Raw genomic sequence first — 72,089 nt, 5'->3', positions numbered from 1 at the left:
TAAACGATTCAAGTTAGTTCAAGAAAACACAGAAAGAGCTAAGTGCAGGGGGGCCCAGGGGATAAATTGGGAGATTGGGATTGACATATACACACTCATATATGTAAAATAGATAACTAATAAGGACCTACTGTAGAGCACAGGGAACTCTACTCAAGATTCTGTAATGGCCTATATAGGAAAAGAATCTAAAAAAGAGTGGGTATATGTAAATGTATAATTGATTCACTTTGCTGTACACCTGAAACTAACACAACATCGTATATCAACTATACAATTTTAAACTGTATCATACAGTTTTCTTTTTAACGCAACAAAAAAACAAACAAACAAAGAAAACAGAGAAAAAGCCCATAGGATTTGTTAATTAGGGAACTGGTTTATCTCTACCGGGTCAGATTGAAAGTGGATAAGGATTCTGCACAGCAAAGTAAACCACCAACGAAATGAAAAGACAACCTACTGAATGGAGACAATATATGCAAATCATTTACCTGTTAAGGGGCTAATATCCAACACATATAAAGAACTAATACAACTCAATAGCAAAAAAAACAACTCGATTAAAAAACGAGAAGATATAAGTAGACATTTTCCCAAAGAGGACGTACAGATGGCCAACAGCTTCATGAAACGATCTCAACATCACTAATCATCAGGGAAAAACAAATTAAAACTGCAAGGAGATACCATCTCACACCTGTTAGAATGCCTACTCTCAAAAAGACAAGAGATAACAAGCGTTGTCAAGGATGTGGAGAAAAGGCACCCTTGTGCCGTGTTGGTGGAAATGTAAATTGGTGCAGCCACTATGGAGAACAGTAGGGAGTTTCCTCCAAAAATTAAAAATAGACTACCAAAGGATCCAGCAATTCCACTTCTGGATTCTCAGCTGAAGAAAATAAAAACTTTAATTTGAAAAGATACACGCACCTCAGTGTTTACTGCAGCGTTACTTATGATAGCCAAGAGATGGAAACAGCGCAAGTCTCCATCAACAGGTGAATAAAGGAGATGTGGTACATATATACAATGAAATGTTACTCAGCCATAAGAAAGGAAGAAATCTTGCCATTTTCAGCAACATGGATGGATTTTGAGGGCATTATGCTAAGTGAAATAAGTGAGACAGAGAAAGACAAATACCATATGATCTCACTCATATCTCGAATTAGAAAAAGGAGGAAAAAAAAAAAACAAGCTTATAGATACAGAGAACCGACTGGTGGTTGCCAGTAGCAGGGGATCAGGACTGAGCAAAACGGGGAAAGGGAGTCAAAAGGTATAAATTTCCAGTTACAAAATAAATAAATCATGGGGGTGTAATGTACAGCATAGTGACTATAGTTAATAATACCGTATTGCATATCTGAAATGTTAAGAGAGTGTATCTTAAAAGTGATCGTAAGAAAAAAATATTTTATAACTATGTATGGCGACAGATGGTAACTAGACTTACTGTAGTGATCATTTTGCAATATGCCCAAACATCGAATCGTGTTGTACACCTAAAACTAATATAATATTACATGTCAGTTATACTTCAATTTAAAAAACGTGAATGAGGAGACGGGACAATACGCAGAGGCATAATGTGTGTGGCTCTTTGGAGAGACAGGTCAGTGTAGGAAAGGAGAAAACAGGGGTGCATATGGGCATCCTAGGACTGGCCCTCCACATCTCATTAGTGAGATAACAGGAATGATGCGAGGTCTAGGCTAAAGGGGGTCATTCTGTTATATCCAACGCACAGTTTAAATACACGGCCATGGGTGTCAAGGTTGACTAGGGAGGCCATCAAAGCCGGAGTGGAAATGACAGCGACCACAAGAAAGCAGGGAGAATCTGCTTGGGGGAAGGTGAGGATGATAAGGTGGGGTGTGTGTGTGTGTCTGTGTGTGTGTGTGTGTCTGTGTGTGTGTGGAGGGTTTTGGTGTTTTTTTCTTCTTTTGGTATATAAATGGTTTTGAGTGCTAATGAAAACGTCACAGGTGATATGCTTTGCATGGAATGTTTAAAAAATTGAATTATTTACTAAGATTTAAAAGTTGAACGTATTTCAAATAATTTTTTTTCTGATTTATCTTGATGAGGGCATGACCTGGGATATTCTCCCATGTGGCAGCAGACATCAGGAACTGCCTGGTTGTGGGCGCCTCCGCTGGACACTGCGGGTTTCTCCTTTGCCCTGATCCTCAGCATTCCCTGTTGTCTACCACCCAGTTCACAGTATCTTTCTGGTCTCCTTAAACACACGAGTTTGCAACCTCATGGCTGGAGGTTCTAATTAGTCAGTAAGAAATAAAAAGTAGAAAGTGATGGATATATAAGAAATTATGATTAGAGGCAACTTCAGAGCCAGACCTCAGAAGTCTACCTTTCTACATAATCCACAGATTTTGAATGTAACTTCAACACCGTATTTCTTCTAAAATATAAGCACTTATACAATATAAAAACATTCCCTCATTCATAATTCAGAAATTCAAAGTTTTATTTTTCTAATTAACTCAATGTTGGCAAGACCTGACCTGATACTGGATCTTTATAGACGTTACTTGGACCATTAACCTGAACATTCACACATTTCACTGCAGAAATATTAAATTACCAGTTACAGGGTACATGATACATGGTCCATGCACCATCATACCTTTATAAAATCCCCCCGATTCTATATTCTGGCACTAAGAGTTTCAGGAAACGGATTGGGATCCTTAAGTATCAACTTTCACACACCTATGAACAAAGATACAACTTTGTCCATTTGAGAAAAAAATGTCTCGGGGGTGTCTAAAACAGTATTTTCAAAATAACATTTATGAAGACAATTAGCAAGAGTTGGGAGGGGTAATTCAGTGTTCTTAAGCAAGCAGGTAATCAGAGGAACAAAGCAGGTATGAGATTTCACAACAGATTTTTGCCAACAGAAGCAGAGGACACTGGTGTATTAAAAAGCAAGTCTTCTCCCTTTGCTCCACCCCCAGACAAACCTCCACTTAATGTTCTCTGAGAAACAGACATCTTAATACCACAGTGATTTTACAACGGGAGCTGAGAGGTTGCAATGGTCAAGTCTACTCAATAGAGATGGGTGATGACTCCATGTGTGTGCCATAGACTCTCTGGCGTGGGGCTTACTTGCCAGAGACCAGCCAAGACTGTCTTCCCCCAATTGGAGGCTTAACCCACCAGAGAGAAAACCCATCGGTTTTTGCATCAGCTAGAAGTTGGGCTCTGTGGGCTTCCGAGGCCACGGTACCAGGCGTGGGCTTTCTAGGCTACAACATCCCCCGTGATGCATCTCTGATTGGTCTTTGACCAGTATTGTCAGTTGCCTGACATTCCCCCTATTTTCTCTACTGGAGTGATGGGGGTTAAAAATCATTAAGAAAAGGAGCCTGACGTTCTACATAAAGCCAGGCTCCCCAATGACCTCCTCTTGGCCAAGCGTAGTCCGCTGTTTGCAGGGAGGCTAAGTGCTTCCAAAAGCCATCTCATGGCTCCAGCAGCATTCAGCACCTCTCCCGAGTGTACGGTATTGAACAGGGCCTGGATACCTGCTTGCTAAGCAGAGAAGAGCACGTACCTGCTTTTATGCCAACCCAAAGAGAGTACCCACTTGGTATCACAATAGCTTAAGATCTCCAAGAAACTGATTTTTTTTTTTTTTTTTTTAAGAGCTTTTCTATGAAGCCAGAGAACACACTGGTGAGACTGCTGTTTTCCACTGCACCTGAAGCTATGGAGCCCCTACAAAGGAATTTGGATGACGTTTCTGCCCCTTTCCTCTATAATCTCTAAGGGATTGCCACTAAACCAGGGCCACTAGATCAGGGCCACTTTGGCAGAGGCAGCACTGACTGAGCCCCTCTCGAACAGAGCATGGCAAAAAAAAAAAAAAAATGCAACCAACGATGCCTACTGCATCAATATCCCAAAATACTTTTATTCCCCAGTGCTCATCTGTAAAAGTCAATGCTTACTTTGTTAAAAAAACAGAACAAAAAAACACAAAACAACAACAAAACCGAGGGGATACATGTGCTGGCACCACATTCAGACACCACAGCCAGGCCCTGTGGGGTTGGCCATTTTTCTAAGATTGCCTCTCTCCCCCTCCCGGGATGACAGGGAAGTCAGAAGAATGGGAAAAGGTTCGACAATCTTTTCATTCTGACCTCAGTTATTATATTCCTGACACAGAACCCAGAGTGGAAAACACCTTCCCATATTTTTTTGTACCCGCAATTGCAGCCTCACTTCTCTTAGTATTTTTGAAATCTTTTCTTTCACGTTGTAGTGGAATTCATTTTCTCTGAAAAAGTAAAAGGGCTTGTCTGCATTGAATTCCTGGACAGCGTCTCCCTGATTAAAATCCAGTGTGAGTATAACATGCTTTTAGCACGTTTCCTAGTTAATGCAGCTCTTTGGGAATGATTCCCGTCTGCTCACCTGCAAATCTGGCGCTCAACTTTTCATTCTTTCAGTCCTTACACCATACAGCTGACTCTTCCCATAACTTATGTTACAGTGCCATCTTATGGTAGTTTATGACCACCATTTATGGATGGAAAAACTCTGGACTGCCTCTTCAGCGTTTTAAAGAAAGATATGGGGTTAAAAATCATCTTTAATTAATCACACCAGGTAAATGTATCATAAATGGAGGTCTGTAAATAAAAAGCTGTTTCATTGCGGTCTGCTAATGGCTGAACACTGCAGAGAATAAGTGAGCAGACACAAGAGCCTTAGAGCCAACTGATGAATTTCTTTTAAACGCATTTATGTTCTCATTCAGCGGCTATTACTGCATAATCTGACATTAGGAAGCAGTATTTTCCATGAAGGCCATGATGTATTTGGGAAGCATTTATCAGAGGAAGAGGCTGGTCTAAGTCAGTGATTTGCTGCCCAGAATTTTCAGCTCTGCATTCTCATGGTGCCTTATTTCTTCCTTCTCATCTTCCAAAAAAAAAAAACAACCCACAAAAGTCTCTGGGCCCCTATCAGCAAGACACAAGGAAACCCAATCCCACTTTTAAGCCTGATCATTTGCAAATGTGTTTCAGACCCAGGTTTAATACGAGGAGAAGATTCCTTGGAGAAGCCTCCTTCTGGAAGTCTGCCTGCCAGTTTCTGGAGGCTTTAAGCTGTGTTTCCTCTGTCTTCTCCAGGTTTCTTTCCACCCACAAAGTGAATGTACATCGTGAATGGACCTGAACTGAACGCCTTCATCAGAACTTGGCAGTTCTGTGGCTTCCACTGCCAGGAGGGCACAAGGGAAAAGACGGTTTCAATTCCAGGTGCGTCTGGTGGGAGGAGAGGGGGCTCTCCCATTCCAGGTGGGTTCATGGAATGGGATGGGGATGGGGGAGATCTGGGGTGGTAGTGAGGGTTTTACTAAAGTCATGTCCTATCCTCTTTAATGACAAGAAGCCTAAGACCTAACACAGCGATCCACCTCCAGCTCTCACACTCCAGAATTCTTTGTTCACATCCCATCTCCCTCCCAGACCACCTCACTTATTTTCTCATCATTCCTATAGGATCCAGAGGAAAAGTCTGAGCTGCTGGCGCCAGGCAGTTTTCCATCTCTGGATGCTTCTTTACTCTCCATAAAGAAGATACAGAGCACACAGTGATTCACGAGGAAGGAGGCAAAATACGCAAAATACGCATTTCACCAGATCTAAAAGGAGAACTTTGTCAAAAAGGCTTTTTTATTTTTATTTTTTTATTAAAGGCATTCAAATGTCCAATGTGTCTCGGGTTCTTCCTGCCCTGTCACAGTGGAACTGCTTTCCTTTTCAACTGCTCCATTTTCAGTAATTGTAGGGATCACAATTTCAAATTAAACATCTCCAACATATCATGGCGGGTTTCGTGTGCTGGGTTTTCGCTCCCCTGATTCTCTAACCCCATCCCCCCTTCCACCCCCTCCCCTCCCCCAACTCTCTTTGGCTCATAAACTTACCTTTGCTGACCCTTCTGCCCTCTCCTGGCGGGGTGGGGGGGGGGCCGCTATTCTTGCTTCACTCCCTGCACTTGAAATGTTCTTCTCTCTTCAACTGTCATCCCCAAACCAGCAGGGACACGCCTGGTGCTCACATTTCCCCCATCTTTTCTTGAGTGTGTGTTTGTGTGTCTCTTATTGTTTCCCCTTCCCGCCCTCCCCCCCGCCCCCCAATCAGAAGAACAAGATCAGAGACTCCAACACACCGAGCTCAGAGTCTAAACTGCCTGTACCCATTAGGAATTCTTAAAGTGCCGACCACTCTACAAAATGACTCTTTACAGACGCGAAAGCAACATCATGGGTTGCCTCACCCCGACCCCACCCCGCAACATGTATGGTTTTTTCATTGCTGTTCCAATTTAAATTTCTCAGTTTACCAATCAAAAGAGATCCATTTTCTTATCTCCATCCTGCAAACTCCATCTGGGATCCCCCAAACAAGCTGTGGTCTTCTGCCTCTCTCACATGCGGGAATTAGAAAAAGTCTGCATAGGAGCAGGGACCAGGTCAGGCCTGCTGATCCTGAACCAGGAGTCTCGATGACTGCAAGCACGCAGGACAAGTGAACAGGGAAGAGGTAATAAATGCCTTCCTCCACGTGATTTATTTCCCCCAACCAGCCTGCTGATCTTGTGCTAATTACCTTGGGAAAGCCCAAGTTCCAGTCCTCAAAAAATCAGAAGCGAGGAGCATCGACTATCATTGCAATTATCCTACAATGTCCATGCATCGCGAGATATTATTACCCTTCCAAGTTGTTGGCCTAGTGTCTCATGTGAACAGAGAACCAGATGGGAGTTTGGGGGGCTAAAATGGATACACCAATTATTTATAGATTCGGACTAAAAATCACGTGAACTGCCTTCTGTGGAGTTCCATCTTCTGAGAAAAGACTTGAAATAGACATAGTTGTGGAAAGTCTCAGAATGCTTCAGAATAATCCTAAACATGACGTTGCAGGTAGGCAGTGGTGGAGAGAAGACTGAAGACTTCTGGAAGCCCCTCAATGGAGGAGAACATAGTTTAAGAGCTATCTTTTGGAAAACTCTAGAATGAGACCCGGTGGTTCAACTTTATATCCAGTTGGTTTTAGTAGCATCGCCCCTAGTCACTTTTACCTCCTGGAAAAACCTTTAAAATTCGACTTGACTGCTTGCGTAGCTGGGTTTCACCAGCTTCTGAGTAGAAGGAAATTGTTCCTAGCACCTACACATGACAGGCACTCAATCAACATTTACTAAAGGGATGAAAGTATAAAAACAGACTCTCTTTTGTTAATACTAAGTATATGACTATGTCTTATTTGGGGAAGTTTCCTTAAATTCTCAATTTTATTTTTTAACTTTGACATATATTTAAGCATTTTTTTTTTTTTCCTTTTGAGGGAGGGAAGTGGAAGGGCAATATTTCTTGAAGGATTCCTTTGTGCTAGGTACCATACTAAATACTTTACCTACATTGCTTTATTTCAACCTTATAATGACCAACAATCTTTCGGACGTTACAACAGTGGAATTATAACCTGGCTGAGGTTAACCACCTTGTCTAGGTCACCCATCCAACTACTCTGGAGCCCAAGTCCTGACTGCTCCCAACACAGCCTGTTCTGCTCTGATTCAGAACTGAGAAATGCTGCCTTCTATTATTACTCATAAATCTGAAAATCATGATGGAGGAAATTTTTGGAGAATTGCTGAGGACATTAAGATTTTTTAGGGATGCTTCCATTTTCATAGCCAAAAAACCATTTAAGGGAATCAGCAAAAGCTTTTGCTTTTGTTTATTTTTTTAAATGTCTTTAATAGTCTCCTGAAAGACAGGAACAGGCAGCCTAGGCTCAGCTCTCAACTCTCTCCAGGCTCTCCTCTCCATTAGAAGACTATTTTGGTCCACAAACTAGTGAAAAAGCTTCAAGGAGAGAAATTTAGAAATGTACTTCTCTCTGGTGGTATCAATACTTGAGTTATGGTGTGCATCTAAATCACCTGTCTGTACTGATTTACCTTTTACTGATACCCACTGAAACATACAGAGCATCACTAAACACGGGGGAAATACCTTTGATTACCATTTCCTCTTGACTTGGGAAAAAGTCCTCCTGCGTCAGCAACGGAAGATCCTGCCAACTCTATCAAACTCGCATGGAACCAAAACAAACTTTTCTATTTTCCAGTCAACTGTCATTCTCAGGGGAAAAAGCACTCAGTTTCTCCCCTTAAAAGGGAACAACGGTACGTCAAGTCATCTCCCCGACCCCTGACGCCTAAGTGTTACCTGGTCCATGAATGATGATCTTGAGCAATGATCTAATTCTGGGCCCTCTTCTCCGTGTGGCTGGAATAATGTCAGTTGCAAGAAATATACTTCATAAAAATTACAAGAAAGCAAAAAACAACATCACAAGAAAGCTTTCAATGAGGTCTCCAAACTCACTTTGCGTGGGGGACATTTCCAAGTCAATCACCTAAAATTAAAGAAACCCCTTTAATTTTACTTTAATGACACTCGCAAAGTCGCAAACGTGGAAACCTACCTTTCCACTTGGTTTTAAATCCCTTCGTTCCACAATTAATTTTCCAACTGTCACAGCATGGAATGTCGTGGGATTGTGTGTGTGTGTGCGCGCGTTCCCTGCGTATTCTTTGTACTTCCACCAAACGCTACCTTAGATCATCCTCGACAAGAGAGTCAAGGTTATCATTAGCATGTTGAATAATGGATGGCGTCCATTGTATTTTCTTGTTTAGGACAATAAATCATCCTGAAAACTTTTATTATGTTCTCTATAAAATACAAGCGCATCAGCAGTTGTTATGTTTGCCTCTCCTGAGCTGGTTTGGCAGGGCGCCTTAGGCTGCAAAGAACAGCCAGGGGTTGCCAAGCAAGGGCTGACTTGATTCTGTGCCCATTCCTCCAGGGGATGTAAACATCCTGCCCTGGAATACTTCACCAACCTGTAGCGAGCAAACTCCCGTGCACAGTGGTGCACCTGGGAGAGCTGGAAACCACTGAGTCACAGCATCGACCAGGCCCTGCTGGGTAACGGAGAGATCAAAGGTGGAAGCCACATCTACCGACCCCAGCCAGCCCCAAACAGGAGGACAGCACTGGATTCCACGGAGAACCGGGCAGGAATCGAGTGCAGACAAAGGGCAAGGGACACTAAGATTTACTGAGTACCCACCAACCACACGCCGGAGACTGTAACAGACACTTTCACGTGCCTTATTTCATGTCCTATCGAGGAAGGCCACTCAGTGGGTAAGCCCATGGGAGCCAGAGTGACACTCCCCTGGCCCACCACTCTCTGGCTGTGTTGTCTTGGACAACTTGCCTCATCTAATCCTCAGGATTCTCATGGGCAAAGTGGGGACGGACCAGTTAGATACTGACATCCTTTCATACCAGACCATCCAGAGCAGCGCCTTCAAGCCCCAGAGCCCAAACCCTCCCACTGTCCTGGCTGCACCAGCCCCCCCCACAGGGAACCTCCCCATCCACTGTGGGCCACCCTGCAATCCAGGAACTAAAGAGACATGCAGGCACAGCAGAGCCACTAGGGCCTCTCCAGTGATACAGGCTGGTTTGCTCTCATTGGTGGGTATCCGTGCCCATCAGCCATTAGATAGCTTTCCAGGGCTGTCCTAGGGAAAAGGGTGGAGTCTAGAGAACCTATCACATGACAAGCCACGCATCAACGATAACGACAGCTGTGCCTATTATACCGATGCAGAAAGCCAGGCTAAACAAGGTTCAGTAACATGGGGAAAACCAAGGAACCGGGATACGCATCTAGGTGACTTGAACTCTCAGCTCCACATCTGTTGACCACGATGTATCAACTGAAGAATCCTAAGAGCCCCTTTAAAGATGGTATAAAAGAGCTTCCCTCCTAGAGAAAGCCATTGCTTCAGCTAGATTTCAAATGTCCATGCTCACTTTGAATGTCATCCTTGAGGATTTGATAAAAGGGAAGCCTGAATCCAGTTGTAATGACAATGTTTTAATTATATTATCAGACTTCTTACATGGAAACTGCTTTTCTCCAGCCTGAATGGAACAGACTGATCTCAGCTGGGGAACCGAGTGTAACAAGCACACAGCTAGCCTTTTCAACCACAAGTGATGCGATGCTACTCTTATGTTTGGGTACTCTGAGTGACTGCTGAGTTGTTCTTCTGTGCTTCTCTGCATTTTTGAGGATGGAGGGAGAAAATGCATTAAAAAGATTAAAATACCTAATTTTATACTGTCAATGAAGTGATTTTTAAAAAATTCTTATTGAGATAGAATACTGTCAGGATACATGAAAAACAATTAACGGCTCACCAACTGCACGTGTGATTCGCATAGAGTCATCACAGCGTAAATCTACACCCTGCTCTCAAGATACAGGCTTCTGATTCTACATCCTGCTTATCTATCAGCTGTTATCACTTGAGTATGAAATAGTCACCTGGGGACAGGAGGGTGCTTCTACAGGAATAGCACTTAAGGCAGTGAAGTTTTGTTACGAGAAAGGAGGAGAGATAGGAACATTACTGGGGGGTGGGGGGAGGCCAGAGTGGAGATTATTCCAGAAGTCACGGAAAACTCTGCTGCTCAACACGTGATTCATGGACCAACAGCATGGACATCCCCTGGGAGCCCGTCAGAATCTGAGTCCCACCCCCGGTTCACGGAGCAGAATCACTATTCTGATCAGATGCCCAGACACTTCAAGAAGCCCTGCTCTAGGGGGGGCCAGTCTCTGCTCACACTGGGTGGAGAGGAGTGGGTACAGGAGTGGCGTGGAGCGGGGAATGGAGCTGTAAGAGGTGGGAAAGTACCCAAGTGTTTGCCTACGAGGTTATCTTGTCTGCATCAACTGGAGGGGAAAAACCTCTGCTGTGGGAGGCTGAGCAGCCCGTCACTGTGGCTGCTCACAGCATGGTGACCCTCTGCGTATCAGGAGAAGAGGAACGCTGTGCAGGAGCGTGGACCTGTGCAGAGCCTAAGCACGACCAGGTGTTTGAGTGGGAAAGCCAGTCTCTAAGATCAAAGCCACGTCGACTGTAAAGAGAACATCGTGCCCACCAAACCCAGGCCCTCCGAATGGAGAGAGGGCGACATCTGAACAGACCAGATGGCAGCAGCCAAGGGCTCTGGAGAGCCCAGAATAAGCTTGCCACAACAGCTCGGTGGCATCAAAATCTCATTATCTGCCAGGCTTACCACTAAAGACAAACACAGGCTCTACAGGCAGGTGGGGAGAAGCCCCAGCGACCCGTGTGGTCAATGGGCAGGAATTAATTACAGGGAAGACGCTGAAGCCCCCAAAAGTAAAGTTCTCTTTTGCGGATGACAAGGGAATGTAGTTTTTGAAAAAAGCTGGGTGAGCACTTGGCACTAACCAGTCTGGGGTCACACAAAGCGCCGTCCCTGTGGGCCTTTGAGATGGGCAGGCAAGTTATTTTTGTACAGAAGCCTGGGTAGTTCTGGCTCAGAAGCTTCCACCCCTTCGTGCCGGGACTTTAGATCCAGTGCCACGACCCTGTCACTCCACCAGCGACCCAGCGGCCTCTCAGGGACGCGGGCATTTCACCAACTTGTGAATTTTCCACAAGCATAAGTCGGTCTCCTCTTCACTGCCCCCAGGGAGATTTCCTTAAATACATTTAAATAGAATAATTATTATTGTTATTTTACTTTCTTCTTCTGGATGGCAACTCTCCTACATGCCGCTCAAAGAACTATTCTGAAACGATCCAGTTACTCTTTGCAAAATTCCTGAGAAGAAAGTGGGTGGTAGTTTTTCTACATTTCTGGAGGAGAGGGGTGACATGGAGAGAGGCTGAAGGGGCGGGGGTAAGGGGGACGGGGCAGAAATGGAAGCCAGGCTCCCGAACCCCATTCTCCGGGACAGCGCTCTCAAGTTCAACGTTGTCAAAGTCACCACTGCCTAGACCAGGGCCCTCAGCACCCAGCTTGTATTCAGATCCTGGTGCCAGCCCCCCGTAAGACACGTGGAAGTGTCTTTGTGCAAGTGAATGAGCCTCCTTGGGCCTCAGCATCCCTGTCTGTCTGCTGCCTCGCTGACATACCGTCTGCTGGGGGCAGGGCTCTAAGCTGGGACCCTCTTGCTGTACTGGGTAGTACAGCCTCTGGCATCTACCCCCGCAGTGGGCTCTCCTCATGTTTTACACATTGCAGTGTCAATGGTATTTTTGGGGGCCATGGAATGGAGCAGAGGCTCTGAGATCGGCTTTGGGGATTAACAGCCTGGCTCAGCTCTTGACTCCAATTCTTCCTAAGTCTCAGGACCTGGGCAGGTCACTTAATCGCACTGAAGCTCTGTTTCGTCGTCTATAAAATGGGGATGGGGATGAGTCAATGAGATAGTGCAGACAAAGGGCCGGGCACTAGCAGGTGCTCAGTATGGGTTATACAGAGACGGGGTTGAGAGGAGGAGCCTGCTGGGGGACCGCCTGCATCTGCATCCTGGCTTACCACCTCGAGCCAACTGACCTCAGGCAGGCAGGTCCCCTGACCTCACCGTATACGGAAGGTTCCTGTGAGGTCCCACCAATTCACAGACGTAACTGACAACAGGTTTGGGCACAGAGCTCGAGAAATGTTATTAATCATACGTGATTACTGTTTAATTTCTTTAATTTTATCTGGGGAGCCGTGAAGACTGGCCTCCCCCCCCCAAAGAAAGAAGAGATGACTCCACAATTTGAGGGCGACGTGGAGGGGAGAACAGCTCAGTGTCAGGCCACTTCCCCCCAGGAACTGGAGTAAGAGTCTCTCAGCTGTACAGCGCTCCCTCTGGAATCAGAGGGACCGCGGGCTGCCACTCACCGGCAAAGTGATGCTAGGCAAGTCTTTCCATCTTCCTCTCAGTCAACTCATCACCAAAATAATGGTAATACGCTAACCACCTTGATTTGTTACAAAGGTGACCTGAGCTAACGTACACAGACGCCCTTTGTCAACTCTTACATGCTACATACATTTCAACGGTTATGAATTCAAAACACATACTTTCAAAGCACACGCGGGTCTGAACTGTCATTTGAACAAGGGGAAACTAAACACTTCTCTATGCGTGCTTTTATTTTTCACTGCTCTGAATAAAAAAAAAAAAGTTTTCTTTAAAGCTCCTGTCTCAGGTAGGAGAAGAATGAAGACACTTTAATTTCCGCTGGTGCCAGCGCCCTGGATTTGGGCTTCACCCCCAGCTGCTCTCAAACCAAACCAAAACCAAACAAACAGTAGGTCCACCCACCCGGGAGACTCAAAGTAACTCTGGGTTTCTCTTTGCCGAGTTTCCTGTGGGTACTTCAAAGCCTGGAGACTTTGCAGATGTCTTGGTGGTGATTTCCCTTTAGCAAACACATGGGAAATACTCCAGTAAGAGAGAGACCAACTCCACGAGAGGAAATTTGGCGGCAGAAAGAGAGGGAAGCAGGCGTGCAAGCCGAGCTGACGAGCACAGTTGCCCAGATTCGTTTCTAAGACATACGGCATGCATTTGCAGCTGGGGTCTAATCCTTTCGCTCACCTCCAGCATTTACAGCAAGGAAGTATTTCTAGCCTGTGAAGAGTCAAAACCCAACCTGACTAGAAAGAATTATATTCCCTACCTCACCTTTGGCAAGACCGTCCCTGAAAACTGCCACCGCCATGGGAAGAACAGTGGGCTCTTCTACTTGAGAAGGGGGAGGGGGCAGCCGGCAGAGGGTGGGTCCTATCAACCATCGTGTTATTTCCAAATTTCTGTTTCTTTGACATTTTTGATTCTCCTACCAAAGCCAAATTCCCTTAACATAGAGTCAGAGACATTTTTACTTTGAGCAGCTCTAACGCTTTAGCACAGAGAGTAAATCTTGACTTTCAGGAAGGTTCTTTGGTGGATGAAAATCTGCTTTTTGAATCAGACAGCAGCTCATCCTTTGAAAACAAGAATTTATTACAAAATAACCTGGCCTATAAAACTAGACATGGACTGTTAAGAGTCTGTGCAGGCAGGGCCCTGGGGTTTGTTCCAACGGTGGGATGGTACGGGGCTGAGGGCACTCACTCCACATCCAGCTCACTCTCCTTGGGCATCTACGGGAGCCCGTGCAAGGCAAGCGGCCTAGACCTGGGGTGATGACCACAGCTACAGGTCAGCACGAAACCCCCTCATCCACCGGGCAGCAAACCCTCAGGACCAACCAGGTCTTCACCTGGGAGATGCCCCATCGGCTGGCCTAGGACTCACCCCTGGTTGTTTTACATTCCAAAGATCCTTTGAACACCTGCTATGAGCCAGTTCTGTCACCCAGTATCAATACCCCCTTGTCTGCGGACCACCACCATGACTTCACTCCTGCATTAGGGATGGGTATGTGACTTAAGACTGCCCTGTCACCCCATGGCTGTGCCCTGTCCACAGTCACTGGCTCAGGAATAAGAATGGGAACTAGTTAGAGTCAATGGTACACAACCTTGGAACTTACTAGGACTCCGGAGAGAGAAGGAGAGAAAAAAATCTGTATTTTTGCACTTAAAACTGGGGGGATATAGGTTTAGACCGGGAAGATGAAGACAAAAGAAAACTAAGAACCAAGACAACAGGTCTCCGGACCAGACTCTGCCTAAAGCCATTCCTCCACAACTTGTCAGCTGTGTCATTCCTAATTTTTTTTTTCTTTAGGACAGTCTCGGTTGGTTTTTCTGTCACTTGGAATGCAGTAGCCCTAATGCAATGGTGATTATGGTGACCCCCTCTCATTGTACCCTAATGTCTTAAACTACTGAAGTTAATTTGGTGTTTTGCTTAATTTTTACTTTTTTTTTTTTTTTTGCGGTACGCGGGCCTCTCACTGCTGTGGCCTCTCCCGTTGCGGAGCACAGGCTCCGGACACGCAGGCTCAGCGGCCATGGCTCACGGGCCCAGCCGCTCCGTGGCATGTGGGATCTTCCCGGACCGGGGCACGAACCCGTGTCCCCTGCATCTGCAGGCGGACTCTCAACCACTGCGCCACCAGGGAAGCCCCCTAATTCTTACTTTTAAAACATGTATTTTCCTCAGTGAAAACTTCAGGCTTGGAATAGACAGAATTCAGAAAATAAAGGCAGAATAGAGAACAGGGATGTGTGATTTAAACAACTACAAAATTATAGTCACCTAGAGAAAAGGAAACTGTATGTGGAATATGGGGAGTGAGGTCCAGATCCTGCTCTGAGGCTCACTAGCTCTGTGACCTTGGACAAGGGACCTTTCTGCTCTAAGTTCCAGCACCCTCAGCTGAAAGAAGGGAGTGTCACTAGATGGGACCCTGATTCAGGTCAGCGACTGCTCCTGAATCATCAAAGGATGACCAGCATGGACTTAGGAAGCCCATTCATATCCAAAGGTAAATGGCAGTTTATCTTCCTTCCAACAAGGTCCACACCTGTGTCTGGCAGGTGCGGCTGAGAAAGGCTCCTCATTGTGCTCGAGCTCACAGAGGTGGGATTATGTAACTGACAACACCGGAGGACCTAACGTACTGGGTCTTGGAAATCTGCAATGGCAACCCTGGCAGAGGGTCTCCAACCTGCCTGAGTCCTCCTGGGTGCAGGAGACCGCACCTTACCACCTAACCGACGGAGAGAGAGGACTTTCCTGGGCTCACCTTCCACCACGGTGGAATCTCTCTAGAACGAACCCTCACCACGAGTTTCCAAGGCACAGCTGGTCTTTGTTGTCTCTTGATGACTCCCTCTAGCTAATTGGGAGGAGTCTCGCAAGGATCTCAAGAAAACCACACTGGTTAGTTTATCAAGGTTGACGCCGGCGGGTTACACGTGGGTAGTGAATTTGAAACCATCAGATGAGCTGAGTGCTTTGTTTACCTGTTCGGCTAAAAATTAACCTTAGAATTTCTACAGCTTTTAAAAATAGATACTTTTGGGCTTCCCTGGTGGCGCAGGGGTTGAGAGTCCGCCTGCCGATGCAGGGGACGTGGGTTCGTGCCCCGGTCCGGGAAGATCCCACGTGCCACGGAGCGGCTGGGCCCGTGAGCCATGGCCGCTGAGCCTGCGCGTCCGGAGCCTGTGCTCCGCAACGGGAGAGGCCACGACAGTGAGAGGCCCGCATACCACAAAAAAAAAAAAAAAAAAAAAAAAAGATACTTTTGATCCTATTTTGAACTTCATTCAATGAAGAAAGTATCTCTAAGAACTGGAGATAAAGAAGCCAGTCACTGTAACAGACTCTGAACGCAAATTGCTTTCAAAACCTGTGTCCTGTCCCAGGTAAACACATTTTGTCCTCCAACAGCTCAATCTAGGAACTCATTAGTTGTTTCTGTCTGCCAGACAAGATTTAAAATTTTGTAAAAAAGTGAAATATACAAAATGAAAGGGATATGTGAAATGGCTACTGAGCTTTGTTAGAACAAGGGTATATTATAACCAGGAGTCACTGATGCCTTTCCACAGGCAGAAGGCATCTTCTCCGCTCCCAAGGCACAAAGACACACACAAACACGCAGTCCTGGCAAAGTCCTCACACCACTGCAGCCTCTGCCATCTCATCTGAATGACATTCCAGGGCTGCTCTGTCTGGGGGCTCCATGTCGGCAAAGAGACGTTACAACCCACTGAGGCAAACCAAACAAGAAGACCAAAGTGACTCCCATTTTCATCCTCTTAGAATCTGACACACCCTCCAACTCTAACCAACCGTCCAGCAGAACGTCCATTTACAGCGCACAACTCATGTCATGGGGACTAGAATTCAGCAACATAAACAGAAGAGGCACAAGCCATTCTTAAAGACGAGACACAACACTGACAAGAAAAAGAATTAAAGACCACAAACCTCCACTGAAGTTTCTGCAGGGCCCAGAATTTCTGCCTCTTGCTGGCAAGATGACGCGTATTTGCCGATCAGTGGGAGTGACGACTTAATTTCTAATTTGGGGGGCGTTCTAAACCCTTGAAAGTGCAAGGGGGGCTCTCGCAGGTTCTCTCTGCCTTCAAACCTCCCCTCCGGGAACAGAGTTAAGAGGTGGAGCTAGGCTTCCTTTAAAGATGTTCTTAAACACGGGGAAGAGACAGGTGTTACTAATAAATTACTTTCTTGTACCACCTGAGGTAAGGCGGTGCCTCTTCACCAGGCTCACCGCATTCCTTTGGTCCCTCCTTTTTCCTACTCAGTATCCCTTACTTTCTTTACATCTCTGCATTCTCCCCTCACCCCAACCCTGGCCTGAAGCAGCCCAATTTTCTTGCATATCTTCAAATATTCATAAACACTGTTACTTCCTACTAATCATTTAGGAATAAAAAAGGTGATGGGGAGGCAGCCAGCTACTATTATTATTGTTCACGTTTGCTTAAATGAGCATGTACTACTTTTATCCTAAAAACACGAATTTTCATAAAAATAAAGGGTTTCTGGACTCTACTTTAGAATGTGATTTTAAAACAATTAGCCAAATACCTAAAAACCAAAACAAAATAAAACCCCCAAACAAAACAAAAAACCCAGGCCTATCTTGACCAAAACACGGCAGTACCATGAGGCATTAACAGCAAAACCTACACAAGAACAAGGCTTAACAGTTCGTAGTGGGCCTTCATGCATAATTTTCTCATTTACTCTTCCCACCCAATGATGGGGGCGTTCATCCTTCCTGTTACCCAGGTGAGGTGGAGTGTGGCAAGGCCTGGGGACTCCTGACAAACGAACACGCACACCAGAATGAACCAAGGGCCACGGAGGGTTGGGGGGGGCGGTGGGCGGCGGCGGGGGGGGGGCGGTGTGTGCAGAGTAAAAGAGGCTCGAGTGTCTCCTAGATTCCGAGAGAGGAGGGCTCCGCTCAAGCTGGAAAGCTCAGAACTGGCTCGATGGGGGAGGGGGCCTGGGCTCACCCCCAGAGCTCTAAACAGGGGTGAGCAGGGAGGGGTGGGGGTGGAGGGTTTGGCAGCTTGGAGCGTGCATGTCAGAGAGCAGGGCTGAGGCCGGCTCCAGCTCACAGCTCACGGGGGGCGGCAGAACCCTCAGTATAGTTTGCCCGTTGCTGGAATCTAAACGACAGCTTTAAATTATTAAGGGTCCTGGAATGCCACAGACATTTTGAAACTTACCTGTCAGGGTCAGAAAGATACTTGGAGGAGGAATCTTCAAACCAAGTGTCAGCCGTGAGAGATGGACCCCTGTGACCCCACTTCCCTCCACCCACGTTTACCAGCCACCAGTCATCGGGTGGCGGGAGAGGCTCTGGGCAAGCGGACCTTACAAAATTACAGAAGCGGACTCCACAGTGTGTAGTCGTGCGTGTTTTGCCTACATTATTAAAGGGGAAGGAAAAAACCTTCCGGAACTTCTTTCCAAAATTGGGATCTCAAGGTATGAACCACTCCTTTTGTGAAGGCGTATTGGGAAAAGCGTAAAGCTCGCCCAGGACAGTTAGGGGACCATATTTCATGCAACAGCAATTCTTCTCAGTTTAGAAGGCAGAGCAATCACAAGGATGCAAACTGTCCTTGGATGCCCCACAGAACCGGCAGATGACAAAGCTGCTAAGAGGGTTCTGCGTTGCAATCCTGTGCTCCCCGATTTAGCAGAAGGCTTCTCTCACTCTCTCCTTTGAGTGCGCTGTCGGCGCAGACCCACAGCAATGGCACTTTGAAGCCCATTCCTTCACCTTGTGCTAGGCCTGCCTTCACAGGTACATAAATCCCCTGCACTCGGGGAATTCCCTTTTTAGCCAGGTAGAAGTCAATTTCCTTATCCAAACTCAGGGCTATCTCTAACGCTTGCCAGATATCACAGAGCGATTTCTTTCTTTCTTTTTTTCTAACCTCATCTTCACAGCAGAAACATAAAAGGAGAGATCTATAAACATTTCAGATTCATAATATACTACTTCCTCTCAGTCCTTCTAAGCGGAAACTTTGCTCTTGAGTAAAGGTGAGCATCTACTAAGAAGTAATTTTCTCTGTCAGGAGGGCTCGCCATGCACTCAGTCGCAGCTGAAATGTGTTTTAATAAGGTCTTTCTCCTTTACAAGCCTGGCTTGCTTTCAGCCCCGTCCCACAGCCTCCAGCAGGAGGAAGATGCCTCTCAGATATCCTTTTGTTACTCTAATCAGAGCCAGAAGGGCTTTATTGACTTTCGGGCCTTGGGGAGTTGTAGTTCTTTTGTATCCATCTCGTACAAGAAATCAAGTTTGATTAATTTGTCATCAAGGAAAATGTGTGATCCGCTCAGAGCCAGGCCTTTGAAGTGGAAGGATGAACTTGGGCTTGCGAAAGCCCGGGTCAGCGGGCAAAACAGCAGTGGTGCCCAATCGAACACGTTCTTCTCCGCAGAGCTGCCTGTTCTCATTTAAAACACTTACACACACACACACACACACACACACACACACACACACACACGGCCTTTTCCACGTAAACGTTCAGGGTTGGATTGCTCCCTGGCCAGGGTCTCCTTTTGTTTACTTTAATTTTGAAAATTGAGTCATCAGGGCTACAAAGCAAGACCCAGAGAACATTTAGCCATGCCACAAAGCGTGGGGCTGGAAGGATTTGACCTCCTGCCAATCTTAAAAGACCACTGAGAGTGGGAGAGCCGAGAGGGCTGAACTCGGTGTCAGCACGTGCTTCTGGAATGAATAATCGGAGGGGTCTCCAGCTGGGCCATGGGACAGATGCTCATTTATGATGCTCTGGTCTCGTTAACCTGCACTTAGTGGAGTTCCCAAACTGCTGAAAATGCATAAGGTAGCAGCCCCAAGATATTATTTAATCCTAGACTTAGTGTCATATTTCTTGTTCAGATGCTATATATGCTTTATAAGGAATTACAGGGCTTTTAAAAATGACAGAGTAAGCAATCTTTAGACATTCCACAGTGTAAGAATGCCCATATTTAACATGTTGGTGCACAGGCCGTTTTACGACGGTTACCCCTCAAGTAGAGACAGAAAGACACAGTGAATTACTGAGCAAAAGTCAGGGGTTCGCTTGGCTTTGAAAGATGTTTGAAAAGCATCAACAAATTATAAACAGCCTTTGTGGTTACTGAATTCATTGTCAAAACTATAACCAGAGAATTCTAAAACAACACTGAGATTAGTGAAAACACTCAGCTTTAGAAATCTAAGGATATTTTGATTAAAAAAAAAAACCACCTCTGCTCAGGGTAACATGCAGACATTCCTTCATTCAAACCTGCATTGAGTCTGCAGTATGCGTAGGCATTTGGAACTCAGAGATGTTTAAGATCTACTTCCTGTCTTTCTTACCGTGCAGTAGTTCAGAAGTTCTATGGTATTTACCAATCCCCTGAATTGTAAGCTACACGAAGAAGGGATGATGTCTTGTTTATATGTGCCAGTGCCCGGCACATCTTAACTAGCATGCAATACTTACTTTAACTAAGATTCAATACATACTTGCTGAATGAGTCAGTATCCCATATAATCCTTATCTCAGCTATATTAATGCCTATCAACGTTCCTTTAAGGTACGCAGGATTCAAAGAATATGCCTATAACTCAGGGAAGTCTTGGGAGCCTGCTACAATCTTCGTCCAGTGTCATGTTTATGTGCCTGCAATCCATGTTGGACAACACGGGACTCATGCTTCAATACTAATTTGCTCGGCCTGGAAATATTTTCAACAACCAAACTTCCTTTCTTTTTTTTTTTTTTTTGGCGGTACGCGAGCCTCTCACTGCTGTGGCCTCTCCCGTTGAGGAGCACAGGCTCCGGACGCGCAGGCTCAGCGGCCATGGCTCACGGGCCCAGCCGCTCCGCGGTACGTGGGATCTTCCCGGACCGGGGCACGAACCCGTGTCCCCTGCATCGGCAGGCGGACTCTCAACCACTGCGCCACCAGGGAAGCCCCCAAACTTCCTTCTTAATACATATTCCTGAGTAATGATGGCAGTCATGTCCTTAAGAAATAACTGGAAGGTTCATTCAGGTTTTAAACTGGTTCATGGCAAATGGACTCAGAAGCCAGGTATATAGAGCACAGGTGAAGCAGGTAGCTTTGTTTTCCCCAGTATTGTGTGATGAGGCGGAAAGACCAGTGAACAAGCAGTTAGGAGACCAGCGGGTTTGGCCAGTGTTGCCACCAACAACTTGCAGCACTTCAAACAGCTGAAGCTGGGCCAATTCCTCAAGAGGAAAGTGCCAAAGTTTCACTGGATCGGCTCTTTCTCTTTACCGGACCTACTTCGTGGATACGGTCAACCAGTGGAAGTACCATTTACTAACGCTTTGCATGAGCAAAGTACTGAGCTGGGTGCCTAAGTATGCCGTTTGCCTTGAAGCAGCTCCACCTTCTTCCCTTCTAAAGATGAGGAAACCGGGGCTCAGAGAAGATGGGTGATTTGCTCAAGGCACAAGCTAACAGGATTTCCACGCAGTAACACAAATTTCAAACTAAGCTCCGTGCATTATGCCCAGTTTGCCTCCCTTCTGAAGGTTTACACGCAAGGCCAAGTCCGGCATCCCAGAGAGGTTCAACCCAGACAGGATCCCACAGTCTGCCACCAAAACCTCCCAACCTTTTACCAGGATGCCTAACCTTCTGGTCATGGAATCAAATTCCATGTTCTCTGCTCTTCTCCTTTGCAATCTCTGGTAGAAGCATTTGCAAACACAAATAGTTAAAGGTCACCAGTAAGAAGCAGAAGAGGGATTTTGCACAATCCATCTGTGCTGGGATAATCCAGAATTGGCCGTGAATGTGCTGAAGGGCCTACACTATACCAGTGATTCTTTCTCGCCTGCCATCCACAACAGTCAAATGTGTTATTCTTGTACATTCTTTGGAGAAAAGAGTGAGGCGCGTGCATCCACAGACTGGGCGCTCAGTCAGTGCCGCAGGGAAGCAAACTTCAAATACAAATTTTTTAATTCCCAGTTAAAACCTTGAGAAAATACGCAAGTGGGTGGTGCGGCCTAGTTATAAACTGGTTTCAAGTCAACTCTGCTCTGTGGAAATGATGCAAAAAAGCAGAAGAGAAAATGTCTTTTTTTTCCACGTAAGGTATGGAACGAAGGAAAAATCACTGGTTTTAACAGCTGGAAGGTTTGGGGATCTGTCTGTAACTTTGCCACCAACTGTTTGTGCGACTTTAGACAAATTCTTTATATTCTCTGGGTCATTTTTTCATCTGTAAAAGGAAAAAAGGTGATCTAGGACAGCAATTTTTCCATCTTTTTCTTAAAGCTGTAGATCCTCTCCTTTAGAAGTAAGCTCTTATATGGAATCTCAAAATCCTTGTGCTTCGGAATCTTCAACTTCCATCAAAGCAGCATAGCATTGGGAGAATGGGCTGGAGCCATTACCTTGGATATAACTTGGCTCTGAGAAAGGCTGACTGTGTGACCTCGGACACGTTATTTCACCTCTCTGAACCTCAGTTTCCACACACAGAAAGTGGGGACAACAATGAGAGGATCTACCTCCTAGAGTTTTGGAGAGAAGTACATTAATTATTCCACGTGCTTAGAGGGCATGGAACTCCATACACATTAGCTATTACTGTTAATAATATAGCTATGACCAGAGCAGCAAACCCCAGCAGAAGCACATCAGAGCCTGTCCAACTGTTGACTTGGGGGGATAGCAATTGTTTATAGACGGTCACTCTGCACTTATCATTGAAAGGGCTCATAAATAATTTTTCTGACCTCAACTTTCATAAGTAGAGGAGCTTCTACATAGAAAGATAAAAGTAAGGTTTATCACTCGAGCGATAAAACCAAAAGGAAATGCAAGGAAGTGCTTACCGTTAAGTTAGGATAAAGGTTATTTTAATGGGGAAGGTGGGGCTGTGACCAGAAGGGGACTCATGAACGGGGCTCCTGGGGTAGTGGGCACAGCTCCTGGGGTAGCGGGCACCAGTCCTCGACCTGGGTGCTGTTCTAAGAATCTTCCCCGTATAACAATTCACTAAGCTACACGTTTGTTTTGGGTGGTTTTTCTATATCTTGGTTTTATTTTATAATAAAAAGGTCTTAAAAGTGTTGTTTCATAAAACAAAATCAATGAGCACGTAAATTACGCTTACCGGCTTCCAAAATGTTAACGTTTTGCCACGCAACGCACATCAGTATGGATGTGCTATCGTTTTACTAGACTTTTAAAAATATATTTTACAATAGGAGCTTTGTTTGCAGTATCCAGAAGTATTTCTGTAGAAACAGCCACCTGGGGAACACTCTTTGAAAGCCAAGGGACTTGTGTTAAAATTTTATTTCTGAGTCCGTGATTTTTTTTTGTTAAAGATACACTCTGAAAATCGAAGTCTTGCCCTTCAGAACTTGACTATCTTCACGAAACACCAATTACGTTTGCCTTAAAAGGGGGAATTATTGCTTTAGTATTGAACCTTCATTTCCTCCATTCTCCAGTAAGTCACAAAACCCAAAACTTTCCTAGGACCTGAAACCTCCTCTAGGTCTGTGCTCTCTAGAATTCTATGTGCACCAAAAACAAATGATTTAAGTTTCCCCAGTGAAAGAGGAAATCAGGGAGTAAAAACTTGTCCACATCTTTGAGGCTGGGCGGAGCACACACACTAACCATACCATCTGTACAAACGGTACCAGAGTTCAGCGTGCTTATGACTGGAAAGGCTTATGATTTATGCTTGCTAGTTAAATATGCTTATGATTTAAACTTATTTTCTCTGGCAAGAAATACGCTAGTCAGCACCATGGCCGAGCCAGATGATGGGAAATAGATACATATTTCAATGATACACATTTTAAGGCTTGCTGAGCCTTGTAAATGCTACTGTTTTCTTTTTATAACAAAAGACCTAACTTCCTGTAGAATTCCAGAGAGTTTTAAAAAATACATTCATTAGTGAAAGCAGTTAAAAGTTCTGTAACAGCGGTTACTACACTAAAAGAGTCACCAGTTGGCCTCGAAAAAACTGAATTTGAGGTGGAGAGGCAGAGCCTATGCTTATAAAACCACCAAGAACACGTTCCAAAAGTGCACGGATCACCTCTAGGTGATAAAGTACACACTGAATACGTGGCTGCAGTCATCAGACTCAAATGGGTGGAGGAGATATTAGGAAGTCTTAGAGCCTTCAGAGTGTTACGCCCTGCTCCTCATTTAATTAATTAATCTCATTTAATTCACTGTGTTAAAATTAATTGAGCATCATATACACAATCCTGAACTGCTTGCTTTTACAGGGAGAGATAGGAAGAGTCTGCAGATGAATGGGAGAAATAAGAGTGCTGGTATTTTGCTTGTTTTTAAAGGCATATGTTTAAAAGCAAGAGTAAATCGACTTTATGTGGCTACATAAGGGGCAACTGAATCTTACGGGCAAAGTGGGGGACAAAAGAGAAACAAGCATGATTGGCTTACTCTAAAATGAAACCATTCTTAGTAAAGGGTAAAGAAAAAGAATGAAAATAAAATGTGTTTTCTAAGACACCAACGTGAGCCCTATCACCAAATACATTCAAGAAGGGAGCAGAAGAGGGACTTCCCTGGTGGCGCAGTAGTTGAGAGTCCGCCTGCCGATGCGGGGGACACGGGTTCGTGCCCCGGTCCGGGAAAATCCCACATGCCGCGGAGCGGCTGGGCCCGTGAGCCATGGCCGCTGAGCCTGCGCGTCCGGAGCCTGTGCTCCGCAAGGGGAGAGGCCACAACAGTGAGAGGCCCGCGTACCGCAAAAAAAAAAAAAAAAAAAAAAAAAAAAAGAAGAAGGGAGTAGAAGAAACAGGAATAGCTGCTTCCTGCCGGAGGACGCATGGCAACCTACTAGGTGTCAGACACCATGCTAGGAGCTTCACACGCATCCAAACAGGTGGACAGAAAGTTTCAGTAGGTGCCGGAATAAACAGGGTTTGACAATCACCACACATATATATACCTGGAACCTTATTAAGATGAAGCAGTGTGGTTTATAACATTGCATGAATTTCTAAACCTGAGGGAGTAGAACGACATTTCTATACTATAGAACCCAGTTACAGCGTAAGAATCCATGGCAACAGATTAGGAAAGATCTCGACATAAAGCTCTACAGATTAATGAACACTTAAACAAACCCCACGAAGTTCTAACTTAAGAAAAGGAAGGAGCACCAATTCACAGCAATACAGTCCCAAATCAGAAAACGGCAAGAACTTTTGCATGAGAAGTCCAAACACGTGCACTAAACACATAAATCACTATGTTTTTTCAAGCAAGAAAAGTACAGTCTAGTCTTACCTGATGGCTGCCAAAGGCTGGAATAAAAATTACTGACTTAGAGAAGCAACTTTCACATGTATCTGAACATCAAACACAACACACGATATAAAATCAAAAATAACTGGAACAGAAAACTTTTCAGTCTGACCTTAAAAATACTGAGCAAATCACGAGATGAAGCCAGATCAAAAGGAAGGGCATTACACCAGCTTGTAGCCATATGTGAAAGGGCCCCCAATGCACAGGGCACAGATGGTATACCACGGGGAGGAGGGGCCACAAGCAGATCCAAAACATCAGGCACATAAACCTGCTTCAAGTTACACAGGTAACACGGTTCAAAAGAATGAATATCTGAATGCAAGTGACAAGATTTTACATTTGGGACAAAGGGTACTGGAGGTGCCAAGGTCAAGTGTGCCCACTAGTTTAAGCTCAGAAATCCTTTTGTGTAACAATCTCAATGAAACTGAAATCTCCGTGGGGGGGACATGCAAAGGGATGGTGACTTGTTATTACCCAATTACTGAGAAGGTAGTTAAGACTTTTTGAAAAACCATACAGTGGCTGTCAGCCATATTACCTGATTGAGGGCTGAGAAATTTTTCTTCGGGGGGCGGTGATTTAATGTATACTCACAAAGCTAATAGCTCTAATTGAAAATAGAAACACTGTAACTTAATTAAAATGCTTGAAGTCCTTTAATATTCGCCATTCATCACTTATGTAAACTGCTAAAATTAAAATTTTCACCTCCTAAACCTTCATCAAAAGTCGCTTCTTTGTTCGTAAAAAAAAAAAAAAGTTCTATAGAGAACTCAGAAATGCTAATATTTACTTTGTTTCTCTCACGCAAAGTTGCCAGGTTAATAAATCTCAAACACTTGTTCCCAGAGAGAAGTTTCAGAAAAATTCTCTGACTTCAACCTAAGTTGAAACTGTCATAAAGAGATCGTGTGTTTCGTTAAGTGAGTTGATCGCTTTTCTCAGGCAGCAACCAAAACAAAGCCATTTAAGACAGGTTTCTTCAACCTTGAGATTTCCGAAGGACACAAGAGCATAGAATATCCAAAAGGCTGTTGTATTGGATATTCTAGTAAGGTACATTCAACACACACATATACAATGGCACTCTCAATTGTAGTAGCAACGATGAACAAAATAATACTGACTTCACAATGACTTTTGCTTATCATTCACGTGGTTTAGGGAATACTTTGATTTTTTTGGATACTTCCACGTATCAAAGGATCCTTCCAATTTAGTAACAGCTTTGCTAAGCCACATCTAGGAGTGACAATTAATTTGAGTGGAAATTCACTCCCAGACTACTTTGATAGTCATTTGAACACCTTTGAGTTATTTTACATGCAATTTTATAGCTCTGTAACGTTCATTTAATCTCGTTCAATGATGCTGAACCCCAGATGCCACAAGACATTATGGAAAAGGAGTTACTGCACATATGGGGTACCTACTTTTTCTGAACATTAATTTCTTTTCTCTTAACAGGCTGAAATGGTATCTAGAAAAGAGAAAAGCCACCATTCTGTATTAAAGGTTTTATATTATGGACTTCCGGAGGTGGGCTACCTATTACTGCTTATGGTGCTAACCATAAAGTTCTTATTTACGAACATCACCTTCTCAAGTCTAAGTAATGATGGCTTTCTCCAGCCTTCAGAAGGTTGTTGGTATTATACACGCAAATCAGGTCACCTGAGAGAGCTTGCAGGGGGGTGGGGGGGGTGGCGGTGGCTGTGAGGCTCTCCCCACTTGAAACATCAGGGGGTTGGATATAATCAGGGGTTTGCAAAGTGGGGGTCTGAAGACCATCCACATTAGAACCCCTGGGGCGCTCGCTAAAAACGCAGGTATCTGAATCAGAAACTCTAGGTTCGGGGTCGAGAAAGGAAGCACCCCAGTAAATTCCTCTGCATGCTAAGGGATGAGTAGCCCTGGTAGATGATCTCAAAGGTCCCTTCCACTCTAAAATTCTAAGAGTCTGTGAGTTTTAGGAGTAGAGTTGTATCAGCCAGATCTATAAGACAGTGACTCGGAGCCTGAATGGGTTAACCTAAATAAGAAGTGCTGTTAGATTTCGATGCATATGTAAAAGCAGAAAACAAAAACAGAACAGTATCATCAGATGTGTGAGGCATCTATTTGGGCTTTTGTCCTCATGGGAGATGGAGAGGAAGAGCCCACTCTAACTGCTGCATAGGAGAAGAGACCCCAAGGGGGCTTTCACTGCACTTCCATTCCTATCCTTTTCTTCCTCACCTTCTGACCCCTCTCTGCTGTTGCAGCAGTTAGCTCTCCAGGCATTGACCATCGTGACTCACCAAACTCTTAAGTAACTTGTCATCAGTCTGAATATCCTCTTTTAAGAAATAAACTGTCTACAGGCAGTCCTCTACTTTCACTTGTAAGGAGCGCAACGTGACAGAAACATCAATCTAGGAAAGGTGAACAGCAGACTTACATTTTTAAAGGGGAGTTTCATATTTTAAAAGAATCAAACTCTAACTTAACTTCTCCCTTTGGGCGCAAGATTTGCCCATTTTGATGAAATATTTCTGGTATTTCCTATATGTTAGTTTATTTCATTCCTTCTCTTCCTAACCGCTTGTAGGCTCAATGAGAGCCTAAGATTTGAGATTTTTTTTTTAAAGCACATCCGGAGTGCTCTATCTTTGACACGTTTTTACTAGGTGTAGGAGAGCTAAACTTCTACTGGTAGTACCTCATCAGATTTTTATAAAACCACAAGAGCAACAGGCAGTGGAATCTTAAAATGATTATACAAACAGAGCTGGATACATGACGCTCCCGAGGCAGAACCGCTGGCAGGAAAGCAGCGCCACCATGTGATCGCTCCAAACGTTGTCAGCTTTGTGTAAATACAGAAGTTGGGATCCTCTCAGAGTTGGGCATCGTGTAGCAAAACGCCCACCTCCTGGGATAATAAGGTTATTTTCTAACACCACACTGTGACACTGCTTCGGTCACTGAGTGTGACAGGCAGAGAACGAGAGCTGCTTATAACAAGGGTATCTGATTATGTATCGGTGCATCAGTGGCCAGCTTGGATCAGATATTTAGTGCGTGATCAGGGTGACATGTTTTGGCATTAGGGGAACAGACTTGGAGTGTCCCCTGTTTAAGGAAGCCTGGACTGCGGTGTAGCCTGCAGACTTCAATGCCCAGCTCTATCACGCTGGCTAGTCCCCTGTCCTTTCACAAAGGACAATCTCTCTGTGGGCAGATTATACACTATGTCTAGCGGGCCCAATTATGTTCAAAATTTCTTTCAAGTACAAAGTCTTGTGACTATATGTATGATCTAGACATCGGCTAAATTCAAGAACGTGGAGAAGGTCCGAGTCAAGTTCAACTCAAAGTTTACCAGAATCGTGTTTTCCTTTCCATGTTTTTTCTCCATCAACTGTATCCCTCAATTTAACAGGCACGTTACAGTAAATGGACGTGTCCTCTGTAAACTACACCCTCACTTCAGAAATGCAGAAACGCTGTGGGTGGGAGGAATATTAAAACGGAGTGAGCTGGCATTCAGAAAGCGCTTACAAAAGAGAACCGAAATACAGACAAGTTACTTTCAATGAGTACCATCTGTCCTTATTTAATAGCAATGACAAAGACCAGAGAGCAAGCTCTCTGGCTTCTGGATGGCTCTATGCAGAGAGTCCAGGCTACACCTGCAAAGACTTCGCTGAAAGACACCCAGATTCTACTGCAAGCACCCCCTTTCCCCAGCAATGGCCGAGGGGGGGACGCCACCCTAACACTAAAGTCACATGCCCCACAGAACATTTCCTTGTATCTCCAGAGAGTATTAGCTTCTTTAATCCAAAAAGGTAATGAGAGGTTTTTAAACTGATTACATCAGCTTAGTTCATACACTGTCTCTTAAGAACGAAATAGTCAATTAAAACAATTTCCAAAGCAAAATCTGACAAAATCCTCTCTTAGGGTAATTTAAATGATAGGTTTTTAACTTGGGCAAATTAAACCCTTCTCACAGTTGGTATTTTCCACAGGGTCAGAAAGAGTGGCACAAGTTCTCTGGGACAAAAAAACCCAACTTTGTGTGTTAAGCCATGTTTCGTGATCATAAACAATAGAAAACATTAATGGGAGCCTAACATGCCTATTCCTTTTATTTTTTTACTTCAAAAGCTACATACATGCAAAAGTTGAACATGTCATCACAATGCTTTAAATAAAGTTCAAAAATAAAAATACTTCAACATCCATTTACTTATGGAAATATATACGACAATTATAATGAAGATAAGTCAATTATATCCTTTTTTCTACTCTATCAGAAAAATACTTATATTATAAAAAAGAATTTAAATTCATGCCCAGAATACTTTTTTAAAATCCTTGATCAATAATTTAAAAACAAGTTGGATGTTAGTACAATGTTTAAAAAAATAAAAGTTCCAGGCTTCTGAAAAATGGGTCTGATATCCTTATACCTCATTTTGAAATCACTGGAGAAACTCAAGTTTAGAAACAAAGCATTAAAAAAAGAAAAGAAAAGCCATGATCATTGTTATTATGGTTGATGTGGTTAGTGATGCAACCACAATATTTGTAAAAAGATATTGTTTCAAATCCTCTAAAATGTTTGAATGGAGGATTTTATTTACAGACACAGGTTGCGGGCTGCAAGTAGCCCCACCTCTCTCTGCTGGTCAGTACTGCAAGAGGAATTAAAAATCCTGGGTGCCATGAAGTTGGGATGCACCACCCTTTTGTGAAGTGTATAAGCATGCCTTAGCTCCCCTGAGTCCAGAAAAAAAAGCCAGCAGGAGGAAGCGTCTCCAAATGGCCCTGCCTTTTTCAGGTAGACGCAGTAGGAGGCTTGGCAGAGTCGAGGGAGGGAAATCAGAACATTCTGAGTGTTCCAGAGGGTGGTCATTTCCTTCTACTAAAACCGGTATTTATTTGGTAACGTAATACGATGTATCTCAACAATTCTAAAAATTAATGTGAACAGAATGCATTCAGAGTTCAACTTTGTGAATGTTCACATTCATCCTGGAAATGAGATTTAACTTCTGCTCCTAAATGAAAAAGGCAGGGGGAAAGCTGCCCACACCGGAGAATGACTGATTATTGGAAACGACACACAATATGAACGGTAAAAGGGGATCATTTAACAAAATGTGTCTGAATTCATTTGGAAAGCCCTAAGTGGGTACACACACCCAAAATTTAGAAGCAGCTTAATTCAAACAATTAAAATATCACCTTCTCTTTAGATCAGAAATGATAAGGTTTCCCATTGAGACAAACCCCTTGCTACCACTCCAAGCGCCTCCCTTTGTTTGAAAAGGCCAAATTGAAATTCTGGTTGGAAAGTATTTCCACCGAGGGTCCAAAGATCTACAGTTTGATTTATATCCTGATCCTCAACTGTGATTATAGTTTTCATGTTTGGCAACCCAACTATTCCTTTCCTTTCATCTCGGGAAAGAAAAAAAAAATTCTTAAAAAGGAAAAATAGAAGATGTGTGTGCTCTCAGTGAAAAATCAGATTAAGTAAGGTTTTTCTTTTCCCTGGGACAGAAAAAACAATGCCCAGTGCACAGTATGTAGGAATGTGTCACAACAAATAATCAAAAGACAGGTTTCACCCAGCTAGTATTCCTCTGAGGACAGTGTGGTTTTCAAAAGCAGTATTGTCACGAATATCCATATTCTCATTAACTAGGTACAGCAGAGCTACTTAAAGGGAAACCAATTTCTTGTGCCTCAATGAAAGGGGAGTATAGAAAACAATAATTAGACTGAATGAGGAGTTTAAAAGGGCAAAAAAAAAAATTGGAGTGAAAAGAACAGAGAATTCAGAAAGCAAAAAAAAAAAAAAAAAGCAAGTAATGTGACGGTAAAAACCCACACAATCTCCCTCCACCCCACCTGCCACTTTGAATCCTAATTGCTCAATCTGCAAGGGCAGAAACCCACTCTAAATGGACCAGCATCGGGCTTCGGCAAGTCTTCTCTTCACTCTCCCTCCTGTTAAGACCGTTTCCAAAACCAATCAGCAAAGGACAAAGAATTCTGTACAGAGTGCAATTAGTGTTTTCCACGTCCACCTTCAAAAGCATGATGCTCTTCATGGGCTAAAGGACAGAAAAAAACAAAAAAGAAAAAAAGGAAAGAAAACTTTAAGCAAAGGATGGGGCAACCCTCCTCTAAGGCATCTCATTCAGTTTCCCCAAATGTTGGCAAGAACTCAAATACCTTTGTGTGCCAGTAACTGTTAGCTAAGGCGTGCATTTCCTGAGAAACGTAATAATGAAGATTAAAACAAGGAATAAACAAGCAATGGGCATGCTGCCTGTTCCTTCTTGCTGTGCCGGAGAGGATGAGTAATCCCAGCAAGCTGATGAAGAGGACACACTGGGCTGCCAGCAAATTCTGTAGGGAAATGCGCCCCGCAGAATGCAGTGCTGGGGAGGGGCCTCACAGAACCAAGACAGGGCCACTCACAAGCTTATCTTCAAAAATAAAACAAGACAAAAGTAAAACAAAACTGAGAACACCACCAGGAGGACAGCACTTCTCTTAGGTCCTCCCCTACCTTTAAACACCCTCTGTGGGAAATGAAGTTTCATTAAATGGATGGGTCTTTTATTTTTCCCAATCACGTTTTTTTTTTTTTTTTTTTTCTTTCTTCTTTTTTTCCAGCCCTACTGTCTGGCTTGCAAAATGACTAATTAAAATTAGGAACTTCAGAATAAAAAAATGATGCTATGAAAAATATTTTCCAAAGACTTAGGTTTTTATAAAGTGGAGGTGGGAATTGGGAGACCGGTGAAATATAAAAGATTTCCTCCAAGGCGAAAGGCCCAGCTTGAAAATCCACTTCCTGGACTTGGTTAAACCATCATCAGGAAGCAAGGGCAGATCCTCTTCTCTCAAATGGAAAAGTTACTGACCTGGGGCTGAAGAAGCCAAAGGCCACTCAGGATCCCCCATGCTTTGTCTATCCCCCCTCCCCCCCTAGGAAGGATGTCCTAGGAGGGCAGACATGGGCTGGCCCATCTCACCTCCTAAGCCACTCCTAAGTCTGTATTTTTAAGATGGACTAAATTCTTCAGACTAGTGTGTGGTAGGGGCGAGGCGGGGAACAGGACCATTGGCCCTTTAGGATCATCATGGTTATTCACCCAAACCTGCTCTTCACTTGGATAAAACATTGAGAGAAGCACACTTTGCACTCCCGGGGTTACCGCAGGTTGGCCCAATTCCCAAGGGTGGCCAGGAATCCAAGCTGACTTAATTGAACATTTCTCACATGTAGAACTATAAATATTTCACTTTGTATGGTCTTTTTCTTTTTAAGAAAGATTTTTAGGACAGACATCAAACAAAACGTGGCCTGCTCTTCAATGAAGTATAGCATTGCTACTGGGTCAAGTGAAGGGGGGGCACAAACCTCTTTGCGATGCTGGACCCCAAATGATAAATCAAGAGATAGGAACTGTCCGTGGATTTTTATTACTTCTCAGTGGGAGGGACAGTTTGGGGCAGTCATAGTTAAGACAGTGCAATCCTGATGGGTCATGGAGATGGGAACAGAACATTCAGAATCGGGAGAGTTCTGGGGAACAGGGAAAAGTTCCGTGGGCCTTGGGTTAGCCCTGGTTGAAAGGGAATATAGAAAAGGTCAAAGCCAGGAGTCAGCAAACTTTTTTCTGGAAAGGGGCAGAGGATAAACATCTTAGGCTCTGTGGGTCACAGGGTCTCTGTCTCAACTATTAACCCTACCCTTGTAACGTTAAAGCAGCCACAGATGAGATATACCCAAACAGGCATTGCTAGGTACCAATACGCTTTATATATAAATACTGGAATTTGGATTTCATACAATGTTCACATGTTACAAAACGTAGTTCTTCTTTTGATTTTTTTCCAACCATTGAAAAATGTGAAAGCCATTCTCAGCTGCAGCCCATACAAAAACAGGTGGGAAGGGGGCAGATTTGGCTTGACAGCGTAGTTTGCCAAACTCTGCTCTAAACAATTCTCACATCAGAAGACATCTGTCATTCAGCTGCTCCAAAGAGCCCAACAGAATTTGGCGGGGGGAGGGGGTCTCCATTCATTTAAGTTTCTCGGTCAAGTAACCAAACTGTATCTAACACACAGATAACTTATCAACCGCCTGACCCTCAGCCACCCGACTGGAGGCCCTGCCCAAATTCATTAGGGCTCTTTCTACGCGGGAAAATCTCCCCTGTCACGTGGCTCCTGTAACAAGACTGAGGAAGAGCGTGGAGTTGGCCATTTCTGACCTAGTTCACCCTACCACCCTACCTGTTCTTTACCTACCTACCTAACACCCTGCCTGTTCTTTACCTACCTACCTAACACCCTGCCTGTTCTTTGTCAAGCTGTGAGTAACATTTCTGCCCAAATCCTCATTTTTCCAAATCAATTCTGCAGCACGTGGTACATAACCCTACCGCGTAAAGGACTGCCTGCTTTATATAAAATAAAGACAATTGCTTGTTTTTTCCAATTCCAATTTTTATTTGAATAATCTTTGAATTTTTAAATGTCAATTTATGCCCTTAAAATATGCATTTCTACTGAGACCCGCAGCCAGTTCTGCCTAACTCACGAACGTCACTATGGCCTCCACATAAATGTAGACGCCCTAAAGGGCGCCTGATCTGGGGAGCTGCAACGTCCCCTCCTCTGTCTGGCTTTTTTCTCCCCCCACCCTCCCCCAACCCCAGCCATCACAGCAACGAAGTGATGACTCATCCTTGCTTAGTCTCACCTCATTATTGCCACTGGCCTCAAAACTAGCCTAACCGCTCAGTGGCCCGGTTACCTCTGTGGCCTAAACACTCCTATCGTGTGTTGAGCCTGCTGCTACCCTACGTGTTAGAATTTTGAAGCAGAAGGGACCTTGGAGATCATTTAAGACCAACCTTCTCAATAGTCAGGTGGGGAAGTGGAAGGAGGAGACACCGCGACTTGCTCGAGGTCACAGTGTTGAAGTGGGACAAAAATCCGGACTGCCTGACTTGACCATATTCCAAATCGCTTCTCTACCCTTTGGAGTCAAATGTGGAGAAGGTCCTAAGGAGGTAAAGAACGTGTTCGCCCCGTTCATAAATGGCGGCGAGACATGCTTCCTTTTGGAGGGTTTCTGCTGGAGTGAGTCTCGTGGAGTACAAAGAAAAAAGACCCTCGGTGAACTTTCAACGAATATCTGGGCTGAAGATACAATTAATGTTCCCTATGGAGGCAAAACTGCATCTACAGATGTGCGGCTTCCGCACGGCACAGTCGATGAGCGCCTTCTGCAGTGCCATCCTCTGTCTCTTTTATTGAAACTTTCATTTAAAATTCAGACGCTAAGCCTCCCCTGAATAGCTGCAGCAGCAGATCTGTCCCACTGCTTAAAATCGAAATCACTGGGCCTGTGATTATACGATTGCTTAGAGGGAGGCTTAGTCTTTAGCACAGTAAGACAATCACAAAGCAAAATCTGACTTTTTGTCTTCTCCTTTTTGACAAGGGGTTGGGAAAAGTGAAACGGTAATAGAGTGTATTTCACCAATACTAAGATGCACTCCCCACCCCGCCTCCCCACTGCACGTATGAAGACCCCCGGAATCAAGAACGTGCCACAGTTTCATTAGGAGCCTTGTATTTTTCTTTCTTAGTAATACTAAAATAATACTTATCATCAAGAGCATCTTAGATTCAATGAAATACCGTGGTTTAAAAAAATTGGGTTACTGACTCTTGGAACAGTCTGGGGAATAGGAGATTCATCATATACGTGTAGGGCTGTCAATCCTTTGCTCTAACTCACTGTTAAAACTGTAACCCGCAGTTTGATCTACCAAACATTGGTTTAATAGCACTAAGCTGTTTTCATTATGAAAAAGATGACTTTTTCAAAAGAGCACACAAAAGCAATGAACATGAATCATGATGGAAACAATGGGTCCACACAGCTATTCATACTGTTAACATTTCACCACTGCGCGTGCATTCTCTTCTGTGCCACAGTCATCCGTAATGAGGACGTATTAGCATTTCAGTAGAACATTCAATCTTGCCTGTGCGCAGAACGAGTTCCCCCACAGATACAGATGTTATACATTATAAATCCCTGTTTATGAAGGGATGATTGAAAATCTACCTGCCAGCTCATATAATAACTTTTTTGGTTATTGTTGCTTCGAATAGAAGGAAATTTTTCCTGAGAATGGCAAGTTTGAGATCAGGTTTGAATTTTTGAAATAACAAAAACAGTAAGTATCTCCTTTTCTGATCCGTGCGTTTAGGCGACAACTGAAATCTCACTTTAATTTCTGAGGCTACGGTTTTTTTAAAACACCCTTAAAATGTATTTTATTGAATTATTTATTGGATTATAGAATTTCAAGCGATTCTCCCTGCACCTCATTGGCAACACGGTTTCTGTCTTTAAAAGTGTGATAGAATAAGCTAGAAAGTAGTAACTGGAAATGAAGCACTTACGTTTATAAAATACGGCTTTAAAAGATATGTGGGGCAGGAGTTCATAGATCTTTTCTAAAACGGTGGCTTCCCCGACTACAGCGGCATTTACATTCCAGACTTGGACGACGTCTTCCCGGTCCCGGACACTGACACTAACTCCTATTACTTCGTCATCTGAGCGGAAGGAAGGGGGAAGAAAAAGTGAGTGATAATTGCAAGTCCGCTGGGAGCCGGTTTTTTAGCACTTATCATTTTATCTGTAAGTTGTAGAGAAGATGATCAAGACAAGGTGGCACGAGAGAACCCGTGATAAATACTGTTTCTAAGGGGGATCGCTGGACAAAAAGCAAGTTAGTGGGCAAAAGCTGCAGCAGTCACATCACATTTATCCGGCGACTTAGGTAAACAGAGTGTCCCGGCCAAACAAATTTTCCAGACAAGTGAGTTACCCTTCTTAACATGTTACCGAAGCTTTGGACTATTTCTTACTCTGTTTTGATAAGACTTTTTCAAGTTGCATAATGATCGGCCCCCCGAAAGCCAACTGAACTCACATGAACTTTTTCCTCGACGCTTGGCTGTCTTTGTGAAGAACAGCAAGTATTTCTCCCGACTTCCCGCCAACCATTCAGAGATCTCGGGGTGGTTGGTGCTCCAGGCCCCAACACTAACTGGACCCAGACTACGTGTTCCGAGTTGCTCATTTTGCTTTCTGTGGTTTTGCTGGTCTGCTCCTTTCCTATTTATCATCCCGGCTCTTGCCTGTTTCTCCCTAGCCACCCCCCTTCTGGTTTGGGCATTTTAACTGTAGGCTAGAGAATCAATGACCATCTGTTAGCTCTGTGTATAAAGTAAGTATCTTCTAAGTGTGGCCACGCCCTTAGAGCACTTCGGCAAATGGGCAGGAAAGCATTTATCTACTTTGATTCATGTAGGTCTTTTTTTTTTTTTTTTAACTAAATGCTGGATTTGGGGCTGCTCTGTAGGCATTCGAGAATGGTGGCTGGATACGTAGGATTGTGACTGTCCTCTGGAGCCACTTTGTGTACAGTAATTTGCAGGAAAATGACGGGAGTAACGACTTGGCTCCTGGTATACATGTTGGCAGCATATTACTGAAGCAGGGTCACCCCTCTGCCCTTGCACACTCAGCATCAACGAGTGAAACGTGAAAGATGAGCATTGTCAAAGTTAGGAAATTTTGCTTTAGTTAATATGCTTTGCCTAATTTTCCTTATTTACTATAAATCTGTACATCTCAATATTTCTGCTATCAGTTTTCCCGTGTGTCTTCTGGAGGTTAAAACGTTCCAGCATTTAGATACAATTTAAATGAGGACCTGTCCAATTACTAAAGGAGTTCATCTTCAGTAAAATAATTCCTTTCTTTTCTCCGTCCTTCCCTTCTCTCCTTCATTCCCTTTTTCCCTCTTTCCCTTCTTTCCTTTGTAAATAAACTTGACTCTGGCTAAATGTGTATGACGTGACACTAAATAATTCCACGTGTAGAAGTGTTTGAAAGCAGACAAAAGCAGTCGAAGGTGTCAGAAGTTGGGCTTGTGGCCACCTCTGGGGGAAGGGAGGGTGTGGAGAGATTCTGGAGGCCAGTAACATTCTGTTCCTTGATCTGGGTGCCAGTTACAGGGATCTGTTTACTCTGAGAATATTTATTAAGGTACGCACATAATAGTTTGTGTCCTTTTCTGTATACATGTCACATTGAAACAAAAATCTCCAAAAGAGTAAACAGTACCTGATCATGGCTACCCACAGAAACTTATTATCCCCTCAAGAAATGTGTCTTATGTACGTGTTTCTTGTTTCCTCATTTATCTTCAAAGTATATTTGCTAGAGCTCAATGTTAAATTCTATGTGAACAAAAAATCATCAAGTGAAGAGGGAAGCTTTGGCATTTACCACTTTCAAGAATAGTCATGAAGACACTAGCTCAGCCTTTCAGGAAAAGAGCAGCATTTTCCAGTCTTTTTGTCTTGCCCATTTCTACACTATTGGGCAGAGGGTACTGTAGCTTTATGGGTGCTGAAAATGCTGAACTGTCAATATTTCAGTCTTGTCTGGCTTTTGGCACCTACATGTAACCTCCTAGCACAGCACTTTCAGAAAGGGCATGGTAAAAAGGCTACAGCCCGTATGCAAAAGGAGATCCATCAGCAAACATGTAATATTCATAAGCAGAATCAACCAGCAAAAACGCTGATTATTTTAGGGTCCTGGCAGCACAAGACGTCAGAGCTAGGAGGAGCCACTGTTTGAAGATGGGGGAAGTGAGGACCAGAGAGATGAGCTGACCTGCTGTAGTGGTGGAGCTGGGTTAATTAAGAGCGAACAGTTAATACTTAATGGTGCTCTCGTTCCAAAGTCAACCACGGAACAATAGGTCTTCTTTGCTCAATCCTGCCTATTTATTATTACTTAGACTATTTTCCCTGGTTCTGGAAACAGGAATAATTCATACAGAAAACTTCCTCTCCCGGGGATTTACTTGTTTATAATTATACCGAAGATGCATTTTTGACTACATATTGTAAAGTTGCTGCCTACCCCCTATTTAAATGGAAGGGATCTGTACTTTTAAGACAATTTCATCTTAACCCAGGTTCTGTCTTCAGTGAATAAAAAGAGGTGTAAGAATTAAGGAAAACAAAAGTAGAATGATTGAAACTGTTAGTGAGGTAAATCTGAAACCTGCTTGGCACCGGCTAGGCCTATAAGGGTTCCCAAAGACAGAACCAGTTAAGACGCCTGAGGGCAAATCAGTCAATACCAAAGAGTTAAAAAAAAATTAAAGCTGAACAGGAAAAATGTGATTCTAAATGTTACCTCAGAAGCATTCAGAAGGAACTACCCAAGAAGAAAAAACAAAACTTTAAACGAGCAATTCAATTTTCCTCTTTCAGTGGTTTCACGACAAAAACAAAGCAAAATAAAAATGGGCTAAGGGATTAACAGGTACCAACTATTAGGTATAAAATAAGCTACGGGGATGTGTCACGCAGCTTGGGGAACAGAGTCAATATTTTGTAACGACTACAGATGGAGTATAATCTTTGAAAATTGTGACTCTTTATGTTGTGTACCTGTAACTTACGGGTTTTGTACATCAGCTATACTTTAATTAAACAAACAAAAAAAGCAAAATAAAAATGTATTCACAGGGCTCTCAGAAACTCACTCAATATTTGAAAACTGAGTGAGTCTTCAAGTAAAATCTTCAAAGTAAAGTCCTGAAGACTTTACATTTCAGCCCCAATTGTCAGATCACAGACGCTAAGGGTGATTCATCCCCACCTCCCCTTTATCTCTCACTCTGAGTAGAAGGGACCAAGAGAGGGACAGGAGGAAGGGGCAAGTAATTGAGAGGGGCAGAAAGGACTGTGCTGACCTAACTACAAACTTCAGGTGACAACTAAGCCACTGGGCTCTTCTGGAAGAACTGGAACTGACGACGGAAGCCCACCACCAGTGGTGTTAGGAGCCCAATGTCAAATTTCATTTTCTTCTGGAACATATATAAGGCTGTATGTCAATTATACTTCAATTAAAAAAAAATAGTTTTCCTTTTTTTCTGCCTATTTATTTTAGACAGATGGTCACGGACACTATGAAGATGAGCTACAAGTGCAAAAAAATATATAGGCGTATACACATATGTATATCCACGTAATATACACATATGTAATATATACATATGCACATACACATACAACATGAAAACGCCACGAGCACATGGGAAAAAGCTAAGTAACTTCATAGTTACAAAATAAGCAACTCCAAAATATGTAAAAAAGGCAAACACACAGAAACAAAGCTCAGCAAGGAACAAGCGCAAGCCAAGCACGCGCGAGCTGGGACGGCCAGAGCTGAGGGTCTCATTACCTGCGACGGCACAGTCTGTGAACTGTTCCCCGATAGTCGCTAACAACAACTCTTTCCAAACTGTGGACTGGTGTGGGAAAAGAACAAAAAGCAAAACAAAAGAAAACCAAAGAAAAGGAACACATATACATTTTTAAACAATTATCTTCAGGAGCTACCCAAGTCACAGTTTCTTTAACCTCTCACGCCCTTTCCACGCCCGTATTTGGAGCCCACAGACATCGCTGAATCACAGGCGTAAACACCCACGTGGTGGCGTATGTTTGTACTGTTTTACACATCGCTTTGCACAGAGAGATACAAGGGATCCCAAGTCACAAACTCTGAGTCCACAAAACCGTGGGGTCCGAAGCTACAAAGCTAATCTCTAGTGCCACCTCTGATGAAGTTGAGAACAACGTGGGAAAAATGCACTCAAATGACCTACACTTTTCCAATTTCTTTGCCTCTCACTGATTCAAAATGTATCAGCTGGTTATAACTGAATGCTATTAGGACCATCCTTCTCTTCAAAACCCTTTCCTGCTTTTCTAGCAGTTTATAAGGTACTTCCAAGGTTACACAAGTGAAGAACACTTAAGGAAATTTCTGGTTTACTGACTACCAGAGACTTGCAGATTTCCATTCACTTGAAGGCATTTTGTTTCTGCTAAGTGACTGAACTGTGGTGTGTGTGCATACATGTGCATTTCCCTGGAAGAATCGGTGCACGCTCTAGTCCACCTCTTCCCTATGAGAAAACCTGGAGCCTCTTCTGCTGAAGATCCCCTAATGCCATCCAATCAACAGCCAGCATCCACGCACAGGTAACTGGAGGTCTCCGAGTTCTTTCCAGTTCCTCTTCCTCGAAAAGTTCTTGGTTCCGTATCTCTTCCTTGTCTTGGTTCACAGGCCCTGAACTCCACCAGAACCGGGTTTGATTCCTGACAGCCGGCTTACAGCTGTACCCTGGGCAGGCTTGTTAGCCTCTCTGAGCATCAGTTTCCTTCAGTGAACAGGAATAATAATAGGACCGACCTCCCAGGGCTGTTGTGACCACGAAATTAGTCAACAAATGTTGCATTCGACGGGCTCAGTACTGTGACTGCAACAACAGCACTGGAGATTTAAGATCCATTCCATAAATAGCTGCGTGTTTGCTCTGGACCAGGCGCCCACTAATATATTAACTATAATGAGAGTATGTATTATCATGTTCTAATGAGCTGAAAGCAGCCTCACTGAATTTTTAACCAAGACCACAGCAGTTAACCATCATGGCTTTTCACCCTCAAGGAGGGTTTTCTTTTCTCTTTCCTAGACCCTCCGTCTGGTCTACCTGTCTCCCACCTAGAAACCATCCCTTCTGTTTTTTATCTGTCTCATCTGCAGTCTCTTACGCTATTAGGAACAAAGATGAGGGTGTTGAGAGGAAGTTAGGGGAAGGGGATGTTCCCTCTCCTGTGGTGAATTCAGAGGCGGTTGACCCACTGGATTCCCACCGGTCAGCAACAGAGAGGGCTGAGCTGCTTGGGGTGAGGACACTTGTGCAGATGTGAAAGCGTTATTATTTGCGACTGAATGTGGTCAAGTGAGCTGACAAGGAGGGAGGACAAACTTGTCTTTCAGCTACCTTTCATCCAACGCTGACATCATGACTGTTTCTACCAGAAGTCAATGTCTACTGCAAGTAAATAAAGAACATGGCAAGGAAAAGGTGCCCTTATGGAAATTCAAAACAACTTTCCCTCCTTTCAGGGGGGCAGGAAGAGCTTCACAGGCCTTGCTTGTTTTTTGGTTTGCTCCCCTGACGTTGTAAAAATTATATACGCCGAATACTAGCCAAAGCTCGCAGCTATGCATCGTAACGACAGTTTGCACCTTTAACAAACAAATTGGGTCATATCTTTCGGCTTGCGCTCATCGGGAAACAATGCAAGGTCGAGCCTATGGGTCCCTGGAGACGTTTCAATCCTCTGAGCTCGTCCGCGTGAAAGTAACCATGAAAAGGTGAGACTGGGGAGCATGTGTCCTTTCATCCATTTTCAAAGGCGGCTTAAGAATAGATCTGAATGCTCTTTTCAGTCGGTACAATGAATTAGAGCCCACTCCTGGGAAACCCAGGTTTCCGAGGCTTGACCACTGCCAACCAGCGCCCGAGCAGGCTGTGCCATCAACCAGGGTTTCATCAACCCCAGAGGGAGACTGGACACAGCCTCACATGAAACCCCAAAGGGCGGTGAGATGCAAGGCCTCCCACACATCCCCACTCTCTGTGCCAGGGTCATTCTCAGAAGTGCTTGTCGCCCCGGTGGGGAAGGGACGAGCCTTTGCTGGGAAGGATCCTGCTTCTCACTACGTAGACCCACTTCCACATGTCGGTCATGGCTGTGGAGGACATGACAGCCCTAATCAGCTTTTCTGCAAAGTTTATAGGCATGTAGCTGTTCAGAACTATATGATACAGTCACACTATTACACCATTTCTACAGAGACTCACAATGCATTTTCAAGGTGACAGTGTAAGGCAGAAAACCCCCAAGGTCAGAATAGAACTTCTCACCCCCAGTCCCATTCTGAGTCTACCAGGCGGACTGTCTGGAACGCACAAAAGGTTCATCGTAAGCTGTCAACAACCCCAGATTTAGCTTCTAGAAAAGGATGAGAGCAAACCTACCGTGCTGTCCTTGGGAACTTTCATCTTCCATACGCCACCCTTTGCATTACTCTCCTCTTCCCTGGATCAAAGACCAATGTTCACAGTTACACTCATGGATTAAGTAGCTCTACATACATCTAGTTTAACAATGGATGACATTAAAAACAAAAAACAATGGAGCATTCTGCAATAAACTCTCCCCGGTTCGTTTTACTGCAAACAGAAGCAGATGAAAGAAAAAGGAAGGGGATGGGGAGGGAAGAAGGTGGGATTCAGTGGCCAAAAGGGTAGGGAAGGTGATGGGATACCAGGTTCTCATCCTCCTCAAGGAGCTGGTGAGGAGAGGTTCCCTAGACCCCCTGGGGTGGACAAACTCATACAAGTGCTTCACATGTGAGACGGCCTTTACATTTCAATGTCATGCTCTTGACATCGCCTCATCTGATTCGCATTTCAGTCTTGTGTCATAAGCCTAATAGGGGACTCAGCCCCGGTAGAGGACATCTGCTGTCTCCCTGTGTAGTAACTGCTCCCTCTTCTGGCAAGAGCACCCCAATTTCCCTCTAAGGAGCTACTTGTCCCCTACTCTTATGCCAGACCCTTTCTGATAGGGCTGATCCCATATCCTAGCTTTAAAGGTGGGCTTATGACCCACGTTTGCTTCCTGGTCTTTAAGATTGGCCAGGGATGGAAAGGCAACCCACGCTGGGCCGATGTGAGCCTGCCCTGGCATTTTATTGGAGCTGGTGAATGCTGACACTGACAAACTTGTAGGGCTTAAGACTGGAGCTTATAAAAGCCATTTTGTCACCACAAATGGGAGAACCTGCCTGAACATTAAGCCAAAGCAGAGAAAAGCAAAGCAAGTCTGACAGAGAGTGTCAGATTCCTAAGAAGAATTGAGCACCCAGATCTGCCCGAAATCAGCCTTACCGGTAGACTGTTTAGTTACAGAAGCCAAAAGATTGTTTTCTTTTTGGCTCGGTTTACGTTTCTGCCATTTGCTACCAAAGAGCTAAGATATATTCCCATTTTATTAATGAGTAAATGGCTTAGATCAGTTGAGGGACAAGATGCAAGGATTTACCACTAGTTGGGACTCCAGCCTAGGCAAACTGGCTTACTGTCCTCCACCCTCAACACTACTCCAGCTATTAAAGAAGAAAGACACCTTCCCCTCGACCCTGGGCCGTGGTCAGTATCATACACTTTCTATGTGGTCCACATGAGGTATGTCTGAGGTTATATGATCTTTGTTCATATAACAGATGTGGGTACCACATCTGTTCCCTCATCTCCCCTCCAGCCTATAAGCTTTTTCACTCCACTGTCCAGGTCATTATTGAACAAGTGAAAGAACAAACCCAAATGATGCCACACCCCGATACAAAGACCGGCACGGCACCTTCAGCGAGCTAATGAGGACCTACGTATTGTGAGACTGCAATGGGGTCCTCCATGGGCGGATGCTGAGACACCTGCTCATCACCCTGGAGCACAAGGGGAAAGGGGTAGAGGGAAGGGGTCTATTTCAAAATTAAATCATGGCTAAAATGACTTTGCGACACCACCAGGAGAAAATTACTTTGGCATTCCAATTTGGCATGAAGTTATTTTATTAAGTTCACAACCATTTCCCTCCCACCTTAACCTCAAACTATACAGAAGACACTTACCAAAGTGGCCGCCTCTCTCCTCTCATTAAATGATAACTACATCTCAAAGGCAGGCTAGTCACAGGAGGAATATTATTGTACACACTCCAGAATATCTTTAAAAGAAAAACACGTTGTTTAATACACCCAGTATTGACTTACTGTGCTGCTAGCTTATAAAATTAATGCATTAAAGAAAAAACAATCAGATTCTCATTAAGTCCTACCCATTCAAACTAGATTTTTCTTAGTATTCTTCCTAATTTTCTGCTAGAAAATGTAACATAACATTAAAGAATGTTCTTTTCTGACGTCAGGCTAAGTTGTATGCTTCAGGAAGCTATGGTTTAGCAAACATTCCTATGCAATGTGTCTCCACATAAAACAGGGTAAGGACCTTGCTAAGGATTTTTCTGACAGGTATATGGCATCTAATAAAAGCCTGTAGGGCTGAATATGTGTACTGAACCATATTTCCTCATGACACTGACCCTGTCTTCTTTCTAAGCCTAGAGAGAGTCGGTTACACTTTGGATTGGGGGATGGGGTACAGAGGAGGCAAAGAGGAATCACCTCATGTGCTCTGTCCCCCTTCCTTTCCTCTCCCAGGAGGAAAAGGAAATAGCTCAGCTGCCAAAGCCACAAGTTGCCCAAGATGCACGGTGTTAGGAATTCCATGACTGTGTGTTCTCCAAACTCATATAGTGAAACCCAAGCCCCCAAAAGGATGGAATTAGGAGGTGGGGTCTTCGGGCATAATTAGGCCATGAGGATGGAACCCCCACCCCCATGATGGGATTAGTGTCCCAATAAGAAAAGGAAGAGAGTTAGCCCTCTCTGTCCACCATGTGCGGATATAATGAGAAGATGCCTATCTGTCTATAAGCCCAGGAAGAATGCCTTCACCAGGACTTGACCATTCTGGCACCCCTGATCTTGAACTTGCAGCCTGCAGAACTGTGAGACATCAGTGTTTGTTGCTGAAGCCACCCAGTCTATGGTATTCTGTTACAACAGCTGGAACTAAGACACAGGGTGGCTGGTAGTCAGAAACAGATTACATAAAAATAATAGAGTGACAGTAACAGCAGCAACAGTAATAGGGCCAGGATTTGGTCTCTGACTTTTTTTTTTTTTTTGCGGTACGCGGGCCTCTCACTGTTGTGGCCTCTCCCGTTGCGGAGCACAGGCTCCGGACGCGCAGGCTCAGCGGCCATGGCTCACGGGCCCAGCCGCTCCGCGGCATGTGGGATCTTCCCGGACCGGGGCACGAACCCGCGTCCCCTGCATCGGCAGGCGGACTCTCAACCACCGCGCCACCAGGGAAGCCCTGGTCTCTGACTTTTACATGTTTATGTAATTTATCTTAATGACAACCTAATTAGGAGGTACAATTATTATTCTTGTTTTATAGATAAGGAAACTGAGGCACACGGACTAATCCTCCCAAGCATCACTGTGTGCTATGACCACGAGGATTAGGACAAGAAGGGAGTTTTTACAAAGAAGAAAGCCCTTCCCAGCTTGTTTGGAACGGTACCAGGAATCTCTACGCTACCAACTCTATGAACAGAATTACTATACAAATGAAAAATATCACCCTGCGTGGTGAAGTCAAGGGTGGTTGTCTGGGCCTCCTAGTGGAGCTGAGGAGAACAGAACAAGCAACAGGACAGTCAGAAACATGAATCCAAGGGCACCATGAACAGAGCGGCATAGGTGGAATGAAATTTTATCGATGTTGAATGAGAATCCTTATGGGTTGTTTGAGCCCACGTTGTATAAAAAACTGGAGCCAAATTAACTGCAAGGCCAGCAACAGGGAATGATAAGATGAAACTGAAGGCAGAAAAAAAAAAACAAAAACCACCTGACAATAGATTTATTAAGAATACCTTATAAGTACCTGCCACATAGTACGGGGAACTCTACTCAATACTCTGTAATGGCCTACACGGGAAAAGAATCTTAAAAAAACAAAAGTGGATATAAAAAACAAAAGTGGATATATGTATAACTGATTCACTTTGCTGTACACCTGAAACTAACACTTTGTAAATCAACTATACTCCAATAAAAGTTATTTAAAAAAAGGATATGAGAAAAAAATTTTTTTAAATGCTAGGAAAAAACAAACAAAAAGAATACCTTGGGTCCCTTATACGGAAACGGTGCTAATGTAGGAAGTAACTGAAAATAGCTCTGTAGTAACAGTAGATGCTCAGACATCTGTCTTTGTGGAGATACCCACCTTATAAATGGTTTGCTATCAGTGCAAATAATAAGATTACTCCAGTATTTCAGTTATAGCCTGTGGTATGGGTGTGAATAGGCAGAGCTGGAATCTGAGGCCAGGCAGTTGGATTCCAAAACCTGTACCCTTAACCACTAAGCTATTTCCTCTGCAGATATTACTACATATTTTAGGCACATCTTTCTCCAGTCCTAGAAGCCATGGACGAGGTCACGAGGTCATGGACGAGGTCACAGAGTGAGCGGCACCTGTTGAAGATGTTTGCCCACCAGCACGTGCCCTTCATCACACTGACTATGCCACTGCCTTAGCTCTAGCCTAGGACTTCTGCAATGATGTGGCAATGACCTGTGCAGAATTTATGGACACACTTATGCTGGAATATACATTCCGGCTTCCACCAAGAGGACTTTGGTGTCAGCAAACTTCAAGTCTCCTGAAAGGCATACCAGGCCAGAGCACCTGCCCTCACACCCTTGCCAAAGTTCTCAAATCCTAACTTTTCACCCAGTGTTTGAAGTACCTTTTGGAAAACACAACAAAATGCTTCTCCCGTTCCAAAGGTGAGAACCTCACACTAAGGATCGTGCTACCGTGTGTAGCTTTAGAAGTTTCTCTTGAAAACACAGACAACTGATTTTGTTGGTCTTGGCAAAGGTGAGAGGAGGAGATTACAGCCCAAGAAGATACAGTGAGAGACTTCACCCTGACCCAACGTACTTATTCAAGTGCCTATCTGCATGTTTCTGCATGAACACAAAATGAGAGTGAAATATGCGGTGACCTCATGGAAAAGACCCCCATTAAAGTCCATGGCACTAAGTCGGTCTGTTTCCATATTGCAAACCTCACGCAGTGTGTAGTATACTAGTCAAGCATGTATGATGGCAAAAGAGCTGAAGGAAGGAACCCGGCATCACACAGCTCCTTGGACCTTCTTCCTCCCCTGCGGAAGCGAAAGCGCTGTTTCACGGGAAACTTGATAATTCTTGGTCATATTCTCTGTAACATGCTTTTGTGTTTGTTAAATCATCTAAATTTTACTACAGATAGAACCTTGCAAATAGATTTCAAAACCCTTAGACTTATAATTAATTCTAAGTGGTCTGCAAACAGTAGATGTTTGCAGTAAACATAAGCACAATGTTTATTAATAATAATGAAGTGTTTTTTTCAAAAGCCTTAATGACAACCCAAGGAGAGGGAGGGAAGTCAGGCATCACTTACTCAGTCAACATGTGTGGACACCAAGGAGGGCAGGGCGCTGTGGTGAGTCCCAGGTGTGCTTAGATTCACTAGACAATGGTGTCCACTTAAATTTGTTAAGTTGGGATTTCCCCAACCTACTAGTCCTGCTTGAAGCAATTATGCTCCTCCCAACAGTCCTTTGCCAAATAGATGATCAATCATTACCAGGAAAACTGGCAAATTTCCTCATTTTTTTTTTTTTACTACATGTTCTGAAGGAAAAAAAAAAAAAGAGAGAATATACTTGAAAATACTTGAGAAGAAAAGATGTGGTGACAGACAACATGGTGTTAAAAAAAAAAAGGAAAAAGAAAGAAAGAAAAGAAAAACATCCAGCAAATACACCCCCCAAAAACCCAACAAATACAGCATTTCTTCTGCGGGTCATAGCATAGAAATCTTTCAAAGTATTTTTGAAATTTTAAACAAACATTTTCATTCCTTAGGTATTTCTAATTGGCTGGGGCTTGCATCCCACCAAGTAAGTCAATGGTTTATGGGAAGGGCAGAGCCCAGAAGAAAGGCAACTGAAGAGCTTAATGGATGTTTTTTAATTCACAGCAGATACAACAGGCTGAAAGCAAAGTGTTTCTGACCTGGGAGAGCCAGGTAGTGGAGAGAGAAATGGGTTTTGCTTTGCATTCCAAAGGGCTTGACTTAAAGTGAGAATCAAAGTTTGGAAGACTGATAGGGGAGTGGGCAATTTCTCACCACGCAGTTAAGTCAATGAATGAAAAACAAAGTCTGCGTCAGGGAGCTAAGTGGGGTTCACACATTGAGAGAACAGGAGGAAAGCTGAGGGAAACAGCAGAGCAGTGTGTATCCGGCTTCCTGGGTAAGGCCCATAGGTATATGTTTACCGGTGTTAAGATTTTTCAGTGCACAGGGCTTTCACTTTGGTGAAAACCCAAAGACGTGATTGGACTCAAAGGCTTATACACCATTTTAACAAAGGACCATAAATTGTGGAGAGTGACCAGACAAAGGAAAGGGGGTCTGGGGCCCCTAGAGGTGGTATATGGTGTGACTGTGCTGAGGAAATACAGGGTACATACATTTGCTTAGTTGGTCTGTTACGCAGACTCCAGTGGTAAGAAGAAGGGATACCTTTACAAATGTAAATTTATGTCACCTTTAAAAGGGTAATTTGTGCCCTGATTTCAGGCAGATAGAGGAGGTCAGAGAGCTCCTCCTGGGTCTGCTGTTTTTCAACTGCCTTCGGTTCAAAGTAATTCCTAAGTTAAAGTGACGTTTTTGGGGTGGCATATTCTGATCCCCCTTGAGAGACCAAGTTTTACATCTGAAGTGACTGAATCACTTTCACTTTACAAGATTTAATCTCCCACCCCACCTGCACAGCGGCTTCCACTGCCAACATGCCAGCAGACAGGATCCAGGTACTCTGACTTCAGTTCTGTTTCTGCACAACTGGGCTGTGACTATAATGTTGATCCCATCACGTACCCCATGAATAAATTAAATGACAGCTACATAATCCTGTTACTCTCGAAACTAAGCTTCACTAAACAGAACTATGAAGTAGGCCTGCCTGCAGGGCTTTCCCCCTCTTTTTTCAGGAGGGAGTTTCTCTCTTTCTTCCCTCGACCCCGTCCCTTCACCCAAATGGTTCACTGCAGGTCACTCTATTGCAGGATGCCACCCACCGTGGGCTGCCCTGCTGTGTTCCAGGGCAGTGACGACTTTGAATCAATCTTTCTATCATTCTCCATTATCGGTCCTGACCTATAAAACCTCTCCTCCCAAAAGGGACAGCCCTCCTTTCCCAATGATTTGCAAAGCAATCTGCTGCCCTACCTTAATGACCTGCGAGAGCACAGGAGCTCCACAACCTTCTGATAAGGGACGATGCCTTGATATCACCGGCCATACGCAAGTACAGAAGGAAGATTCTCTTCATTTTAAGAGATTGTATCTGTATTTCTCTGAAGGCCTTCTGTTTATGATAAATGATGCTGGATATCCATTTACAGAAGAAATATGAAGCTTCTGTTTTCCGTAAATTTAAGTAAAAAGTCGGTCAATTTATGGGACCACTGCAAAGGACATAGAACAACAGGACACAGTGTGGCAAAACCTTGAACGTGATACCTGAGGTGGGTTAGAGTGCTACACAGGAATGAGTTTTCAGGGCTGGAATTTTGGTCTTGTGGTAGCAAGGGAGGATCCCCTGCAAATCGTTACCTGGCCGGTAACTCCCTTCTGCCACAGGTAGAATCAGGCTTGGTCAGCAGCTGTGTTCTATTCCGCGCTGCATGTATTGAGGACATAAAAACACAGAAGAAATGTGGGAAACTTTGAAATGTTTACAGAAGAGCAAAAGGAATCAGTAAGTGCCTGGAAAACACGTCTAGATGAAACATGGAATTTTCCAAGAAAGGCAGGTAAGTAGGGAACAAATTTAACTCCAACCAGAGGGCATTACTGGTGGCTGTGATGAGACTGTCCTCAGCAGGGGTCAGTGGGCCGGCTGGAGACACAGGCTTCCCTCACTCCTCAGTCAGGGTGGACCAAAAGCAAGAGGATGGACCTAGAAGAGGAGGGAGTTCCGGTCCCAGAGCACAGCGCGATTGGCTGTTTCTGCCACTTTTCGGGCCACTTACCTCCCAGCCTCAGCCCCTCCAGCTAATAAATGGGGATAACAATTCCTCTGCCACCCCCATCAGCATCTCTGATTTGCTGAGGGCCTCAAAGTACAAAAAGACATATTATTCAATATGTCCTTATGGAAAGCAATCATTAATACCACACGATAACTACACTGCATCTAAACACAGATGAGGGAAAAACAGACACGATTAGGGACGTAATTTTTTAGTGCTGACGGAGCAAGAGTTCAAGAATCCACATACAACCACAAAATGAAAAGACAGTGGGGCAAAGGCATATCCTCAAATGACTTTAAAATCAGCACCCAGGCTAGTTCTCAAATACTAAGGGCTATTCACAGATATTAAGGACACAGCCTGAAATCCCCAAACTCATCGACAAGTTAAATACATTTTCCTAAGTAGAGGTATTCACAGTGGTATAATCTGGGGAATAACTGCTTGAAATAAATCATCTAGAAGTAGTGGTACACAGCTTTGTGATTTAAAACATGACTTGAGGAATGTACGAGAAGATGTTCCCATAGAAGTAGGCAAGTAACGGTAGACGCATTCATTATTATTCTCCAGCACTTACTGGGTGCTTTTTACGTCCTTGTGCCATTTCACTCTCACAACGTCACGATGCAGTTGGGATCACAATTACGCCCGTCTTAGAGATGAGCAAACAGATACAGAGAAGCAACTTGCCTGAGCTACTAAGTAGCGGATGTGAGATACCAACCCAGGCGGTGTGACCACCCTACACCCAGGCCCACATCCTCCCCGGTCAACCAATGAAGCTGAAGTGCAGTATCCAACCTTCTGTAAAAGCTGCCCACAGCTGAGGGCTTACTAAGTACCAAGCACTACCAAGAACTATGCAATCTCATTTAACGCTCACTCAACCCTAGGGAGGAGGAACTGCTACTATCCGTTTTACAGATGAAGAAACGGAGGAGGACAGACTCATCGGAGATATGACAGAACTTCCTGACCCCTTGGGGCAGTGTTTCATTATCACCCCCCTATGTTGAAGGAGCCCTTTTCCTACTCACTTTCTTGTGAAACTTTAATACCACCAAGAGACTATATACCTATTTATGTACTGCATGCCTATCTGTGCTTTCTACATAAAAACAGCATGATTTTTTTTGGCCACACCAAGAATCAATTTTTGCCGCCACTGGGAATGTGTGGTCACAGCTTAACAGATCATCACGTGAGCAGTCTGCTGTGACAGAAAAGTGGTTCATTTATTAATTTCTCATTCATGCATTTGATCCTTCAGTATTTATGGAGTGAAAGGAACCGAGCACAATACAGTACGCCATTCATATGAGGCTCAATAAAAGACAAAGCCAATGCATGGTGACAGAAATGCGAATAGTGGTTGCTTCCGGTAAAGGACTGGTAGGAAAAGGGCATGAAGAAAACCTTCCTGACAGGATGGAATTTTAAAATCCTGATCGGGTGATAGTTACACGTTTGTGTATCTTTGTCAAAATTTATCAAACTTCTACACTTAAGAGACCTGCATTTACTGAAAAAATTACATCCCAATGAAGTTTCTTTTTTTTTTTTTTTTGCGGTACGCGGGCCTCTCACCGTTGTGGCCTCTCCCGTTGCGGAGCACAGGCTCCGGACGCGCAGGCTCAGCGGCCATGGCTCACGGGCCCAGCCACTCTGAGCCATGTGGGATCTTCCCGGACCAGGGCACGAACCCGTGTCCCCTGCATCGGCAGGCGGACTCTCAACCACTGCGCCACCAGGGAAGCCCCCAATGAAGTTTTTAAGAAGGTATTTCCTAGTATGTGCCGGCCTGGTCCCTGAAGACCCTATGTCACTTGCTGCCAGATACCAAGGCTCAACCAATGCTCTGTTGTCATCACACAGGGTCAGGGAAACAAACCAATCCCTCGGTGTAACTTTACCAATGTCTTCCTGGAAACCCAGGCACAGCTGTGATGTGGATCCAATGTCACAATAGCATGGGAAAAGTCTAACGAGGACCTCAAAAAAAAAAAAAAAAAATCAGTGGGCTCTAAGGACTTCTACATGAGGACAGGCTTTAGAATCAAGCGCTCTGAGGTTTACACAGCGGTGCTGGGAAGAGGTAACAAGGGGAGAAGTGAAGGGGACCCGTTCCTGGACTCTGAGAGCATCTGTCCCTCTGGACGGTGGCCCACGTGCTGTCTTGTGACACTGCTTGTACTTGGCACTGAATGCTTATTTACAACAGCGCTGTTATTCTGCTCTCCACATGCTTAGGTCATTTTCTCAAATAGTTCAGAGACAGCCTGTGGTAGGGACTGCGTCTTTACACCCGGCTTAGGGCCCTCTGTGGCCACACGAGGCACTTTACAATCAGAGTCCTGGGGCTGCATAACCATGAGTACTAAATTTCCTGAACCAGATACTGGGAGAAGTGTCTGAAAAAAGATCTCTGCACAACACCTGTGCGAGTGAGAGGCTGCCGAAGAGACACCGATCTACTGGAATTTCTAACACGTTAAAAGACTTAAGGGCAGAACACACAATTTAAAACTGGCCCTTCTAGAAAATTCCGGACACACAGTCAATGCAAGTATGAAGCAGCCTTCGCAGGCTTAGCGTGTGTACAACAATGGAGGGGGAGAAACTTGATAGAATTTGCTTTGGAAGAAAAGAGTAATGTGATCAACTAAATAAACCAGGGTTTGTTTTGTTTTGTTTTGTTTTTTGAATGTTCATCCTAAGAGTTGTGTAGAGAAAGAACTAAGAGATCTAAGAGCTTACATTTGCTGGCAACCTACCATGTGTCAGGTCTCCTGCTAAGCCTGATGAAGACATCATCTCATCCGGTCCTCACACCCACCCATGGAGGCAGGTGCTACCATCACACCAGTCTTACACAAATTAAAGGGCTGATCCCTGCCCAGTTTAGGATGACGGAATTTGAACGTGGAGTAGGACACGGGGCCGAGACCTTCCACTTTCAGGCTCAACACTATCCGTCCCTGTGACTTTCATAAGCTTGCAGGTGGTGCCAGGGCCTCTCACCGATGGCAAACAGAGCCCAGAGAGGGAGCGGCTAAGCTGGTGCTTAAATGAGGACACAGAGTGATATGGTCAAAACCATACCAGAGTCACGAGGGTCTGGGAGACGATAAGGTTCCACACGTCACCAAGAGAAGAGCAGGCCACTCGGGCATGTGCTCCGCTGGCCTTTGGGGTAGATGTGGCTGAGGGCTGCTCTGCCAGAGTGGACATGTGAGCTGAGGTCAGGGCACAGCCCCGGGTGGGCGCTGCCAGCACAGCACAGGTCTCAGGTTGGATGATTAACTGTCCCACGAACAGCAGCTTTCTTGATCTTACCTGTACCGTTTGTACTGTGTAGATTTTCTTCAGATTTGACGCGCACTCAGCTGCTGTGGCACCAGGGAGGGATCTAAGCAAACAGAAGCAAAAGAGCAAAGAAACAAGGAAAATGTTTCAGTGGTCGTGAAACATTCCACAGTGTATGTAATGTAAGTCTGCAGGTCTTCACACAAGTCAGGTCTGAAACCACAGAAGCGGACACTTCTGGGATGCTAGTTAGAATTTAAAATGGGAAACTCCTACTTTGTCAAGTCAGGTGCTCGCGTCTCCTAAAAATAAGCATATTTATCCCGTGGAAGTTTAACAGGAAAACTGGAAATGTAAGAAAGACACTGGAAACCTTAAAATCACATTTTAAAAAATACAAAAATAACCACGTGATAGCCAAGCCTTTTGGGCCTAGGATCCTGGATAGGAAACTGGGCCTGTTGTATAGATGACAATGACAATGCAGGGCCTTGACCGGGTTATATGATCAAAAAATTTGTTAGTTCCTTGGTGGTAAATATTCAAGAACTCTTGGGTGACCTTTTGCCAACTTTAAGAAAACATGACTACTAAAAGTCACCCTTCGCCTCACTTGAATTTGCACGTGTTTCCAAAACACCTGCCTTTAGAAAAGACTTTCCGTTATTTTCTGGGGCTGATTTAATTAGCTCTGCTGAACTCTGCGGTCAGAGTACATTAATCTTTAGTTTGCCATACGTTCCACTAGATGGCAACATACTACCAGCTTATTCACCAGAGGAGTCATCCACTGAGACGGGCTTCACCCAGCACCATGTACGGGGTTTGGAGGTAACAGGACATGGTGTCTTCAATCTGCAGAAGTGAAGCCTCTCCATCCTTGCTACCTTTCCTTTCTCCCTATACTGAATTAGCAGGTCTTGCTCAGGAATGTTGGGGTCCAGCTACATCAGGCCTCAGGTTGAAAAACTCAAGTAATGCTTGACAGCCCCACGTCTGGATGTAAGACCTAAGAGGCTGGCGGTGAGGGGCAAGCACCAGCTCACAGCTGACCCACCAGGGTCTGGAATCTGTAAAAGGAATGCTCTCTACCAGCCACTGACCCTCCGAGACACAGTCCCCAGGGCACCTCAAGATGGTGAACTTCCTGGCAAGAGATGTGCACAGAACTGAGCCAGCTCAGAGGTGGAGGGGATGGCAGAGCAGAGGGCTGGGCTCAGGTGTGGGGCAAGCATCAGACACCAGGGGCAGAGCTCTGCAGACTACAGTCCCGGAATTATGGACCTGGGTGTTGAACCTGATACAAAAAACGCATTTCTGAACACCGCTCCCTAGCCTGGAGGTCACAAGGAAGCATGATTACGGACTAGTGTGGAGGCAAACAAGGGACCCTGTTGAGCAGGTGGAGTCTGATAAATCAACCTTCCCCAAAGCACCAGGTTTACAACTCTTTTCTAGTTATGATGAGTGTGCCGGACGGTGTCTGACAAACGCAAACCCACAATAACCACCATGACTGCATTCTGCCGCCAGAGCCGGAGCCTCAAGTAGCTACGTTACAGAACGTGATGAAGAGCGAGGCGCTGGGTCAGCACCTGCGACGGTGGCGTCTGACCCACAATGCATCTGTCGCTCTCTCTGGACTGCCCGGGGAACTACAGCATTGACTTACATAAATACTAATTTGCTATTTGATACAGGTTTTATGCTGTCTGGGGGGTTTAAATTACAAAAGGATTGGGGAAAAAAACTGAACCAAAAAAACCCCCAAACCTTAACCTTTTCGGAGTAGGTTTTCACATGAACAGTCTATTGCCTTTATATGAAAATCTACTGGCATTTATTCTAATACTGACTTTTCTTCCTTTGAAGAGTTTAGCTGACTTCTCCACCAAATATGCCCAGAAGATATACCCCTGGCTGCCCAAAGCATACAGCAGAATATAGACAGGGTTCTTTCCCTAATGGGGTTGGGGGACAGGGTGGTATAAGGATCCAAAGGTAGGAAATGTCCGTTGCACTTTTTCATTTTTAAAACTGTGTATTTTGAACTTTTACTAATTGTTTTTTTTTGCGGTACGCGGGCCTCTCACTGTTGTGGCCTCTCCCGTTGCCGAGCACAGGCTCCGGACGCGCAGGCTCAGCGGCCATGGCTCACGGGCCCAGCCGCTCCGCGGCATGTGGGATCCCCCCAGACCGGGGCACAAGCCCACGTCCCCTGCATCGGCAGGCGGACTCTCAACCACTGTGCCACCAGGGAAGCCCGAACTTTTACTAATTTTTAAAGCTACCATTCAATTTATGATGGTTTAGCATGAGTATAATTTGTGTTCACCTCATACAACATGATGTCAATTTAAGCAAAAAACATGAGAATACCACCATTTCACCCAGAAAAAAATATCACTGATAAACCTTTGCTTTATATGCCTCTTTTTAAACGCCTCTGTCCCCACATTCTGGTCTTTTACTCTTTTTTTTGTGCAGGAGATAATTATACAAAGTCATTTCGGTCTGTTCAGTTTCACTGCTCTAGGTTTCGGAAGAAACCTCTGTAGTCTCCAGAGTCCAGGGAGGGTTCTAGCATGAGACAAGGAGGCAGCGCTTCATAGGACAACACTGCCAGGGGCTGACGTGCATGGACCGAATTCTTGCTTGTGTGCTCAGCAAGTCACCTTCATCACAGCACTGAATCCTCGCAAGCCTGCGTATTCAGATGTCATTATTACTTCTTACCATTTTACAGCCCAGCAGCCCAGGGCCTAAAAAGGTTTGATAAGGTGTGGCCTCAGGACACAAAGACCTGATTTGCATACAGGTGACCTGAGACTTCCTGCTCTTTATCCCTCACTGCTAAACTGTCCAGTCAAGCCATATACACACTTTTTTAAAAAAATAAATTTACTTATTTATTTATTCATTTATTTTCGGCTGCGTTGGGTCTTCGTTGCTGCACGCAGGCTTTCTCTAGTTGCGGCGAGCGGGGGGCTGGGCGTCTCATTGCGGTGGCTTCTCTTGTTGCACAGCGCAGGCTCTAGGCACGCGGGTTCAGTAGTTGTGGCTTGCGGGCTCTAGAGCGCAGGCTCAGTAGTTGTGGCGCACGGGCTTAGTTGCTCTGCAGCGTGTGGGATCTTCCCGGACCAGGGCTCGAACCCGTGTCCCTTGCGTTGGCAGGCGGATTCTTAACCACTGCGTCACCAGGGAAGCCCCTACACACTTACATTTTTTAATGGAGTTTTAGAATTGACTCTTGGTGTGTTCTCATCAAGGCGGCCGTTTTTGCTGAATCCTACTTTTAATACAAGATTGTGCCCACGTTATGTTCTTCGAAGAGTCTTTCCGTCAGATCAAGGCAGAGAAGGTCCTCACGAAAACCAAGAGGATCACGCTCAACAACAGCTCTATTCTGCTAAACACCTTAGGATGCGGATGTACTGGTGTTTGAAAGGAAATGTGTCAGCTTCTATGGAAAATGACTTGCCTAATTTCTTTTTTTTTTTAACATCTTTATTGGAGTATAATTGCTTTACAGTGTTGTGTTAGTTTCTGCGGCATAACACAGTAAATCAGCTATACCTATACATATATCCCCGTATCTCCTCCCTCTTGCATCTCCCTCCCTCCCACCCTCCTTGGCCCACTCCTCTAGGTGGTCGCAAAGCACCGAGGTGATCTCCCTGTGCCATGTGTTGCCTCATTTCTTAATGAAGGAGGTTGGATTCTCTAATGTTCAGGGTTCCTTCCGGGTGCTGGACAGTTTTATGTATATCCAGGTGTCAAAATAAGAAAAATACTGTCGGAACTTCTGACAGTAGTGAATCGTTGGCTGGCTTGGCCAGCGCAAGGAAAGCCATTCTCCCGCAAGCCAAATCTAATCCAGACAGTCACTAGAAAACACTAAAAAGCCTATACCTCGTGCCTGAACCTCAGCCGTCCTTAGCAAACAGAACAGAGCCATATCCACAAAATCAATTTTAAAAGGGAAAACAAGCCGAGATTCGTTAAGTGATCTGCCTTGTAAACAGGTCAGTCTGTACTGGACTTGCTGATTCAACAGTGAACTGGAAGCTGTACCATCTACAGTTACTGTTTCTTAAAGTAGCAGTGCGGTCAGCTGCTGGCAAAGCTGCAGCCCCGGGAAGCAGGCAGCCGGCAACCCTCTCTTCCCTGTTCCTCTAACAGATAGTTGCAGAAACTGGGAGGGAAGTGTGTGTAGTGGATTTCAATGAAAGAGACTTTTTTTTTTTTTTTTAACTGGTATCAAACATACAGTACACTCTCACATCTTTAAAAAATTCTTTTGACTTCCTTCACATTACAAACCCAAACCTCTCAACAGAACCCTAACCAAACCCTCTCTCTGCAGACCAAGGGTGCTCATCTAGGTAGAGGTGATGGGGCCTCTGAGGAGAAGACATCTGGCAATATCCAGAGACATTTCCGGCTATCACCACTTGAGGGGTGCTGCTGGCATGGAGTGGGCAGAAGCCAGGGCTGGACAGGATAGCACCCACAACAAAGGGTGATCAGGTCCAAAATGGCAAGAGTCCATGCTGAGAAACCCTGCCGTACATGTGCAACAAACAGCCTAAGAAGACCTATAGTCTATTTAATCACCAAAGATTCAGTGCACACCTCTTTTAGCTGACGAGGAGACAGCAGTGCTCATTCGAGATGAAGCCCTTGTCCTCATGAAGCGTATGCTCTAGAACTGGCACCCCTGCCTCTCTGAATTTCCCAGATTCCTGAAGGCAAAGAAACAATGTTTAGGTTCCTCTTTGTTGGCCTGGGAGGCAGGAAGTGTGAGAGGAAGTTGAGGGAGGAATATACCAGTAATATAACGTTGAATGTATCCATTCCTGGAAGGCTATACGGCCAAAGCTGTGGACAATCGCTGAACCAAGGAATCAGGACCTACTTTCACATTCTTTGAATACTATGTCACCCTCTCACAGTACACAGCTGGAGCTGGGAACACAGCAGTGGAACAAGAAACACCTCCTGGTGGATCAGGTTAAGGAGTTTGAAATGTTCCACTAGGAGTTTCCCCTCTGATTTAATGATAGTAATATAGTAATGGCTTCCTTTTACTGAGCACGTACTATACTATATGAGAGGGGTTTGCATATAGATCTCTAATCCTTACAGCAAGCTTGCCAGGTTGGTATCATCATCTCCATTTACAGACTAAGAAACAAACTCAGTGAGCGTGTTTTTGAGGAGCAGATCTGGGTTCTTTCCCTGGTCTCTCTGGCTCTGATGCCCACGATCTTCCTCTTGGATGAGGACGCTTCTCAGTAAAACACCAAGCAGTCACTGTGAGCATGGGTGGTCACAGATAGCACATCTTCCGCCAAATCCCCCTCTCAGCCCTTCTTAGGTTATCTACTCCATCCTTGGGCCCACCCACTGCCCTTGCCACTCACTCTCCCCTCCACCACCACCACCCATTTAGCCACACTGCCTGGGGGGGGGCAAGGGCTGGGGAGGAGAAGCAGAGACGCGGGACAGGGTTAGACGCCACCAGAACCCTTGGCAATAATGATACCCCAAAACGTGATACAAGGAACACAATTCGGGAAGAAAGCATTTACAGGTCACCATTTTCTGAGGCTGGACATGAGAGGAAGATAATTTACCAAACAAAAGCCAAGCTGGGCTGTGGCAGGAAGGCAGGAAAGCAGAGGGCTTGAGAGGATGGTCTTTGAAATCGACAGAACTGAGTTCCAGCTCTGCCAGCCACCCGCTGTGTGACAAGCCTGACCCTCCTGAGCCTCGCTTCCCCTTTCTGAGAATGGTCTCTATCCCTACTTAGACCGCAAGAGCTAAGGCGCATAAAGTATTTACACAGCAACTGGCATCTAACAAGCAACAGTGGCTGTCGTCACCAGCGGCAGCAGCAGGAGCACAAGAGGAACAGAGGGGGAAGCCGTCACAACTAAGAGACGCCAAGCACATCTTCTAATCTGTGGGACTGAGGGCAAAAATCCCAAGAAGTCTGTGAGAGTGACACAGAGCTGAGAAACCCCTGGGTCCATCCTCAGGAAAGAAGGCCCATCCGGTGCCAGTCTCTCTGGGCTTAAGGCCACAGCTTCCAGGAGCTGCTTCCACTTGGACCTGACGGATCCAGAAGCTGTTATGGTTAAGGCAGGAGTGGGGAGGGATCCTCCGAGGTCTGCCAGGTAGATGATTAGTGTAAGATGTCAGGGGAACTCTTAATGTTACAAAATCCCCAAGTCCAGCTTTATAGTGCCCCTGTGTGTCTTCAACTTCATCATGGAATTAGAGCAAACGCATCTTAAGATTCTCTATGCAAAACTGGTTAAAACCCCTTTTCATTTGGGGAATTAGGAGAAGGGAGGAAGTTCAATAAGTTGGACCAACTATTCAACTTAAACGGTTTCCAGGCCCGTAACCACCATTTGCATGCAATAATTCAATGTGTTATTTACAAATCATCTTTATCTATTCATTAAAGCAGGTTCCTGAGAATCTTGCCAAGAGAGAACTCATTTAGCTCAATTTGAGTCTGAGATGCTTCAAAGCATTTTTATCCTCTCTCTCCTTCAAGAGATACTTACCGTGCTCCCAGTAGGTGAAAAGATCACGCGTCGTGTGCTACACGCATGCATCGTTAATTAAACACCTTGAGGTAAAGAACGGTTGCAACCCCACCCTGCAGATAAGCAGACTAAGTCTCCGGGTGGCGCCTTGCCCAAAGGCTCCCGGTTGGCTAATAGGAGAGTTGGTGCTTGAACCAAGGGTCCCCGGCGCCCTGGCTCTGTCAGGAGCCCGATCACTTCCAGCAGGATGCCCTACGCTGCCTGGTGCTGCCAACACAGCGCGGCACCAAATACATCCTCAGCTCTGCTACGCCTCGCAACCCTCAACCCTGACTTCACAGCGGTCCAAACGTGCCTTCTCCATTAGACCCCAGCTGGGCGCTGCAGGCTAAGCTCGGGGATAAAACTCACGGGGACAGACGCCTTGGTCAGTACCTCAGAAATTACCTTAACCATTCCTTAGCAGACCCCAGCAACACTTACCAGGGACCTGGATTTCTGGAGATGCTTCCTACAAAGGAAAGAAGCCGAAAAGGTTTCCCCAAACCCTGCCCACATCCCTGCCACTTATATTCCATCAACCAGCAGCACTGCCTGGGAGCTTGTTAGAGCTGCAGAGTCTCCAGGCCGCGCCTGACACCTGCTGAATCCCAGGTGATTTGTCTATACATTAAAGTTTGAGGTTTGTTGATTCATATCATGTAAAGCAAATCACCGTAAGAAACGGGAAATAAGAGCTAATGGAATATAGACAGCAGCATCAGAAAAATGTAAAAAAAAAATCATCATTTTCACAGATGCATTTTTTTCGTCACCCAAAGAGATGATTAAGACGGGGTTATCATTAAATGTGAAGGAAAATCCTATAAAGGCACTTAAACATGGGTTTTAGGTGGGGCTCTCTTTTTCTCTGCCAATTAGAAAGCAGGGAGTCCTTGGCTTAATTATCTCCTGTGACACTGGCCCCTAGTTTCCTTATTTGAGAAATTCGGGGGCAGGCCCAGATGACCTCTCAAGTCCTGCCCAGCTCCCATATTTGAGGATATGAAATACGGGAGAACTGTGTCCCATTCACTGTCCACACGCACAGGGAAGCAGTGTTCACTGGGGTGAGGGATGCCAGTGCTGTTCGGGGTCACACAGTCCTTACTCCAAATCCCGTTTCTGTTCTGTGTTAGCTGTGTGACCTCAGGCAAGTTACCTGTCCGCGCCGCAGCTGTCTCATGTGTAAAATGTTGCTGGTACAGCCTACTTCAGTACTGTGAGGATTCTGTGGATAATTATGTACAGCTCCAGTCTAGGGCCCGGTGCACTGAAGTAAACAGCTGTGAACATTAATAGGTTAAAGTGAAAAAAAAAAAGTTTAAAACTTTACATGTGTTACAGGATAGCCAAGTTATGGATAGACATGCCCAGGGCACATGCACACAATAAACGTTTGGTGAAAAAACGAATGATGACTTCACCTTATATGAGAGATCAGTTCATTTCAGCCAAGAGAATAACCTCAACGGGGAAAATTTTAAAGCCGGGGACATGTCTCCTAAAAGCCCGTCGTCTTGTTGAATTTACTAACATCAGGCTCAGCTACCACAGAGAAAATCTGCACAAGCCCAGATGCTTGATGAAGGGGGTGCCTCGCATATCATTCACTCCATTGAAGATGATTTCATTTTAATCACTTTTAAATAGATCTGTGGCTCGTGGCTACACCAGCTTCCTGTCTGAGAAAGGGTCACCTGCAAAAACGGGCCAGGGCCTATTCATGACATTTAATAGTGCATCTATTGAAACTATCTAAATGCTTTATTTTTGCAGGTTTATTTGATTTTGAATTTTTTCCCTTCGCTTGTCTATCGTCACTCCTGGCCTGTGAGCTCCTTGCCGGTAGCAACTGGGACTCTTTTCATTTTGATATCTAATTAATCCTTTAGTACACGGAGGCTGGGTGAAAGAGAAGTGTTAACGGTGTTCCAGAGCTGACAACGGAACTAAGAAGGGCCAGGTCACTGAAGTCTTGCCAGCTGTCTTAGGTTTGGAAATAAGGAAATGGCCTCTGTAATCCTGAAAGCAGGAAAATGTATTTTCGAGAAGCTAGTACCAGGTAAGGACTAGGAAGCTTTCTGAGTGAGGACGTTTAGGACCTTTAGGCCTGTCTGTATGGAGCAGCTACTGACCCACAGTTGGACAGGCCGTGATCCGCTAGGTCAGGGCCTTTCCCTGCCTGAAGTAGCCAGAACGTCATTGCCTCTTACAAAAAATAAAATCCTGGCCATTAAGAGAGCTTGTGGGTTCAGAAAGGCAAGAATGGGGAAAAAGGATAGGAAAAGTCGAAACTCCAGCCACTTTCTCCCTGTCACCTACGGCCTTCCATGCAGCTCCCTGCCCTCACCTAGACCCAGTAGGCCGCTCTGGGATGAACAAGGATGATTTGCGGATCCTCTTTGTCAAGGCTGGTCCCACCCCGCCTCCATGAGACGTGTTCTTATGGAGACACCATTGGAACACACTTGAACGTACTCCACCCTGGAAGGTGGGTCCCTCTAGAATTCAGTACCTGGCCGAACTCTTCACTGATGCCACTGAAGCAGATGGTGTGTGACCTCCTGGGAGGCCCAGGCCCACGTTGTCATCTTTGCACTCTCAGTACCTACAACAGTGACTGGCAACTAATATGTTCCGTTAATCTCATCAACAGGCAGTGCAGCAGCTGTGAAGTTTTAGCATCTGAGGCATTTGTTCCAAATGCACATTCTACCCGAGGTCTGAAGGAGCAGGTCTGGAGCAGGGAGAGGAGCCTGTATTTTTTAACGCTGACTGGGCGGAGCTAAGTCCTGATGGGGTGGGGTCGGTGGGCCATGTAGTGAGGGCCCACCTTTGCAATTCAAAACACGAGAGCACAAATACTCACTAGGTACCTCCTCTGCACACCAAGGCGCACTCCGGGAGCAGACGCAAGGCAGTTACGTGTCTCGTGGTCATGAGCGAGGGAGGAGGAATTAACGATCCTTAATACAAATACAGGCTATAAAAATGCGGTAGGACCACAAAGGAGGTGGGCTTAATCATGCCTGGGCCAAGCGCTTTGAAGGACAATTATAGAGGTGGCAACTCAAGAAGGCCTCGAAGGATGTGTGGCAGCTTTTTAGGTAGACGAAGGGGAGGAGGGCAACCCGAGCAGAAGGAACTTCATGAGACAAATCTCAGAGGCTGGCAAGTCCATGGTTTATCCAACAGAAGGGCCAGGCGTTTGCTGTTGTTACCAGAGAGAATGGGCCGACTGAGTGGTATGATGGAGTTGGGGAGACACAGGTGATGAAGCTGAAAAGGAGGTGGGTTTCACATTAAAAAGAGCAATACAGAAGTTTCTACCACAAAAGTCAGTCAGAGCTGCTGGTAAAGGTAGGGGTGCAGACCCACAATTCCACCTGGCTGGAGCACATAACCCCACAACAGAGGCACCCTTAGGTGGTGAGAGACAGAGTCAAAATCCACTGCCGTGGCGGAGGAGAGGGGCAGGGGAGTTTTGGAACTTCGAGACCAGGCGTAGTTTAGAAGGCTAAGCTGTGAGCCCAGGTCGGGGAGGCTTGGGGAGAGACAAGCTTGGGAGCAGGACGCTAGAGAGTGTGACGGGGGCTGGAGGGGCCCAGGATGTGCAGAGGGAGGGACACGGAGAGGACGGGACGGCTTAGCCTTGGAGCAACGTCAAGTACAGAGCTGGACGGGGAAGGGTACGTGAGACAGAAGGGGATTCCAGGTAGGATGGTGGTGGTGTTGACCGTAACAGGGTAGGTCATGTGTGTCCAGAACTCAGGAGAGAGGTCAGGGCTAGGATGCAGATTTGCAACTGATAATTAGAGTAAAATCAGCCGCCGCAGGAGAAGGGAAAGTCACCGTGGCTAGAATTCAAGAGCCCTCTAAATATTTAGTGTGGGCTGAGCTGGCCTAGGCTCTGATCTAGGAGCTGAGGACAGAGTGGTGGGGAAAAGAACCCTGGGACGTGTACATTCTGGTGAGAGAAGACAGACGAACAGTGCTAACCCTACAGAGACAACAAAGCAGGAGCAGGGCCTCGGGGAATGTGTCAGGAGATGCAGGTCATTTTCTATCAATGGTCAGGGAAGGTCTCGCTGAGACGATGACATTCGAGCAGAGACTGGAAGTAAGGGAAGCTTAGACCTAGCAGATGATTGAGGGAAGAGCATCCCAGGAGGAAGGACCCCCAGTGGCAAAGGCCCACACTTAGGATGATGGAGAAAGAGCAAGGGGTCCAGCAAGCCAGAAGGGCATGTGCAGTAGGGAGAGTGGCAGAGAGACAGCAGGAGAAAGGTGTACCAGGCAGGGGCAGGACATACTGCAGAGTCTCACGGGCCACGATAAGCACTCTGGCTTTTGCCCGCAGAGGGCCCTGGAGCAGAGAAGTGACACGTTTGAACTGTGGTATTTAAAGGGACCGCTGTGGCTGCTGTGATGGGAATGAACTGTATGGGGCAAGAGCAGAAGCAGGGAGAGCAGTTAGGATGCTCTTGCCTTCATCCAGGTGACAGATGTGGTGTGGTCCAGGGTCTGGGATGCAGGTGGTGAGAATACATTGGATGCTAGATGCATTTTGAGCGTAGAATCAATAGCATTTGTTGTTAACGGATGTAGCAGGAGGAAGAAGGATGGGGAAGGGGATAGAAAAGAGGGGGAGGTAAGGAGGAAGAGGAAGAGAATCACAGATGACTCCAAGATTTGGGCGGGGGGGCGATGAACAACTGGAAGGATGGGGTGGTTGTAAACTGCTCTGGTCTGAGATGACATAGACGAAGGAGACAAGGTGGGGACGGCAGCCGAGGAAGTGGTTTGGCACGTGTTGAGTAAGGATGTGTATTAGACACCCACATGGAGACGGAGAGGAGGATCTGGATGCATGAGTGTAAGGTTTTGGGAATCACCAGTGTACAGACGCAGCTGAAAGCCTTGTGACTGGATGAGATCACTGGTGTGGATGGGAACAAGAGAAGAGGCCTGAGCACTGAGCCCATGCATAAAACTTAAGAGGACAGGGGAGGGTCATCATGAGATGAAAACAAAGCAGTCAGAGGCACACAAACAAGAGTGGCCTCCAAGAATCAAGACAGGTCCGAGTTTTACATAGCCAGAAAAGGGGAGGAAAACTCTTCATCCTACACCCCCAGCCAAAATTATCCCCCAAATGTTTGAATCCTTAGCCATAAAGTCTAATTAAAAAACAAAACAAATAAAGACTTACTGGAGTTTACTACTGAAACTGCAAATAACTCTACTGGGGGGACTCTCAAATTCATCCATGATGGGAATAAATTAGGATGCTGGCTTCCTCACACTGAATTCAGACAAGTTGCTCTGGGGAAGCACTGATGGGCGAACGGGTGGTAATCAGGGGGCACTGGATAATAATTTTAGTGGTTAGCATTTACTGTACACGTATTCTATGCTAGGACACTTGTTGGTATTTTACATTCATACTGCTCATGTAGCCCTCAGAATATCCTATGATTATTTATTCCCATTTCACAAACCATGCAAGTGAGGCCTAGTGAGGCTAGAACATTTTGTTCACCGTCACAGAGTAGGCTGGAAGGTAGGACAGGCCAAGAGGTAGGTGCCAAAGACTTTCAAGTAGCAGGAGACCTTTGGATGGTGTGGTTCTCAAGACTGACGTCATAGGCGGCAGACATCAGCTACCTGAGGTGAAGGCTGCCCTTGGAGGGCTCTCCTGAGAGCCTTACCACCCTCTCTACAATCTTGTTTCTCTGGGGGGGGGGTGTGGGGAAGATACAAGGGAACCTCTAGAACACAATGTGTTCACAACTCCGAGGGAAAGAGGGGCACCCTGCACCTCCAGAGAAGTGGAGAAAGTTCAATAGTAGCTATGGGATGACGGATCAGGCAAAATGAATTCATATGTGCAATGCTGGAACTAAATATTATTTCTAAATTAATACAGCCACTTCTGTTGAAGATTTGGACATGGTGGCAGTAACATGTTTCATTTGATTACTGGCTTTCAGAGAACAAAAATGTGCAAACACACAGTAGGAAGGCTATAGTCTGTCTTCACTGGAGTTACCGTGGTTTTAACTTAAAAGATATTAGATATTCTTTAAAAGTTGTGTTAAGCTATAAAGATATACTTACAACACAGGGAATAGAGTCAAGATTTTATAATAACTATAAATGGAGTATAACCTTTAAAAGTTATGAATCACTATATTGTACACTGTGTAACTTACATAATATCGTACATCAACTATGCTTCCAAAAAAAACGTACCCGATATTCTTTAAAAGTTGTGTTGCTATATAGTATTAGTATCTTAGACCATTCTTAAAAATGTTGTGCCTGTAAGGAGACTAATTTTTGACCTGTTTAAACACACTCTGTTGATACTGTTTCCAGCAGCCCACCAGTATCCAATGGTCCAGAGGTCCAGATTTAACACCTTGAAAACAGATACCAGGTAATAGCAATTACAACACACCTTTGAAAACAAAGACACACATGATTTCATTCTGCTACAATTTGCCAAAACCATTCTTGTTTTGACAGTAAAACGCTCTTAGCATCTCATAACTAAAGTGAAAATATTAAAAATAAAAAAACCCCAACAGACTCACTGTATCTTACCCACTCCCCAACTTCTCTGTGTCCCCAGAAAAGACAATGACTCCAAGTGTCAGTTCTTGTAGATGGGTGCTAATTCCAACAGGAAGAAAGGAATGAGCTTGTCTCCCTAAGAAAAGATGAATATCGCTTTTTAAAATTCTTGCAGGTATTTTACGCAAGGCTTTTAAAAACCAGATTTGCGGTTTTCCCTGGTGGCGCAGTGGTTGAGAGTCCGCCTGCTGATGCAGGGAACACAGGTTCGTGCCCCGAGTCCAGGAGGATCCCACATGCCGCGGAGCGGCTGGGCCCGTGCGCCATGGCCGCTGAGCCTGTGCGTCCGGAGTCTGTGCTCCGCAACGGGAGAGGCCACAACAGTGAGAAGCCCGTGTAAGGCAAAAAAAAAACAACAACCAAAAAACCAAAACCAAAACAAACTAACAAACAAAAAACAGATTTGCGTCTACTGAGTAAATTTCACAGCAAACGGACACTCCCATGCCTCCCTAACAATTAACCATTGAGATACAGTGTCATCAAAACTTCCATAAGCTCTTGGGACAACCCTGAAGTGTCATCCTTGGGCACCGGCTGGGTGACAGATACTACGAAGGGACTTTGCAATTCATCCATTTATTCATCGATCAAAAATTTCTTGCGCTCCTACTAGGTGCCAGACACAAGTTCCTGCTCACTGGCCCGTAACAGAGGGGGAAATGTTGAGGGACTGAGACAGATGGAAAAATAAACAGTTTCCTACACAGCGCAACTCAGTAGCATTATGAACTTTATGAAGAAAAACAGGGAGGACATGAGTGAAGGGAGGGAGGAGGGGTGCTAACTTAGATGCGGCAGTCATGCAGGCATTTCTGAGAAGGTACCTGAGCTGTCCCCTGAGAAAGCTATAATTGTCCCCACTTTACCAACAAGGTGAGGCAGGGCTCACCACTGAATCCCCAGCGCCTAGCAGGCGTGTGGGTCCACAGTAAGTGCTCAAGAAATAGCTGCCCAGTGGATGAGAAAGATTTCAAAGGCTGCATCGGTGGACGGGGGTAGGCGCCCGCTGTGCCATAGTAATACCACCTCCGCACACTTCCCAGGGGGCTGGTCGACTTTCCCGAGCGCTGTCACGGCGAGGGTCGTGTCCCGAGTTCCCCAAGAGCCCCGTGAGGGGTGACCAGGACAGCATCACTCGCCTCACTTTACAGCGAGGACCGATCACCCACGCCAGGCCCAGCATCTCCCACTGCCCAGCCGGGATACCCGCCCGCCGGCGTTTCTTCTACGGAAGGAAAGAAAGAGGAAAAGTGCTGCCGAAACTTTGGCGACTGCGTGTTTTCTCTCCCGGCCGTGAGGCGAGGCCGCCCGACAGCCGCTCGCGTCGGCCCAAAACCCTCGGCTTCCGAGCCGGCTCTGCGCGAGCTCGCGCGGCGGGGCCGGCGCCCGGGGCCCGGGGCTGGGGGCCGGGCCGCCCGAGCTCACCCGGCGCGGGGCGGGGGAGGTGGGCCCCGAGACAAAGCGACGGCGCAGGCCCGGCGGGCGCACGGCGGCGGTGGCGAGCCCCGCGACCCACTCACCTGTCGAGCCAGAAGGTCCAGGGCGAGTGCAGCGGGACCCCACCCGGCTCGGGCCGCAGCTCCGAGAGCTGCTGCAGGCCCAGCGGCGGCGCGGTGGCGGCGGCGGCGGCGGCGCGGGGCCCCGGTGGTGCCCGGGCCCCGGAGGGGGGCGCGGCGGCCGGGGGCAACGCCATTTTCTCCGCCCCGCCTGCGAGACCGGCGGACGCACGGACCGCGGGGCGAGCAGCGGCTGAGTCACCCAGGCTCCCGCCCGCCCCGCCGCGGCCGCCCCGCCCCGCCCCGCGCGCGCCCCGCCCCGGCCCGGCCCTTCGCCCGCCCGGCCTTGGAGCCGCGCCGCCGGGCCGCCCGGGCCCGGGCCGCCTGGGGCCGCCGAACAAAAGCACTGCCCACGCGAGTGGGGGGCCGATTCGGCGCAGGCACCGACCCAGCGTGCGGGGACTGACGGACTCGCGGGTCTGGGGGAGGGCAGAGCAGCGGCGGGGACGGATTCCAGGCTACAGGGGTGGGAGGAACAGAGGAAGGGTCAAGCGGTGGGTTCTGCAGCCAGACAGGCGGTGAGCAAGACGTATGGGTGGGCTACAGAAAGATGGAGGGATGGAGGGATGGATGGTCCAGTGGATGGAGTCTCAGACCCACATGGTGGGAGGGGAGGAGGGGTGGACAGACATACCAGCAGTCTGAAGGATGGGTGGGAAAGCTGGCAGATGGTAGGAGGAGGGGTGGAGGGATGGAAGGGCAGATGGAAGCACAGTTGGATGTGAGAGACAGATGCCCGGGGAACCGCTGGCCAAATGAATAGAGACTGGAGTGCCCAAGAGTGCAGAAAGAAAGGGTCAGACAGACAGAACTAGGACCACTGACCGGGGGATGAAGTTGTTACAGGTCAGTTTTGCATGTTTCCTAACTCAGCTGATTTGAAGGGGCCACCAGGTGCCCAGAGTGTGACCAACTTTAAATGAGGGTGCCCAAAATCAGCCCAAGGTCTCCACACTTGCCCCAAAGCACCCACAAGGAAGGAGGAGGAAACTGAGCACCAGGAACCCAGCCCTCCGCTTTCTGCACCTTTGAATACGGAGGAAGCCCCTATGGCCATTAAGATTCCTGAGCCTCCTAGCACCGCCCCTTGGCAAGTGTCTATCGTTCTCTCTTTCAAAAGAAAAGGAGACGCATGAGGGCATGTGAACACACATGTCATAACTGGCGTGGACATGGACACCCTCCTTAAGCTTGAATTTCTGGATAGTGCCTCTCTGGCCTTTACCAGCTGTGGATGTAGAGTTCTGTCTCCTCAAAGATTTTCTCCGTGGCCTAGCATACACTCCGCTCTTAACCTGAGCAACTCTGGGATGGACTAGAAGAGGAGCTACAAAACTAGATGGGTTCGGGGGTTTCACAGGCATTGTAAACACCTGTTATGAGTCCCAGGGTAGGTGCCTTCCCTAAAAGGTATTCAAGTTCTGATAAAATGACCACAATGAAAACAAAACCGCTGCTTTCCTATCCCTGCTTCGAACGTAATTTTTATACAACGTATGATGCTGGAAGCAGTGACATATTTAAAAGCCCTTCCACCTCTGAGATACAAGGGGTGCTTTCGGTTAGATGCATTTTTGGGGTTGGTTAATTTCTCCTTTTATTTTTTCCAGAAAATGCATATATGGCAGTGTTTAAGCTATTCTGAGCACTTTATCCTTATTAACTCATTTAATCCTCACAAAATCCAATGAGGAAGATACTATTATTAGCATATTTAATAGATGAGAAGTGGAGAAGTTAAATTAACCCCAAGGTTACCCAGTTAGTGAGAGAGCCAGGATTGGAACATACGTATTCAGGCTCCAGAGTCTAGGCTTCTAACTGCCAGTCTCTACTGCCTCTCTAGCTGGAAAACGAACAGGTCCACATAGTAAAAATAAGAAAATGAATAATAAGTCTCCTTCCCTCCCAAGGCTATCAGTCTTCTTGCCCAGAGGAAACCACTGTTAACAGTTTCCTTCCGGAAAAATGCAAGTATGCCTGTAAAGGCATATATCTACAAATATAAATTGTATACCTACTACCTGTATCTTTTATAAAGAAATAGAAGCATTTTATACCACTGCCGCCCCTCCTTATCTTAATTGACATTATATATTTGAAGACTTTCATATCAAAACATATAACTCTACTTCTTTTTAAGGACTGCAAAGGAATCCATTCTAAAGAAGTAATGTAATTTAATTCACTAGCCCTCAAGATTTATTTGGTTTGCAGTCATTTTCTTCGTTAAATAATGCTGCCATAAGCATTTTTATATTTAATGTCTTTCCCCAACTGCACAAGTTTATTTCAGAATAAGTTTGGAGAAGAAGGATTTTTGCCTGTGTCTAAAATTGCTAAATTACATTGCTAAATTACCATGCAAATGGTTACATGCATTTATATATAATTGATTTATAAATAATGGCTGATTCTGAACTTTTATATTCACTTAATGACATCTTTAATCTTTATATAAAATTCCAAAGCATTGGTAGAAAGGGAGTTTTTCCTTTCTATTGATTAGAACTAGTCAAACTGTCAAGTTTAGCTTCTCCCTTATGTTCTGTGACAATACTCTCAGCAAGAAAGGAATATTTTAACAGTTTTATCTGCAGTTTCTAAAAGAGAGTATGCACCACATGATAAATCACTTGCAGAATTTAGAACTAGGAACAGTCAGGCAATTTGTCTTTATTGAATATCAATTATGTACCTCCCTCTCTTTTTGCTTTGGCTTCCAGGATGCTCGAAATCACATCTGCTGTTCCATCACAACATCAATATTAACCAATGAAAAAGCATCACATATTCCTATTTTATGTTAATGATCCAGTTGCACGTGTGCATCTTATACCGTGAACCCCTCAAATCTATTTTGGAAGCAGGTGATATACAAAAAATATAAAACTTAAATCACCTTAAGATTAATAAAAGAAGTCAGGCAACATGACTAAGGTGAGAAGCAAGGAGGGAACAATGGGCATTACTTTCGTTCCCTTCCTGTCTGAAATGTGTAAGAGACCTAACTCTTGTTATCACTCTTCAGAATCACCCTTAGAAGAATATAATAAATGAGGAAAATTCCCCTCATCTTTCCCACTTTGCAACTGGGCAGCAGGAATTCCAATGATTTCAGGGTAGAAAGGGAACTTGGAGATTACCTACGCACACCCATCATATTACAAATGGAGAAACTGAGGCCCAGAGAGGTGAGATGACTTACCCGAGGCCACAGCTCTAGGAAATAACACAGGCAGGACTAGAACGTGGGTAGCTTGAGATCCAGGCCAATGTGCTCTCCCACTGCATAACACGCAACTCAGACAGCTTGGGGCGGCAGGAGGGAGGAAGAGAAGGTGACCCCACAGCCCCTAGCAATGAAAGCAACAAAAAAGACTTGAGGCACTCATAAATAATTAAGCAGTGAGCTGCAGCAGCTACTCCCCTCCCTTCCAGCATCCAGTCACCAAGGCAACTTGGGCAGGGTGCCTGCCGGTTGCCTAGTAACAGTGTGGTCTGCTCCCCTGACATGCTCCCTAGGCATCAAAAAGGATTTGAGAGCCGGGAAGAGCCTTAGACAGGGACCACTACTCCAACACCTTCATTTTCCAAATGGGTAAATGGAGGCCCAGAGAAGCCCAGTAACCTGCCCAAGGTCACACAGCTACTCAGAGGCACTGCCAGTCTCCATTTCTAGTTGCTTTCCATTGCACTATGGCTGCCTCAGGGATACTGCAGATGGAGGAGAGGAGATCTCTCCACAGTCCCTAGAAGAACAAGAAAGTAAGATGGAGAGAGCAAGCAAGCAAGAGACGGAGACCTTCAGCTTTCATATGCAATTAACAGGAGCTGGTAATCCCATCGGCCAGACTTTCATCATCACCATGGCAACATGGGTGAGGTGGGTACTGGTTGC

The 72,089-nt window shown here is 45.3% G+C and overlaps 1 protein-coding gene across 1 annotated transcript; it reads right to left on the bottom strand.

Moving 5' to 3' along the window:
- Nucleotides 1-29,384: 29,384 nt before the first annotated feature.
- EIF4E3 (eukaryotic translation initiation factor 4E family member 3) lies at nucleotides 29,385-68,346 on the bottom strand. The gene is made up of 7 exons (XM_065886095.1): nucleotides 68,153-68,346; nucleotides 53,416-53,488; nucleotides 43,972-44,066; nucleotides 42,314-42,374; nucleotides 39,658-39,724; nucleotides 35,778-35,933; nucleotides 29,385-31,387 (listed from the first exon to the last, which is right to left on the bottom strand). Exons 1-7 carry the CDS (start codon nucleotides 68,323-68,325, stop codon nucleotides 31,341-31,343), a joined length of 672 nt encoding a protein of 223 aa, XP_065742167.1. The 5' UTR covers nucleotides 68,326-68,346; the 3' UTR covers nucleotides 29,385-31,340.
- Between the last annotated feature and the right edge of the window lie 3,743 nt (nucleotides 68,347-72,089).

Source organism: Phocoena phocoena, chromosome 10 (assembly GCF_963924675.1).
Source record: "Phocoena phocoena chromosome 10, mPhoPho1.1, whole genome shotgun sequence".
Lineage (NCBI taxonomy): Eukaryota > Metazoa > Chordata > Mammalia > Artiodactyla > Phocoenidae > Phocoena > Phocoena phocoena.
This window is presented reverse-complemented; position numbering and strand designations above follow the sequence as displayed.

Bases quoted from the DNA above. Each gene is read 5' to 3' on its own strand.
- EIF4E3 (XM_065886095.1), bottom strand. From the start codon at position 68,325: ATGGCGTTGCCCCCGGCCGCCGCGCCCCCCTCCGGGGCCCGGGCACCA. The intron at 44,067-53,415 runs GTAAGATCAAGA...TTTCTTTTAAAG, and splicing joins ACACAGTACAAACGGTACAG to ATATTCTGGAGTGTGTACAA. The intron at 39,725-42,313 runs GTAGGTTTGCTC...TTCCCACACCAG, and splicing joins AAGTTCCCAAGGACAGCACG to TCCACAGTTTGGAAAGAGTT.